The sequence below is a fragment of the Psittacula echo genome (genome assembly GCF_963264785.1).
Source record: "Psittacula echo genome assembly, chromosome: 24".
Lineage (NCBI taxonomy): Eukaryota > Metazoa > Chordata > Aves > Psittaciformes > Psittacidae > Psittacula > Psittacula echo.
The window spans coordinates 2,846,342-2,914,935 of record NC_137759.1 but is presented as its reverse complement, the minus strand read 5'-3'; the positions used below and the strand labels follow the sequence as shown (position 1 = coordinate 2,914,935).

Sequence of the window (68,594 nt, the reverse complement as noted above, 5' to 3'; positions counted from 1 at the left end):
ATGTCACCCATGAGATAATCATCATGTTGCTCACGTCCCTTAATTGCTCTCAAAAGTACAAGTCAAGGCTGCAGAGCCTCTTTGAAAGGCAGGTTCTGGCCTTTGGCACGTTATTGACAGGCTTTTGATAGGCCCCTTTGTTGAGGAGCAATTTTGTCCCTTTTGCCGTGCAGTTTTTTTGTTGGGTTTTTTGGGTTTCTTTTAAAGACAGCCCTTTTAGAGAGAGGGGGTTGTAAAAATAGAGCTGAGCTGTGAATGAGCAGGCAGCAGACTCACCCCTGAGCAGCAGCAGCAGCACACGTCTGAGGTGGGAGCTACCAGCATGGTCCATGCAAGACTCCATACAAGAAATCAAAGCTATGCTGATGGATGCCTTCATCCCAGTTGGTTTTTATTCCTTCCCCTCTTAGACCTGGTAATTAGGTGTTTCCTTGCAGTGCATTGCTAAGCCATTAGATGTCTTGTGTGTTCCAGTGCGTCCTCCCTGGGAAACAAGGAAGAGGAAGTTGACACTCAAGCTGTGCCGCAGCCCGTTGGCATCTGTTAGTGGTAATTCTTCTGTTTGCTTCATACCTGCTGATCAAAATGGGCCAAGATTCCCTCATCACCATCACAGGTCCTTGCTGGTGGGCCTGCTTGCAAGGGAAGATTGAGAGCAGAACAAAGCACCTTTGCTCTCCCATTGTCATGGGCAGAGATCCTCCAGCAGCAGTGTGAAGCCTATGACACCTCCCTGAGCAATTCCCTGCCATACACACGCGCTTTAAAGCCACCTCTTTAATACCACTTCATTTTAACATACCCTCCATGTAAGCTGGGGTCCCACTGCAGTAGATGCTGCCCGTATATCTCAAGTTAACCCCTTGCTAAAGCCTTCAGCATGGCACAGGGCAGCACAAGCAGGCTCCAGCCCTCGCCTGAGTAGACTTCCAACACAATCCTTAGCAAAATCTCCAGCCTCTATGCAACCAAACCCCAATTCTTTCCTCTCTGAAACAATGTCCCTTGGAATGATTTGGCTGTTAATGAACCCTGACTGAGCTGCTGTATTTTGGAGCCACTGGTGTGCATTTTAACAAGGAGCTCTCTATGTGTGGATGTGCATCAACAGAGCCAGCCCCCCTAATGGAAGTCTGTTCAGCATTGTAAGTCCCGCATTAGGCTGTGCCTGTAGGAACCCTGGGATGTTCCACTGAGACTGCCTGTAGGTAATCATCTCTGTCCCTAACCAAGTGCTCTGCTTGCATCTATTCCAGGAAGCAGCTCCAGAGATCCTGAAGTTTAGACCCTAATGCATTCACTAACAACAAGGGGGGGAAACGTGCTGTTTGATTATAGATGAGAAGGAAAAATGCACGGGTATTGAGAACGCATTGGTATTGAGAAAAGCCTCCAGCATGCTGTGATTTGGCTGTTGAACCCTGTCAGGGACTGGAAGCCCTTGAACTTCATTGTTTTCTCTGAGCCAGTTCAGCCGAATCACAAGCAGTATTAACAAACATCGTCCACCTCAAATTCATCTTAGAATCCAGCATGAATCAAATGATGCATCCCAGTGCTTCCCACCACAGAAACCTATTTCTTACATTACATCCAATTCAGTACCGATTGTGTGTGTGTGTGTATTGAACACACACGGCACAGGGTGCAGAACACCCACGTGTTATTGAGGTATGTTACACAGGATGGAGTCTGTTCTGTCAAAATCCAGGAAAAGGAGCTCCTTCCAACCCATTCCTCATGGATAAGGCAGCAGAAAAACAGAATCCCTGTCTTTTAGAGAAAAAGAAAACAGCTCATTTATTGGGAACTCAGTAGCTGGCACCTATTGTTCTCCCTACCTGTGTGGCACCGTGTCAGCTTGGGTGAAATCTGCCTGTGCCTCTGTTGCCAAACACACCCTCAGCAGCGTGTAGTGAGACCTGCGCTAAACTAAAACACTGCCTGAGTGAGATGGATTAGAAAGATCATCGAAGATAAAGGAGGAGAGAATCAGACAATAAAGAGGTCTGGCAAGACAGATGGATAATCTTCCTCCTGGGCCAAACGTGACAAGATAATAACCTTTTCCTTTTCTCTTCGTCCCACGTGCTCTTAGAACTCCAGGGCTTGATGAATATCACTTCATTTGGTCTTCTGGTCCCCCTGGGAAATGGCTATCACAATGCCCATCTTTACAGAAAAGGGATCTGAGGTTATTACTTAGGAATAGGCTTCATCTTAACCTTAGGATTGCAAAAATCAACCCAAGTGTCCTCTTGTCAGGCTGCTCGTAGCTACCTCTGTGCCTTGAGCACACTGAACACAAGCTGGAGAAACCAGAGAGCTACAGGCACCTTTCACAGCCTTGTCCTCTCCTTCCCAGTGTGTCCCTGTTCCCATCCCCAGCTCCTGGCACAGCAGCAGGTACTGACTATTGCTGCTGGTCCTGGGGGCTTCAACCTATGCTGGGATCTTGTAGGTGGACTGTTCATCCTGGCTCCAGAGCTTCAAAACAAGTAAGCAATTTTGGATACCTTCCTTTTAGAAGGTTCCTGAAAATCAGGACTAATGGGAATACATCATGCTGGGCACCCGAAAACGTGAAATGCTTTGGAAAATGATGGAGGGGGCCTGTTTCTGAATATGACTTGAGAAGACTGCACAGCCTTAAGTAACATAGGATAAAAAGAAGACCTTTGCATAAAATTATGGAGACATCCTTTAATCCTCAGTTTAGGCAAGGGTTTAACTTCAGGTGTGTGTCTGATGGCTGGGGGAGGGAAGGGCATTCGTGTTTTCCACAAGTGAAACAAGTGAACACGGGGGTTGCTGTAGGTTTGTTTGATGAACATTTGGGAGTCAGACTCCAAAGTCTCCCCTCTGTCATAGAATCACGGAACGGTTTGGGTTGGAAAGGGCCTTAGAGATCATCTAAGTTCCAACCCTGTCCTGAAGTGTGATGCTGAGTAGGACACACAAGGCTTTGCCACCTTTCTGCACATCCATGCATTCACACGCAGAGCCGCACGCTGGACCATGAAAAGCCTATTCTATGCACTTCATAAACCCCCAAGCCTGAGCCACAGCCTGTGCTAAGTGCTGGACAAACAGCACTCGTACAGCCGGGCCGCTCCCCATAGGGATCTAACTGAGGGGCATGAATGAATGCAAGACGCTGCATGGCTGCAGAGGTGCATGTGGCAAGCAAACAAGTCCCAATGCAAACAAAACCCTCCGAGCTGGAAATCCCTGCGTGGCTCAGAGCCTCCCCTTCCAGCTCAGAGGCTGCTGAAGGCAAAGCCGTGGTGCTGACCCCTCGCCGCACTACTACACACGGAGCGGCACCGTCTGTTTGTAAACAGGGCAAACCTAAGAACTCCACACTCATTATCCACCAGGAAGGGGCCGGATCTCCCAATCAAACCTCGCAGGAGCCATCTGCTCTCTGTAAATAAGGGCTCCTGGAGGCAGGGTGTGAGCGTGTTCTGATTGGAACGTGTGAATAGCCCTATTCACGCAAGTAGTGGAGCAGGAGCTGAGCCAGTAGCGCGCTGCAGGCTCTGCCGAGTCAAACAAAACGTGGCAGGAAGGGCTTTTTGCCCCTTGCAGGGTCAAACCTGGAACTGCAGGGCTGAGCTGCTTTTCAGGCATGGGTCGGGTGCTTTCTGGGCACACGGAGCCAGGACAGCGCACAGCGAGTGCTCCTTTGGCAGCAGTGAACTCGGATTTTCAAAGCTGAGGACTCCAGATATCCTGGGCAGCCTTAGGGTACTAAATAGCAATACTGGGTATTGTATTAACTGTTCCTTGGCCATTTACTTTTCCCTTTGTCTATTTTGGCTCTAGGCTTAAATTTAGGAGATTTTATTCAATTTCTATCCCAGCATCTCTTTGTCTAAGGATATGATTTACAAACAAATATTTGGCATCTAAAGACAGATCATTTTACTAGGACTTACCAAGAAATCTGGACCCCACTCCTGCTTGTTTTCCAGTGAGGTGCACGTGCCTTGTTTCCCTACAAACTCCCACAGTTTTAAAGAGCCGTTAAACAACGACGCACTTTGAGGCCAAACAACTCTCAGCAGAGCCTTGGAGGGATGGCCCTGCCTATACAGAATGTCTACATCAACTCCATCACCTGCTTTTCATCTCCTCTGGGCTTTGGGTCCTCATCAGGAATTTAAGACACAACCCCCACTGATTTCAATCAGCAGAAAGGCAAATTCTTCGCTCAGAGTTTTGCCTTAAGATCTCATTCTGGCTCCAGTTCCATTGTGTACCCAAGCCCTGTGGGGTGTTTGCTGAGCTGAGATGGCTGCAGGTGATGCATGGTGCAGCCCAGCTGAGGCAGCCCCTGCTCCCCCGTTGTCCAGCAGACAGGATGGGGTTATCAGGACCGCACTGGTGTCGCAGTGCAGTGCTGGGCCACGGCGCGCACAGACACGCACACATTCCATGTGCATGAATGCAGGTGTTGGGAAGAGGCTGAATGTAAACCGCATGTGAGTGCAGGTGCCTGGAGCAGGCAGAGAGAGCCCAGGGCTGCTGCCAAGCTCAGGTGTCTGGGGTGGAACAAGTCTCAGCTGAAGAAAGAAGCACCTCAAGGTGTTTATCCAAGCTCAGAAGCAGATCTCACAGCTGAAATCCACTCTCCTTTTTCCTGCTGAGATTCCCAAGCACCTCCCAGCTACTCCCAGCCCAAAACCCTACCAGATGCCACAATTGCAGTGGAAAAGCAGCTCATTACTGGAGTGGCAGGTGCCACACAGACAAATATTTGTGCAAGGCATAGAGAGCCCAGGGACTGGAACACATTGTCTCTGATGGGAGGAGGAAAGGGAAGGAGGATCTTGCCTTTAGCAGAATTAAACAGCAAAAATCTATTATGGAGTGTTTCTTTCTAGCCAAACTGAGGCCGTTCCCTTCTAGCAGGCAGCGTGGTTACCTCCTGCCACATTGATCTCCAGTTTATGCACTTCACTAAATACTTCAAGGGTCAGGAATCAAACTGGGTTTGGTTCAAATCCCCTGCTCTTCAGAGCCCTCTCTGTTAGGATTTCTCAGAAGAGAGACAGGGCTGTGGCCTTCTGCAAGACGCGTTTGGGTTGAGAGCTACAGAAAACTGCCAGTAAAAACCAAGGTGACCAAATACGCCCCTAACAAATTGAAGTGACTTTGATTAAACAATACACGCTGCACAATGCGAAACGCGGTTATTGGAGGATCTGATATCCTCTCCCAGCCTATTTTTGATATTAAATCTGAATAGACAGTGTCACAGAATGTGGACACAACCCCATAGAAGCAGTAATGGGGATTTGGTGCAGTATCATTTCCTGGCTTCTCCTCAAGTTCTTTTGTGTGTCTCTTTGGGGACGGGAGCTAAAGACCAGCATTTCTTGCTCTTACGTTCCAGCTGAACTTCAAAGGGAAAAGCCCTTCTACTGATGGGAGAGAGGAGGCATTGCACAAACTAAGCCTCCGTGTTCTGTTGCACTGAAGAATGATCACAGTCACTGTGCAGCCACCCAACTGACGGAAGATGTTAAAGGATTTACAGATAGATAACACAAAGGTATCTTTTATCTCTCCCCTCCAATTCCACAGGCAAGCACTTCCATCGTTAGCATGTTCAGCGAATAGAACATATAACTCTGAAGGCTGTGGTATATTCAAGGCCTTAAATGAAATATCTACTTCCTTTTCAGGTGTTTTTCTGTTTTCCCCCAAAATATTTAAGTCTGAAACAGCAAATAGGAATTCCTTAAAATGGAAACCATTGGGTTTCCTTTTCCTCTTGGAGATTCGCGTTACTGAAGAGAAATATGGGTGAGAAGGCAAGAGATGGGGCCAGTCTGAGCCCTGGATTACCTCTGCTTGCTGAGCCTCTGCTTAGCAAAGTGTTTAAACATATGTGTAACAGAGCGGGGGGAGGATCTCCAGTGAACAGGGAATGGTCTCATCTTCCAAAGCCGGAGATAAAGCCAGTGCAGCAAATCGCTTCAGCTGACAACAGAGCTGGGAAATGCCTTATTTCTGAAGTGCTTAAAGACTTCTAATATTTAACATTAACTAAACTTTAAGGCCTTTCACATTTTATCTTTTCTAAACTACATTGTATTGTTCAAATGGCTCTGCTGAGGCAGAGTTCAGGACTTTGTTCTTTTAATTCGGTCAAAATTAGAAAAGAAAAACTTGGTTTCATTTAATTCCCCTTGATTATCTTTTTTTGGGGGGCCGTCAGCATTTTGGGAAAATTATATAGCCATTGAGTACTGAAAGATGTCTGTTGAGGGACCCTAAATGTCCCACTAAAGCAAGACCAATTCTGAGTGCTCAGATAAAAGAAAATACTGAGGAAAAATAGATGTCAAAGATGAATTTACCCCCAACAGCATCATGGTGAAAGATCCCATTTCTCCTAGAAACTAGAGAATTTTAAGAGCAACTTTACAGATGAGCTACCAGTCAGGCACATTTTCAAAGCAGTGATTTTGAGTTTTCCAGCATAAAGCTTTGACACTGGAGGACATGGGCAGATCTAGAGTCATTCTTAGCTTCCCAAAGTGTTTTGGCCCTTGCCCTACTCCAGACCTGCATCAGGGCTTGCATCTCACCAGGGGCGCTCAGGGCTGCTCGGGGAGGCGCAGGTAAATCTGTTCCGATCTCCCTTTCCATCACCCTCAGCCCTTGGCTCTCACCAGACCCCAGCTTTGCTGGGTGCAGCAGTGATCCTGGAGCGCTGTTTGTACCTGCCCGAGAGCAGCCGGATCGCGAACCCACACCGGTGTTTCTGCCCCGCCACCAGACACCGCGCGGGCTGACCGGGGCCGTGCCTGCTCCGCGTTCCCCGTTCCAGCTCCTTCCCTCTCCCACCAGAAACCACTTGCCACTGTCCTCTGCGGGACTGGACTCACCCTGGCCCCCTGCGGCCCCAGTGAACCGCCCAGCGTCGCTTCCCAGGCTCGGGGTGGGGATCTGGAGGCGCTTCCCCCGGGGGGCAGACCTGCCCCGACCCGCCGGGGCGAGTGCCTGTGCCCGGTACCCGCTGCCGGTGCCCGTGCTTGGTGCTCGGTGCCCATGCCTGGTATCCCTGCTCCGTACCCGGTGCCCCTGCTCGGTACCCGGTGCCCTCCCCGTCCCCGACGGGACGCGCGGGTCGGGCCCTGTCCGTGGTGCTGATCCGCGGCTCCGGCAGACAGGGCAGCCCAGCCCGGCTGCCGCCGCCGCCCTTCCCCGCTGCACCGGGGCTCTTCCCCCGGGACGCTGCAGCCCCCGGGGTCCCTCTGCCGCTGGAGGGGCTCCCCGGCAGAGGCGGGACCGGCTCTACAGGTGCCTGGGGTGCCCCTCGCCTTCCCTCGGGCACCTGCAGCGTCCCCGACTCAGCTCAGCCCGCTCCGCCCTCGGCCGAGCCGCTTCCGCACCCCCGGAGCTCACCTGTCCCGGGTCACCTCTGGAAGCAGAGGGGCTGGGAGAGCTGCCCGGCCTCTGCCTCGGGGCTTTTATCAGCCCCGGGGGGGCGGCGGGAGGAGCACCCGGGCGGGGACTCGCCGCTTCGGCCAACGGGAAGCTGCTTTTCCTTGCAAATGCCGAGATTGCACAGATTACATCATGGAGAGCTGCCTGCGTTTCAGTGTAAGAGTCTCCTCCTGGCGTAAAGGCGGGTCGGAGGAGTGGTAGCAGACAGCAACAGGTCTGTCCCTTGGGCTGGCGGCGCCTGGACCCCTTGGAAATAGGGCAGTGGGCTGTGGGGGTATCCCCAGGGGGGACACGTATATCCGTGGGGGGACACAGGCTTTGTGGCTGTGCCCAGAGAGCTACTGAGATTCTTCTGGTCCTTCCATGGGAGCAAGGAGCTGCATGTTTTCACCGGTTTGGGTTGGAAGGGACCTTAAAGATCATCCAGTTCCAATCCTCCTTCAGGACAGGGACATTTGCTTCGTGGATGTAAGTTGCTCAGTACCTCCCAAGACCAAACCCAGAACATACATCAAAAGGACAGTGAGTCTTGGTACCCAACTCCCTTCAAGGAGCCTACTCAAAAGCAAATCCAGAGTCAGGGACTGAGCTCAGTGCTAGTGGCTGTTACTACCTCAGCTGGATCCCTTTACCTCATTTGCTCACCAGGATTCTCCCAATCTGCTCTCAGCTTAGTCTTAACTGCTGCTATCTCCTGGCACAGAGCTGCAGGTACATCATCTCTGATTTCCCTCCAGCTTTTGTGTCTCTGCTCCTAAGTCAATCCTAAGTCAAGTGGAGGAAGGTCCCACTGAGGTTAAGAAACAGCTCACAATGGGTGATGAAGAAGAAACTCTCCAGCTGTGTATCAGTGAAGAACAGCCATTCTGCAGTTGTTCAGAAGGGGTGAGAAATGCACAGGCACTGCCTGTTCTCCTGAGAGCTGTAGGCTCTTGTATGGGGCAGGACTTTGGATTCAAGTTCTCTCCGTGCCATGTAACCAGTCATTTTGGCCAGCAATTTCAGTTGAGACTTCAGAAACCTGACTTTCAAAGGGCTCTCAGTTGTGAACATGAGGGGTACCTGTCAAGCCCAAACTGTCTGAAGCCTGAGCTGCTCATTCAGAAGACACATTTGAAATATAGGGTTTATTGCAAGACGAGACCTGGAAACTCACTGTGTCTGTGGCAGCCTCATTCCCTCTGGCTTTTCCACCTTGGGAGACTCCTGTGCCTCCCTCATTTGCACTCGCGAGTGGAAGAAGGGATTGGACAGATTTTTCCCATGGAGAAAGTCTGGGATGAACTTAGAAGCCACAACAGGAAAAAGGTCACTCTTCGATTTAATGATTTCAAGTTGTTTTCCACCCCCTACTCGGAGCAGCCCTCGCGGATGGGTAATTAACCACGGAGTGAAGGGGGAGCGAGCTGGACTTTGGCCCCGGCTGACCTGATTCGTGCACCATGTCTGATTAATTCACCTGGTCACATGGCAGCTGCCAGCGACTTGTTGCTGGGCATCCAGAGGTTTCCAAGGGAACCGCTCCTTCTCCTGCCGATGCTCCTCAACAAGTGCCGGCTCCGGAGGGCCCGATGCCCTGCCGGGAGCAAAGGTGTGCGGAGAAACACCCCGGACAGACAGCACCCAGCTGAATTTAGTGATGCTCTGCCTCTGGGCAGAGCCCTGCGGTGATGCTCGGAGCCCGCGCCACAGCCCTGCCTCTGCTCACCCCGCTGTGCTCAATCCCAGCCCACACACGCACCGCTTGTGCCCAATCCCCCCCCATCAACCCAAAGGCACCTCGCAAACAACACAACAGCTACATGCTCACGGAGACACGCTCCCGGCCCCCGGGCGGCTCCTCTTTGCAGAGCAGCTCAGCTGAGAGCACGCATCCGAGCCCCCTTTCCTGAGGGGTGCTTAAAAACACTCTTTCATGTTACAGGCACCTTTATGGATGGAAAGCCAGGCCCCTATGAAAGAAAGCTTCCCACCACTGCACACACAGACCCAGCCTTACCTATGCAGGGCTCCCACATAGACCAACCTTCTCTCCCCCCTCAAATCCCAGTCACAGTGCTGCCTGCACACAGGCATGGTGGCTTCCACATACACAGCCGCTCCTCACACCTCCCTCACACACACGTCCTTACACACGCTCTGCGCCACGTGCACTCCATCCCCTGTGCACACACTCTGCAGACTGACACTCGCACCCTTGTTTGTAGCTGCTACTGCACGTTTGCACACAGGGCACAGAATCAGAGAATCATTAGGTTGGAAAAGACCTAAAAGAGCATCCAGCTTGTTAACCTAACACTGCAAAGACCACCACTAAACCAGGATTCAGCGCAAAGGGAAACTGAGGCACAGACAAGCCCTGCAAAACTCTCTGCATTGCAAAGCACCGAATCACAGCTTTGAACATGGCAGGAGGAGGCCACAAGGTGTAGAGTCACAGAATAAAAGGATTTGGGTTGGAAGGGACATTCAAATCTCATCTGGTTCCAACCCCCTGCTATAAGCAGGGACACCTTCAACTAGACCAGTTGCTCAGACCCCTGTCCAACTTTGGTGCAGAAAGTCAGCTTCATTCACCTGAGTTTTGTAGAGCTGATTTATCCCTGCTGCCACAATAGTTTGCATTGCTGCAGGGCATGAACACTCAGGAGAACAGGTCTCAAACATAGTTCCATAGAATAACTTAGGTTGAAAAAGACCTTTAAGATCGTCAAGTCCAACTATTGACCCAGCACTGACAAGACTACCACTAACCCGTGTCCCTAAGCACTACATCCACACATCTTCTAAACCCCCTAGGGATGGTGTCTCAGACTGAGAAGAAATGGTACTTGGACTCAGCTCAAAGGCTTAAGCAAGAAGTGGCACATTCAAAACTGCATCTAAGTGTGAATTAACACCGTGACCAGGATGACACAACTCCATGGAGGGCAGAAAGGCTACAAATGAACAACCGCTTCTCAGAGCCAATGTCTCCATATGAGTGAGGAATGAGACGTGTTTGTGCCAGGCTCAGCTGTCCCTCAGGGTGTGCACACGGGGGGTGTGAGCACGTCTGCCTGAGGAAGCACAAGGCTGTGGTGATGGGTAATGAACACACTTTTAATGAGCTGTCTGCAAAAGGCACAGTCAAGGAGCAGCAGAGTACGTTCACGCCTCAAGGGAGAGCGGGGAAGTCTATCTCCCTGCCTTTATCTCTGTGTTGTATTAAACCCCATGTGCATGTACTTGAACTTGTGACATTGAGACCATCACAAATATAATGAGGAGAGGGAGGTCATTCAGACAAACGTGCCTGGCCTTGGTTGAGTTTGTGTTTGTATCTCCAGCAATAGACTCTCAGCTGCTGAAGCAGTTAAAAGTGGAATATTGTAAAGAGAAAGCCCCTGCTAACTGAGTAAACAAGAACTTGAGAAGTGGCTCTGTCAGGGACCAGCACGGTGTGGAAGCAGAGGTGAAAGGAAAAAAGGAAACAAATAAACACAAGCTGAAGAGCCAACAGGAGCTCTGGAGCAGGATTGTCATCAGCACTACAAGCAGAACCTCTCCTTCACTCTCAGAAGTGGTTTTAACTCTCGGAAGACAAAATCTCACACGACCTCTCACTAAAATCTGGGGTTCTCTGTCCCTTCGACATCTCAGATGCTGTTTCACACAACACAAAGTTGGTGCCCTGGGGAAATCACCACGGAAGGTGAAAACAGACAAAAAGAAGTGCTTTTTCACACAGCACATCATCACACTTTGGAGCTTGTTTGCCACAGGATATTGTGGAGACTGAAAGCATAAGGAGGTTCAAAGGGGTTTAGACAAGTTTATGGAGATTTGGCCTACCAGCAGTGATTAAACTTAATAACATGGATGCAGCATCCAGGCAGTCCTTGTGGATTGCTGGAAGCTACAGGACTACAGGTAGGAGAAGCCTGACTCTTTACGTTCCCTTGTACACTGTCCTAAGTATCTGCCTCTACTGACTACAGCACAGTAGGTACAATATCCCAGTGCACATGGTCTGCTCTGGGTCAGTCAGACCCTGTTTATACTCCTGAACATACCATGAATCACCAATTTGGGCTGCTGCTTTTGGTCAGTGAGCAAACCCCCAACCACTACCTGCCTCCCAGGTGTGCACAGCTCTGTCCCACTGCCAAAGCCCTCCCAAAGCCCTTGGGGTGCAAGTGTTGCTTTATCTGAGGTGGCTCAGTGAAAATCTAAGCAGGGAAATAGGGCTCAGAGGTTTGAAGTGGTTTCTGCTCTTGGATGAAGACATGGATGAAAGCGGAAATGAGGGGTAAACGGCTGCAGAATCCCTGCCCGGCTGTGCTGTTGGCTCTGCTAGGGAGAGCCCTACAGGCACACACTGCCCAGGAGAGCAAGGCAGATAACATCCCTACTGCCAAAAGGGAATGTGATGCCAAGCCTGCTGGTGTGCTCAATGCCTCCATGTGTGCAGACTGGCTCACAGGGAGTGCAAAGCTGAGAGGCACTTACAGAGGCATTTAGCCTAACACAAAACATTCTCTTGGGACACAAGGAGGATGGAGCAAGGCTGGGCAGGCTCCTCTCCATTGAGCTCCGCTTCACTGAAATCAATATGTGATTAGGAGGCAACTCCAGCCCTTAATAGCCTACCTCTAAAGAGTATCATGTTTGTGCTGAATGAGGACGCCTTAGGCTAGACATGAGGGAAAATTCTTTGCAGTGATAAGGACAATTTAGCCCTGGGAAAGGGGATACAATTTCTAGGGCACAAGGCTTTAGAAAGCAATTCAGACCAAATCCTTGCAGAGGGGATGTGAGGCACGAGGGAGCCTCAGGGCAGCAGGATGGGAATTCTGCTCGTTCTGGTCTCTGAGTTAGAGCAGGATTTCCAGAGCTGGCTGATCTCCTGACAGCAATGCCAACAATAGAGGTGATGGACCCCAGCTGCCAGCTGCCTCTCTGCCCCTCTTTCCCTCCTCCAGTCCTTAGCTGAAGCTTACTTGCTAGCAGACATGTAAAGCAAAGCTGCAAACCCCTCTCCCCCTCCTCTTGCACATCTCTCGCTGCCCGACCTGAGGCCTGTTTTCTCTTTCAATGCTTCTAATGAAACTAAGTGGCTGCAACCAGAAAGTTTCCACTTTCTGCCTCTGGGCTGATTACTGCAGAGCTGAGAGAGGCAGCATCCTGCGCCGGAGCCTCTGCGGATGGGAACCCTCAGGGGAGGGGAGAAAGTAATGCTCCGTGCCCTCTGCTCACCAAGCACCATTAGAGTTCTGCCTGCCTAACCTGGCAACCTGGGAGAGCAGGACCTCAGCAGCCCGACTGCTGGGGCCAAGGTCTCTGGAAAACGTGCTAGTGCATGATCTCTGCAGTGCTTGATGCTGGGCTTCAGCACCACAACCTACAAAAGAAGTGAAGTTCTTTTAACAGCCATGCTGCTGCAATCTTAGGTGCTGCTAAAGGGGAGCTGCTCTCACTTGCTATTTTTGTGTGTGCTTAATAGTGTCTAGAGACACTTCACGTCCCCAGTGGATGGAGACTGTTTGTGCCCAAGCAAAAGGAGCAGCTCTAAGGTACTGGGTCCATCTCTCCAACTCCTTCTGCCTCATCTCTGAGAGCTGGTGAGGGAAGAGTGCAGCACAAGGGCCACTTCAGGCCCTGGCTTGCTTTCCTGCTCACAAGGATTTCTACCAGAGATTTCCCAGCATTAAGGCTGAACTTCTGCAGAGCAGCCACGAGCTGTCTGCCTGTGGGTCAGTAAGTGAGCTCACCAGGATTCCAAGGCACCCTGCAAATCACACTGATGTGGTCTCAGATGGCAGACTGCCGCCTTGTCATTCCCCCTCTCTCAGCTCAGGAACTGAATGCTCAGGACTTGGCTCTGGGTAAGCTCAGTGTGTTTCTCAGTATTCCAGGCACTAACCAGTCCATCACGGATGAGGCTCACGTGCCTCTTGCTCCTGGCACCTCTCTTGTGCAACTTTACTCCGCATTTCTCCTTTAGGCCACGTGCTTTCTTCCTGCACATGAATGAAGGGTTTCCCATCAACATCCTGAGGTCTTGCAACTCTTCTCAGGCTAAACTCTGACTCACATCAGGGCTGGTTGATGCCACGGCGCCTGTCCCTCTCTTGGGTTACACCTTCGAGTTCCTGGCTGCATCCTGGAAAGCTGGGATGTAACAGCAGGCCTGAGTTCCACCTTGCTGACACGAGGGGAAAGCAAACAAGATCCCGCTCAGCACTGCAGAGCCCAACTTCTCCAGTGTTGCCTGGCAGATGGGGCCCAAGAGGAGACCATCTGTTCCTCGGCAAGGCCCTAAATTTCTCCCTGTGAGATCCTGGGATGGAGATATCCAACTGAGTGCAGTGGGCACAGGGAGCAGCCCTGACCTTCAGCCCTTGGGGACTGGGCACCTTCCAGAGCTGAGACCTCAGTTCCATGGGCTGCTGGATTCCTGCAGCACTCCTATTCCCTGCATTATTTATTTGTTCCTCTCCACACATGTGCAGTGATTTGGTAAGGTGTGTAATCCCCATAGCAGAGGCTGTTTAGCTCCCACTAACCCTGCCCTTTCCCCACCCTGCTCTCCGTGTCACACCACCCTGTGCAGGTTGCTCAATACCATCTGGAGATGAATCAGATCTTCAGCACATTCCAGAGACACCGGAGGGGGTTCAGAAGAGGTTCTTCCACTGGGGAGGTTGCAGAAATGTTGTCAGAGCTGAGGGAAAGGGGCTGGCATCTCAAGGGGAGAAAGGGATAACATCCAGGGAAGGCTGGAGAAGGAGGAAAGAGCAATCTTGCTGATAGTCATAGTCAGCATGTCTGAGAAGCTGGGAACATATTGCATTAAACCGATAATAATACCTTGAACAGCAGGGTGGTAGTTTCCATCTGGCCTTGTGCTGAGCTTGGTCTCTCTCATTTCCTCCCCCCTGCAGCCAGGGAATCTGAGGCGGAGGGTTGCCCACAGGTCACCCAGCAAGGCTGAAAGAGAAGAGCCTTCTAGAGAAAGCAGGGTGCTGAGGAGCAGCAGCACAGCCTCTTGACTCTCCTTTGGGCCAAGTAGATCCTCCTCAGGCCCGGGAGGTGGGAAGGCACGAGAGCTCTTTGCTTAATTAGTACAACAGCTGAAGTACTTGAGCAACAAAAGCTCCTCTCGTTGCTGCCCCACTTTCCCCCGGAGCCGGGGCTGGGGAGCAAACCGCCTGGAAGCCAGCAAGCGCCCTGGATCTTGTCACCATGGCTGCACACACACAGCCTCCTGTTATCTCCAGAGGAACAAAACCCTCCTCCCACCCTCTCCCGTCTCAGCTGGAGCTGATAAAAGAAGAAGAAATAAACAAAAGCAAGAATAAGAATAATAAATGAATGTTAAAAACTGATCAGAATACCCCAAAGCCAAACAGCAAATCAATCTCCAGGGAATAAACCAGCCTTCTGTTTGTTTCTGCAGTGCTTTGGGGGTTGCTGGAGAGCTGAAGCACTCAAATGAGTGTTTGGGGTTATAGAGTCCATCTCAGTAATACTGGCATGTACAAAATCACTACTCGGGAACATCCCAAATTGTGCTATTTGCTTGAGAATGCTCATCTCTAGCTGCATCTACCTAATTGTATAGTCGTGATTTATTTATAGACATGGACGTGTGTACTAGTAACATGATTATATGTAATTTTTATGTCTTCTTGTTTGGAACCCACAGTGCTCACATCTGTAAGGTCCTTGTAAGAGCTGGTGTCCTGCCTCTTCATTGTGCCATGTACAGGGAGAGGCACCAGAGGCAGCAGCAAGGGAGCAAAGGAAAAGAACAAATCAGGTAACAGATTTGTGTGCTACCCCAAAGTGCTTTTGGAATCGGGTACCTCCAGTCTTCCCTGCAGTGTGGACAAGGGCTTTAGAGAGCAAACCAAACTGAAAGCCCAAGTGGGACTTTGTTGGTGTGTTGGTTTAGTCGCGTTCTCACAATTAAAAGGCTAAAAATAAGCAAAGCAGTAAAGGAGTGAAAACTAGCAACCATCTATTTGTATTTGGAGAGGAATCAGGGCTCTTATGGTTGCTCCAGACGGACGCCTGACATAAACTGGGGAGATAATTTCACTAGGAGCTTCCTGCATCAAAGCTCTGACCATCTGGCTGAACACGAACATACCTTTTAGCAAGATGTCTCCCGTTGGCTGCGTGCCTTCAGGGCCACCTCCCTGCAACAGGCACTATGTCAGTGCTTAATTACACTTGCTGTTAAAAAGGGACAATTTAGTTTTAGTGTGGATCTCTCCAATAGCAGCTTCTGACCACTCTCCTGGCTGCAGACACGGAGGAAGTGGTGCCTTTAAATCAACCTGGGAACTGCACATGCCATTGAGGATGGCCCCAGAGTGACTCTTAAGTTGTCTTGGACTTGAAAAAAGCCATTTGTGTGGGAAGAACCAAATGAAGGAGAATAACTGATAATTGAGGGTTTAACCTCGTTTTCTCCTTTTGGCACTGGCTGGCACACACAGTTCTTTGGCTCACCCACTTTTGTACTATCAGTAGTTGAAAACTGTAATAATTGTTATTCCAGCAAGAAACTGAACACTTTGGAATAGGATAAACCTTTGGCTTAAATTAAAAGTATCTTTACAATTCTTTCTTGCAGCTGCCAAAGAGTATCAGGCTGTCCTTTGATTCAACACAGCTGAAGAATGCCATATTAAATGGCTGATTATGGCTTTCAACTTTTCCACAGCCACAGCTTCTCTCATCAGTAGTTCTTAGCTGTAGAAGTCCAATCTTGGTCACAAAAGACAATTCAGTGTGAGAGATTTCTGCCTGGGAGACTTGCAGGGATGAACTCTTGCTTTTAAACTTACCTGCCCTTCCTTTGCATATGGACTTAACTGCATAAACCCATTTAGACCACAACAGCAGCTTGCTCAGCCTGGTCTGAAAAGGTCTGGCTCTTATTGATAGCTCTGAGCACAGTGTTATTGCTAAAGAAAGCTCTTATGTTCTCCCAGTGCCGGATACACATGGATCTGCATAACTGCTGTAGTAACAGCTATAGGAATATTAATGCGAACTGGTACTAGCCTCCAGTGCTCATACTTTCCTGGGCAACTCTCACTGAAGGACCTCTCACTGAAGAGGCCTTTGAGAATCTGGGTTAAGAAATCATTTAGAGGGAAAAATGCTGGGTTTTTTCCCCCAAACCCACCAATACACAAAGACCTGAGCATAGGATTTCATGGTACATCAGGGGCTCAGGTTAGGTGTGTGCTTTTGATGAACTTCTGAGGAGTAAGAAACTGCAAACCATGGTGCTAGTCAGTGCTGAGGATTGCAACCAGCCCAGTCCCCAGTGCTGAGGAGAGCATGGCAGTGCTCTTGCACCCCTTAGTGTGGCAGAACTAGCTGATAGGTTTGGCTTAGCAGAAACAATATTTGACGTCTGTGTCCCACGCTGACCATGTGTGCCCTTTTATGTATTAGCATCACGTGCTGGATGGAGTGCCTGCCCCTCTGCTATCACTCCTGTGCATACACCCCTCATCTCCCAGCACCCACTGACTCCCAGCATCTGTGCCACTTGCTTGGCCTCTTTTCCTTTATGCTGCTCCCCTCCACAGTCGTGTGACTGCTATTGTGTGGTCCCTGCCACACAAAAGCTACCCTGACCTAATTTAAATCAGTGCTATTGAAGCCGCTCTTGTTTTATCTCCCAGCACAAGGGCTGTGCTCCTCATTTTAGAGGGAGCAGAAATGAATGGCTAATTGGGGGGGTATTGTGCAAGGCAGAGTTGTCTCCCAGCCCTGATTGTCAGCTCTCCTGCTCGGCAGTGCTCCGAGCTCCTCTCTCCTGTAACAGCCACGCAGGCTGCTTCGGGAGCAGAGGGAGGGAAAGGGGAGATGGGACTCCACAACCATCGCAGCGTGTCAGGCAAACAAAGCCCAGCATGGCTGCCTCCAGCGCACTGCTGAAAGGACTGGCAGGGGGAGGGTTCCCTGCTTCAGAAAGGGCAGATGCGGGTGATAATAGCAGAGAAGAGCCACCTTCCACCTCCAAATGAGCCCCCTGCTTTCCTTCCCTTGGGGGTTTATGTGACAGTCCTTCCTAGCTCTCTAAAGGCTGCCATTGATGAGGGGGGTGAGGTAGAGAGAGCTCTCACACCGAGCAGCACGGCAGGGGTTGTAAGTCCTGGGAGCAGAAGAAGTGGCATAGGTCAGGCGCTGGAAGGGAGACTAAAATGCTGCCAGTCTCTTTGTCCTGTAGGGTAAAGCTTGAACAGTCACTGCCAATGGAGCTTTGTAAGAAGAGCAAGAACACCCCCAGGAGCAGGATGCAGCCCGCACCAAGAGGGAGCTTTGTGATCTCAGTGTTGCCCATAGGAGGAGGATCTAGAGCCCGCACCCCATCCACACGCTGTGTTTCAAGGCTACCAGAGCCCAGCGCTGGCTTACTGACCACCAGAATATCTGAACTCTGCAGGTCTGGGAGTTAGCACTGGCAGCACAACAGCTTTCATCTCATTCCTGCCTCCCACAGGTATCTTCCAAGAGCTTCCTGCCTGGGGCTGTGCGCTCTGCGGCTCTCCTTTCTCCACTGCTCACCAGCCTGAAAGGGGTCTGTGGAGGAAAACAAACCCAGAAGCCTTTGAATCTTTCCATTGATGGTCTTGGCTCATTTTACAGATCCACTTCCTCCTGCTCTAGGGAGAGGACTTTGCCCTCAGCTATCGATGAGGTTTGCCCTCAGCGCACTCCACTGATGCACAGCGCAAAGGTTGCTGCCAGAGTCCTTCCCTGCAGGCAAGGGGGGCCCAAAACAGGGTGCTCAACAGCAGAGTGAAGCAAACAAGTCCCAAGTCTTCAGGTTTGCCATGGACCTTAATGTCATGTTCTAATCCTCATCACAAGGCAGACCAGGATAAGCTACTGGAGGTAAAGGACATGGTACAACCTCCTCTCCATCCATTTTAGCCCCAAATCAAGAGATCAGCTACAAAACTGTAAAATTAAAAGTAGATTTTGTTAAAAGTAAATTTTATTAAAAGCAAGGTTCTTTTCCCTTCCATCTGGGTTTATGAGACATTTCCCCCTTCAAAGCTTTCCTCTGCAGCCAGCAGAGCATTAAACACTTCAACAAACAAAATAGAGCAGGAAAAACGGTTCCCATACTACTGCCTGGTTCCAAGGGCCGAGGTTTTACCCAAAAAGAGCGCCTGCCATGGGTGCGTTAACATAAAGCGGGACTGACCCAAAACCTCAGCGATGGGACACTCACCGCAGGGTGATGCTGGCACCATGGCCCCCTGCTCGGCCCTTCTTGCACAGCTCCTTGGAGGGACGAGAACAGAGACCTGCGTGCATTGGAGAAGCGCCATTTGCAGGGAGGGCAAACTTGGGCCCAGCTCGGTCCGCGCCAAGGCCGCTCCTGGCCCGCGCAGCAGCTCCGCGGGACGCTCCGCTCCCTGTCGGCTCTGTTCTACCGACATCTGCTGGCAGCAGCCTCAGGAGGAGCGGCTCCTTCGAACAAGGAACGCCCCGAACTCCTTCACCCTCCTCCCGGCCTCCTGAACCGGGCCGGGGCACTGAGGCCAGGCCCGGATCTGCCGATGGCTGCCACAGCTCGAGGCAGGCTGCGAGGCCGGCTCGGGCTGAGCCCCTTCAGCTCCCCCTCAGCGGGAAGCGGCGAAACCCCTTCTGGAGCTGGCCCCTTCCTGAGGGGAGCGCCGCCGCCATGCAGCCCAGCACGGCGCGGAGACGCGCCTCAGCCACCCCTTGGGGCGGGTGGGCCTCCGGAAGCACTAATTAATCATTAGCACTAATTAATGCTATTATCCCGCCCCGCTTTTCTCGGCGTTTGGGGCAGGTTTTATCTGAGGCTCCCGTGAGGTGAGGGGTGAGTTCAGCCCCACTGGAAGGCACCAACATCACCGCCGCCCAGAAGAGGCTTTAACAGCGGGTTTCCGTAGTGTAGCGGTTATCACGTTCGCCTCACACGCGAAAGGTCCCCGGTTCGATCCCGGGCGGAAACATAAAAATTTTTCATTGTCGTTTGTTTTTTCTCTCTTTTCCTTTTCCCCCCCCCCCCCTTTTATTTTCTTTCTCTCCCCGCTGTCTCTCGACGATTCATAGGCCTCGCTGCGGAGACAAGTAATGGCATCATGTCCCACCCCATCGGCCAGCACGCCCGTCCCGCTGCGCCCCGGTGGCGACAGCCGGGGCTGAGGTGGGTAACACTCATCCAGGCGGGGCGAGATGCGGCCCTTCGGGTGTAGGCGCATTCTGAGCCCGCTTTGGAATCGGTAGAAAGAGGGGTAAAAAAAGTAAAGTGCGAAAAAGAGCGCTTTGCGTTGGCCGGGAATCGAACCCGGGTCAACTGCTTGGAAGGCAGCTATGCTAACCACTATACCACCAACGCCCGGCGGAAAACACTTCCTCGGCCTCTCTCTGCAAGCTCACCCACTTGGACCCAACCATCCTCCCGGTGAGGGTGGATTGGCGAGCTGAAGGATGAGAATATCGCCACAATTTCCCCACGGCGGCAACAAATGCTGAATCAGAGACCCACTTCTGAGGCTGAGCGGCTAAATAAGAGTTTCTTTGTCCTTTGTTTTACCCTCTGTCACCCTCAATTCTCTCTGTACCCCCCTCACTAAGGAGAATAGTTCCGTCTTCCCCAATCATTCCCCCCCTTTCAGGCAGTGGTTCCTCCCACCCCCTCTCTCTACTGCGAGTTGGTTCTCTCCTCTCTCCGCGCGCTCCCGCCACTTCCGCCGCCGGGTGAAAGGTCCCGCTGTGGCAGGGCCGCCGCGCCCCCCCCTCCCTTAAACCCCCGTCCCCTCCGCTCCCCGTCCCCGGGACATGGAGCGGGACTGACGGAGCCGCCGCCGGCCCCCTCCTCCCGCCGGCCCTCAGCGGGAGGTCGCCGCGCCCCGCGGTGAGTGAGGAGGGCGCGGGGAGCTCGCTGGGACCGGCGGGGTGAGAGGGAGGGGGGGGTGGCTTGTGGGGCAGGAGCGTGTGCCCCCTCCATAGGCCGCGCTCTCGCTTTCTGGGGCTGCGGGTGCCTCGGGGAGGGGGTTCGGTGTTGGCCCCTTCCCATGGCTTGTATTCTCCTCCTCCATGACTTGTATTCGTCCCTCGGGGTGTGGGGGGCGGCCACACCTCGGCATTAGAGGGGGGTGTTTGCGCTTCCCCGTGTCCCCAGGGATGGGGGTACCCGGGGGTTGGGGGTGCCCCCGCCTCAGCCCGTGCTCTGCCCAGGTAGGTGAGGAGCTGCTGCTCCCCTTTCTCCACAGGCAGAGAGCCTTCCCCGGCAGTGAGGGGGGGACAGGGTGCTCTGTTCCTCGCCTCCTGCTAAGCCATGGCCCGGCCTTGCCCCTGCAGCAAGGGCAGGAGATGGACATGGGCTGTTGGCGCCTTTGCCAAAGCTCATCCCTCTGTAGAGGGATCCCCGCTGGTTTATTGCACCCTCCGTGGCTTTTCTTTTTGGAGAAAGATCTGAAAAGCTCCCAGCCTTGAGAGGGCCGCGTTTGTAAGGGCTCCTCTAGGTGACTGTGTTGCTTTGGCTCTTCCTGAATGCAGCAGCAGGCCCCTCGGGGTCTGCTGACAAATGGCTATCATGATTCATGCGGGGTTCTGATCCTTTGTATCTGTTTTGTTCAGTTTCTTTTGCTCTGGGTTCAGCGTCAGAGGACGTTATTGTTCCTTTTCTGGGTGAAACGTGTGAGCTGTGGCGGGCGGGATGAGGGTAAGATGTTCCTCTGAATCATTAAAAGCACACAATAACTGAGGCTGCAAGGGACCTCAGGAAGTCTCTAGTCCCAACCCCTTGCTCAAAGCAGGGTCAGCTCCGAGATCAGACCAGGTTACTCAGCATTCCTGAGCATCGCTTCTCTTGCCCTTTGTGCTCGCAGAGAAAATTGCCCTTAAATTACTGGATGCTGCTACTTCATTCCCTCTCTGTTCTCCTCTGCAGCTTCAGAGCTTCACTGCTGGGGCTTCTTTGTGATGTTTTGTCTCTCCTGATCCTCTGTGAGTGCAGTTGTGGTGGAGAAATGGCTGTTTGGTCAGAGCAGGGGCCTCGTCAAAAGACAGTGGCAGGTCTCGGGTGTGTCTGTGATTCAGAGCTCTCTTGAAGAGGAGACAAAGATCTTTGTACTTTTGTGTACTTGCCTAGAGAGGATGATAAAAAATGGGCTTGTGTGTGGAGCTGGGGCTCCTCTGTGGCCTCAGGCTGAGGCAGAGGGAAGCAGCAGCCTGGCTTGGAAGACAAATGTGGTTTTTATGTCCCAGGTGGGTCTGTGACGCTGTTGGTACTGGGGCTGCTGACCCTCTGGCTGGCTCCTTATGGTGTCCTTTGTTTGACTCCTGCCTGTGCGTGTATGGACCAGACCTCTGCTTTCTCAACTCTTTGTACTTGGAAATCCTGAGAATTCCAGGATTTGGGGAGGGGAATGAAAGGAAAGTTCAGCACTGAGGATGCTCAGATTTTAAGGAGTATTTTTTGAGGCAAGAAAGAGGCAGGCTGCAGAGTTCCCCACATCCCCATTGTTCAGGTGAAGAAGTCTCTCAGCTCTCCATGAGACATTGATACCCAGCATGTGCTGGCAGAGCAGATCTGGACTGCAAAGTGCAAACCAAGGGGTTTGTTTGCGCTTCCCTGCTCAGTTGGAAATGTGACCTGGGGAGAATGCTTTTTACAGCTGTGTTCCTATGACAAGAGAAACTGCAGCTAAATGAAATCTGCTTTTTTTCCCTCTTCCTTCCCAGTTTCCTGTCCTGCCCAGCTCGCTGAGTAGTTAATGCAGAAGATAAAGAGGGTTCGTCTGGAAAACGAGACTGCAGGAAGTTGGAGGAGGTATGTGTCCTGGTTACTCCCAGGGCCTTTATTGACCCTTAGGTTGTGTGGGACAGAGCAGTAATCACCTCTTGGAGTGAAGGAGTGTTCTGAAAAATCCCAAGTATCTCATTCTTCCCCTGGAGCTCGGGGTCAGGAAGTGACTCAGGCAGGTAACTTGTTTCACTGGCTTCCAGTTCCTGTGCCAATGGATGTCCCACCTGTACTTGCTTGTTGTCTTCAGACTTCCCCTGAAGGAGGGCTTAGTGGATGTACTCCTGCTCCATCTAACCTGGCCAGGCAGGGCAGAAAAGGCATTAAAAAGACCTCCAAGGGATAGCTGGATGCTTTTGGGAGTGGGGTTAGCAGCGCTTCTGCAACAGCTCTGAATCATCTCAGTCAGTGCCTTGGCGTGAGGACTGTAAAGGATCATATTTTCTCCAGTAAGCTGTGGATCTCAGATATGCTATATTGATGTCAAAGTGTCAAGACCATCTAAGAGAGAGATGATTAAAATTGGTGTCTTGATCCCACTCACCTTTGAACTATTTAATCCCCAAACTTACTCTGCAATTTCAGTTAGATAAGTTACTCCCTATACTTGTTTACTTCCATAGATAGTGTTGCCAAATACATCCTGTGTTTTGTCCAAGAGATGGCTGTAGTGATGGATGGAGCAATTGGATTTTACTCTCTATTGTGTCAGGACTGAAGTTTGTGAGACCCCACCACACAGGGTGTGATGGTGGCATTTCCCAGTCCTTTCATTGTTGGCTACTTTGCTTATCCTACTTATTCCACTCTGTTGTAGTGTCAGAATCACCAGGATGAGAACAGTACCGAGCTGAAAGTTGTGCTGTTCCCTTCCCTAGTGAATCGTAAACCCATGGCAATAGGGTTTGGAAGGGGATGCAGCCTCCAGTTCACTGTGGAACAGTAACCACTATTACATTTGTGGACTTCTTAAGCACTTAAAGGTGCAACTTTCCCCTGTGAAGAGTCAAGCTGGTTGAGTAAGATGGTTTCACCACCTGGGTGAGAGTAACCCAAGGTCAGGCGCCTCGAGCCAGAGGCAGATCATTTGAATTGACTGACTTGACTTGCAGTGGGGTTGAGTTGAGAGAATTGCACCCGGTTCCTGGGGGTTTGTGGGCTTCCTGTTGTGTGTTTCTGATAGGCAACACTTCTGCCTTCAGATGTGATTGGAGTCGCTGTCATGGAGACCCTGGCTATAGACGGCAGAGGCCCCAACCACACTCACAGTTTTAGAACATCCCGTCATGTTCGCCTTTGTGGTTTTATTTGGGCTTCCTGCCTGGCTTTGATTGGGAAGTGCTCTTCTCTGTTCGTTTTCAGGATGTGGATTTGCTGCTGGGCAGTAGGTACACGGAGTACCTAGAGCTTCAATTCAGGAGCTTGTTCTTGCGGTGGTAATCGCACATTTTGTACAATTTAGGGACTTAGCAGTTTGAAGACATGATTTTAGTTCCAGCCCTTGTACCATGTGCCGGAAGTCCAGATGTGCTTTAGTTTAGGTTTGCTCATCTCCTGCCATAGTTTCATAAGATGTCAAACTAGGTGAGCGCTTCTTTTTAGAGAGTTTGGTGGAATGTGCAAGCAAGGGGAATCCTCAAGGAAGTCAGGGTAGAAAATGGGCAGAGGTGAGTGTTTTGTGGTGATGCAAACAATCATCTTCCTCCTCTCCCTGGTTCTCTTCATTGGGAAAGAATTCGCTGTGCATCGTCCTGAGGCCCAAGTCTTAATGTTTTTGCTTAACCCTGCAGTATGACAGCTACATCTGAGAAGCCTTTCTCCTCTCAGAAATGCAGGTCACTGTCCCAAATGACAGGCAGGATTCAAGAAACAGCTCATTTGAAAATGTAAATCTTGGGTCTGCTGAGGACAGGTCCTTTTTGGTGTAATCTTAGTCACTGCTTTGCCACCTTGATGTTGTGTCAAAGGTAACAGTTCTGTCCCCATGCAGCAAACTTCTCCAGCCTCATCTCTGCAGGGAACTGAACTGCTCCTGAAATGCGTTGCAACAAGATATCCCCAAAAGAACTAAAATGTCCTCATGGAAGGAAATCCAGCTTCCCAAATGGGCTGACACAAACTGGTTTCCCTAGTCCTAGGCTCACTCCTGCTTTGCAATAGATGACATCATTGACCTTGGGCAAGTCTGTTGGCCCACCTCTCCTCAAATTAACAAGTTGTTGTGGAGGCGGTTTCTGGGAGACTCTCATTCAATAAGTGCCAGCTTGGAAATGTGTGAGGAATGCATGCCACATTTTCCAGGATACGGCCAGGGTCTGTTGCTGCTGCCTTCTTTCTGTTGGTTTCTTCCTGTTTTACCATCTCCCCTGATTCATTTCTGGCTGCCAGGGCTCTTCAGGTAAGTGAGGTGCTGTGCTTGGGCTTAAACCTCTCTGTAAGTGTTGAACAGGCTTTCCTTTAGGACAGGAAAGGGACTTCACTTCTGTGCTCTTCCAGAACAGAAGTTTATGTGCCTTTACGATAGGTCATAGCTTTCATGACTTATCCATTCAAATTCCTGGGCTGGTTTTGCTTTGAGTCAAGCTGGTTGTTTTCTGCACCGGAATCTGCTGCTTGTACTTCCTTTAACAGCTTATTTCTAGAATCAGTCCTGGGAGAGTGAGCTTGGTGAGGTTAATACCTTCATTTACAGCATTTGACATGGGATGGGAAATGGACTTTTCCCTTCGATACATCAGTGTATATTTAAAATACAATCTTTGAGTGCAGAGAAGCCTGGGAGCTGTAGTTTAAGGTGTGCCTGTTCTCCCAAGCTTGTTGCATGCTTAGAGCTTTCTTTGCTTGATTTTTAAAGCTTAATTCTCTCCCTCAACTCCTCCCTCAGTTTTTTATCCAGTTCTGAAGGGGAAGAGAAGATGACTGCAGTGGACACGCTGTCAGACAGCTCTGAAGTGGTCGAGATGGAGGATGTGCCTTCCCAATTCCAGGTGCAAAAGCATTCTTGGGATGGGCTGCGTGACATTATTCACAGCAGCAGGAAGTATTCGGGCATGATAGTGAACAAAGCTCCCCATGATTTCCAGTTTGTCCGGAAAACAGAAGAGTCCAGCCCGCACTCTCATCGCCTCTATTACCTGGGTAAGTGACAGGAGAGCTTCCAGTCAAAACAGGCAAGGAAAAGGCTGGGAAGTCTCCCCATTTATGAGATGGGAGAACTGAGTTAAGTAGCATTGCTTTGGGTTTGCACACTCAGTCTATAGCAAAGCCTGGCACTGGGCAGAGAGCTCTGCAGCCCCAGACAAGTGCTTTAACCACTCTACTTAGCAACAGCGGGAAGTGTTGGCTATCTCATGACAGAGGTGTCAGTGCAGTATCCTTTGGCAACCCAGGTGATGAAGCTGTTCCTCAAACTCAGAACTGTCTTGTGCCTCTGTAGCTTAGGAGAAATGGGATTTACTTGGTTGATAAACCAGACTGACTTTCCAAGGAATTTGCTGTCAGTGAAGACTCTTACGTTGCAAGTTTTAGGTATTAATGCAGGGTGGTGGTGTCTCCTTGCTTTATTAAGTGCTGTGTAGGTAGAATGCTTTTAAGAGCAGGGGATTTAAAAAGAAGAGATTAGGTGGGAATGAACTGTTAATGGTATTCACAGGGAAATATCCTCTTCCTTACAGCAGGATTGAAAGGCAGCAGAATGCTGTGCTGCACAGGTCCCTCAGTAGTTGGAGCCACATTGTAATTAGTGACAGAGCGGTTGGATTTTAGTAACTGGATAATTCTGTGGTTGGTAGCATGGGAAGCTTTATAGACTATAAAGAGTTTGTTATGCTTTGGGGCATGAGCTGATACTTACTGGGCCAGTAAAGAAATTGCCTGATGTGCAACTCCACACAGTGACTGTTTCCTGAAGTGACCCTGCTTTGCTTTCTTCTGGTTTGAATTGAGTGGAGGTTGCTGTAGGACACAGGGTGCTGGGGTTGAGGGGCTGATTTGTTTTGTCATGAAGCAACTCCTGTGTGCCACTGACTTGATTTGTTCCTCATATATTCATATGACACAAGTGCTACTATAAAGGGCAGTATCCAGAGTTAGCGTACTTTTCTTGTCAAGTCTGAACAGTGAGATTTGATTTAAAGCTGAATGTATTTCAAGGCTGAGTTGACTTTGATACAGTTTTTGATCTAGAGGACTAAAGAACTAAGGATCCAAGTCGCCTATTTAAAGGTATTTTCATGTTTTGTTGCATGAAATGGCAGGCAGAGCAGCTCTTGCTTGTTGGTGTTCAGCATGGGGATGACTGTTACAGGAGGCAGAACCAGGAGTGAAGATGCGCAAATGTCTTTTCAGTGTTTTCTTCCTTAGGGAAATATACAGGGCATAGAGCAAATTGATCCATCATTTAAGATCAGTATCTGCCAGGGTGCTTCTTCTCAGGCATTCCTGACACAGGATAAACCCTGATTCCTTCACCATAAGGAACATCTTTTGAACTGAATACTCTTTGCTATTAAATCCTTAGACCCATTTCAGCAGTTTATGAGGGTCTAACATCAGAGTGCTATTCCTGTCCCAACGTTAAATAATATGCCAAGGAGGAGGATGAAGACTCCCTAAGAACCTGTAGAGGTTGAATATGTTTCCTCACTTGGGAGCAAAATGTAATGTCTTCTGGGGAGGCAGGCACTATTTTTCTTGTGAATGGTGATGGATTGTAGTCAGCCTGAGGTCATTGTAGAAAGTACTAACACAAGGAGAGAGGAGGTACAGAGCACACTCACATGAGTGTCAGTTGTGTGGATATATAGTCATTTGTTCCTGTCTGCATTTTTTCTTCCTGCTTGGACATCTTAAATCATTCCTGGGCTGTCCCCATAGAATTTTATGTTGTATCATGGCAGATGCTGCTTATGTTAAACACCACATGCTCAGCACTTTGGTGGTTCTGTGTCTCTGAGGATTGCATGCTCACATATTGCTTTGCTTCTTGAGGGCTTATTAATATTTCAGGTTTAATTTTCAGTAACTGGAGTGCTGGCTTAACTGGCTCCAGAATCTTTCTGTTCTGCCCAGAGCATGTGCAGCATAGACAATATCAGGGCCCATTTCCCTGTGCAGCATTCTGATCTAGGCACTAGTCTCTACAGCATATGTAGAGGGCAAGTTCATGGTTCGATTTTGTTGGAGCTGCCAGAATCATGTGTGAGGGTGGTTTATTTTTCATGTTGGTTTTGGAAGTTGGAGGATGGCCAGTAGCTTGTTTGATAACCACAGTCAAAGGCTTATGTAAAATGACAAAGTCTCTTGACCGGATAAAAGAGTAGTGTACTGTTTCACATGTGAATGGGCTCTCTGGAGCTTCCCAGCTTTTCCTTCCCCTCTTGCAGGCTGCTGCCTTGGCCTCAGTGAGGTTCCTGTAGCCAGTTTCTGGCTGGGAAATGTGGAGAGTAATGTTGAGTCACCCACCCAGGGAGTGGCTTTCTTAGAGTGGATCTAGGGCATGGCTTGAACAGTCCACAGTGCGGAAGGTTGGATGTAACCACTTGTGAAGAGGTTGGCTGCTGTTAAATCTTTCTTAGGCAGATTTCCAAGTAAATGAATATCTAAAGAATTTAGAGGTTATTCTGTGATTGAACTGAGAGCTGCTGGGAAAGCCTCTGGACAGCCCCAAGCCCTCTGTTAACAGACTTTGCTTTTCCATTTGCTCTTGGTCCTCTTTGTCCTGGCTAACTAATCTTAAGTAGGATGACGCTTTTGTCCTCCTAATAGGAATGCCGTATGGTAGCCGAGAGAATTCCCTTCTTTATTCAGAGATTCCCAAAAAGGTACGGAAAGAGGCCTTGCTTCTCTTGTCATGGAAACAGATGCTGGATCACTTTCAGGTAAGCTGAAGTGTGAAGAGCTTGGGCTGAGAGTGCTTGGGGAAACTGGGTGATGTTGTGGGCTGGGTGGTGGGTACAGTAAACAGTAAAGATCATAATGTGGCAGGGTATAACACACGGGGAATAGCAGTGGTGGAAGTGTTGTCTCAAGAGTCGCTTTGCTTCCTAATATGAGATAGTCACTTGTGTGTGCAGTGAAGCAGCAGTGAAACAGCAGCTGATGTGGCAAGCAAAGGGCTGACCCAGCAGAGAGGACTCTGTAAAGTAGCTTGTAGCCTGCCTCAGATTACAAGCTATCAGCACAATGCACCTTTCTTCTGGGTATCTTGTTTGGGCTCTTGCTGTGCTCATTGCTGTGCTCAGTGGAATTCCCGCCTGTCATCTCTCCTGCTTTTAAGGAAGTTAAGAAAGTGGAATTTCAGCTGCTGCTTCTGCCTTACGCACTATTGTGAGCAAACCAGAAAGGGGGTGAATTTTCCCCTCCCTAATACCAGTACCCTAATGCCCTTTGTCACTAACAGCATTGATGAAGAAGAAAGGGGAGGATGTTGGTCTTCCTTCCCTACTAAAAGGGTTCCTGGTGGAAAAGAATGTAGCTGTCATGACCCCGTGTGGATCACTAGTCCTCCTCAGGGTAATTCAAGATCCCTGGAACAGCTTGTGTTTGCAGTGTCTGACATGGAAACTGTTTGTGAAGGCTGGAGATAATGTCATTAAGTTAATTGTTACATCTGATTTGCATAAGCAGAGCAAGTGCAGCTCTCCTCAGTTCATGCTCAAGTGCCAACTTCAGAAGGGACACATTCACAAGTCACCTCTCCTGTAGAGGGAACTTTGGGGCATGCTGGCTGGTTTGGGCTGGGATGTTGTATTTTGGGCACTCACAGACTCACTGGTGCCAGGCTTGGAGCATCCCTGGTCTGTGAAAGTTTCTCTCCTTGCAAATGCTTTGAGATTTTCCTTTCCTTCAATACCAGGCAACCCCTCATCATGGGATGTATTCTAGAGAAGAGGAACTCTTGAGGGAGCGCAAGCGACTCGGTGTCTTCGGGATAACGTCTTATGATTTCCACAGTGAGAGTGGCCTATTCCTCTTCCAGGCCAGCAACAGCCTCTTTCATTGTCGAGATGGGGGCAAGAATGGTTTCATGGTGAGTCTGATAGTGATTTGTGTGAGTATCACCTGAAATAGACTTAATGGTTTTGGTTGGAGATGGCTGCACATCTGCATCTGTTTGGTGATGGTCATTTCTCTTGTCAGGGCTGTGTTTGCCATCATTTCATGTGCTGTATTGTTTCTGTGGTTTAGGCCTTTTAAACATGACAAGGGAAGCTGGTTTGGTACAGAGCTGTTTGTGTGTCTCTTGCTGTAGGTGTCTCCAATGAAGCCTCTGGAAATCAAGACTCAGTGCACAGGGCCACGAATGGATCCCAAGATCTGCCCTGCTGACCCTGCCTTCTTCTCATTCATTAATAACAACGACCTGTGGATAGCAAATATTGAGACAGGAGAGGAGAAGCGAATGACATATTGCCATAAAGGTAACTGGTGCTCCTTGCCAGATTGGAAAGGAAATTCCTTCTGACAGATTTGGGCTGGAAGGGCTCATTTCTTCATGGCTTAGTTCTTACAAGTGCCGCCTTCTTTTGGACCAGCTTTTCCCAAGGAGATGTAAATGCAGTCTTATCTTTGTTCCTCTCCAGGCTTATCCAATGTTCTTGATGACCCCAAGTCTGCTGGTGTAGCCACTTTTGTCATTCAGGAGGAGTTTGATCGGTTCACAGGCTATTGGTGGTGTCCCACAGCTTCCACAGAAGGTCAGTCCTTGTTCTGCTTGTCAGTGTCTGACACTAACTGCTGCCAGCCCTGCTATGAATGATACCTTGAGCAAGATTTCTCCCTTGGCCTATGTTTGCTCTGTTTCTGAAGGAACAGAACGATGGGAGAATAGAACCGTGCTCTGAAGAGTATTTGCAGGTGGTCACTAGGAGCTGTGGCTATACAGGAGATGCACACTCTGCACCAGAGTATTGCTGCAGTGCTCCAGGCAAGCCAGAGGCAGCTGGAAGACTGTAGCAAACATGATGCTGTCTGTCCTAGGTTCAGAGGATTTAAAAACACTGAGGATCTTGTATGAGGAAGTGGATGAGTCAGAGGTGGAGATAATTCATGTTCCTTCACCTGCCTTGGAGGAGAGAAAAACAGACTCCTATCGGTACCCCAGGACAGGTAAGTGAAGTACCATGGGGCTGCTAATGCAGCTCTTGACTCCTGTTGGCAGCAGCTGTGGAATCTGTGCTATAAACTTTGCGTGATTAATCTAGGTACTTACTAGAATGTAGAAGCTGTGAATATTGAGGCCTAATTGGGTCTCTGAGCCCAGAATCTACTGCAAGAAAGGAGTGGGATTTCAAGTTGAGCTTACATGAAAGGATTGCTGAGAAAATAGAATCTATCTGGTGGCATATCGTGGAATACATTTTGAATCCCATCTTTCCATTCCCTTCTGAGAACATACAGCAACTAGGCAAGGCAAAAGCAAACTTTTCCTATACCCAGAATGACCCTGGTGATTACAGTGGGGTTTGCTGACATCCATAATTTGATATTTGTACATTCACACACAGCCATTTCAGTAGAAGCGGGGTTGGTTCTTCTCTAGAAGCTGTATGGAGTGTTCAAGTTGGTCATTTTGGTATTCCTTCACTTCTTTGCAGGCAGCAAAAACCCCAAGATTACATTAAAACTGGCAGAATTTAAGACAGACAGCAAGGGGAAGGTAAGTGCTAACAACTCAGACTCAGAATGGGATGTTACACAGGACAGTTGACAGCTTCTGAAGCTCCCAAGAGTTAAGGTCACTAAGAAGCCCTAGATAGTGTTAGTGTTTGGTTTCACCCTCTTGTAACCCCTGGTTCTCTCATGTGTTTACCCAAGAAACAGAAAAACTTGGAAAAGCTGGGGAGGATTGTGCTGGTGGAGCAGCTGGGAGAGGGGAGGGAAGTGAGAAGTAGAGTTAGCCTAGGGTATAGCATGCCGTCAATAGCAGAGCAGGAGGGTTGAGTCCCAGTCTAATCCTGGGCTTCAGTCCCTGGCTATAGCCATTTCTGTGGCTGAATGCCAAAATCATTTTGCTTTGAAGCTTGTTTTTCCCTTCTCTTCCTGCTGTTTGCAGAAGGGCTTTTGCTTCTTCTGGCCTGACCCTTTGCTGATGCCAATAGTTAAACTTCCTTATTCTCCCATTTCACTGAGCTTCCATAGGAGGAGGTGAGGAGGCCTGATAGCACTCTGATTTGATATTGGACCTTCCTTTTGCTGCAGATCCTGTGTGCTCAGGACAAGGAACTGGTGCAACCATTTGCTGTGTTGTTTCCCACTGTGGAGTACATTGCCCGTGCCGGATGGACCCGAGATGGCAAATAGTACATAAGTTTTTCTTCCAAATCAATGCTCCCAAGGGCTGAACTATTGCAGGCCCTCGATATATTCTGTATTATGGTCAAAACCTGATTTTAAAGCCAGGAGTGCCAGAAATGGCACATGAGTATTTGGCTTCTTCACTGTTAAAACATCCTAAAAGTAGCAATTAATCCAGTGTAGACCAGAGTGACAAGCTGTGGGGTTAAAGTCACAACCACAGATTTAAATGACATTGATGTATTAAGCAGGCAGTCCTAGGGAATTCCTTTGAGTTGGAGCTATTTAACACAAGTACAGTCTGCTTCCTGCTGCAAATGAGAATGTACTGAAGTCGTCGTAGCATTTTTCACTGGTCCAGTTTGTGATCAATGCCAAATGTGCTAGAGGAAGGTGGGCAGTTTGCATGGTGCTAAGTCCTTCATGTAGTGGGGAAAGGCTGCTCTGGAACTGGTGTGCTCCCATAGCTTGCTAGTGCTCCAGACTGGGCAGCCTTGCCTGAAGAGTTAAACGATTCACACCAATCTGATTGGTTTGAGGTTTTAAAGCTCTTAATTTTTCCCCTGAAAAGCTTGCTTGAGTGTTGCCTGGTTTGTGTGCAGATCAAGTTAAGGTGATTTCACTGTCTTTGAAGCCCGTGTTCTGTAAGTCATTAATTTTCTGCTCTGGAAGAGAAATTCATCGAGCTTTACAGAAGGTAATCCCATTGGTGATTCTTCTGTTCTGCACCAGAGCTTACCTAAATGTGCTGAATCTATCAGTTCATGAAACCCACAGTCACTGAGATGCTAGGGGAGAACTGGCTCTTTTCAAAGTCTGTCTTAATGATGAAACTTCCCTTGATGCACTTCCAGGCCTTGGGGTAGGCGCACTATGCAGCGGTGGCTTGCCGTCTGTCATGTTGAGAGGCCTGCAGTGCAGCACCACTTCAAATGACTCTCCTTGGAGAGGAACAAGGCTGAGACTGAAGCGACTCCTTCACTTGGCAGTTGTCTTAGGTCTGTGCCTTTCCCTGCTAGTGCAGTGTGCGATGAGGAAGCAAATGGATCGCTTTAAGAGTGATCACTGCAGCTCGTCAGGAGCTTGCTAGAAAACAAACAGTGCTTCCTGATGGAGGGGCTGTCCAAGGAAGAGTTATGTTCTGGAGCGAGGGTTCTGTTAACAGTGCTCCCTTGGAAGAGATACTCTGTCAGATCTGTCAGACACCTCGTCTGAGCAATCCCCCTGTGAAATACCAGAGCTATCTGGCAATACGTGTGTGTTGGCAAAGCTTCCAGGGCATTAGAAGGCAGCAGTGATGAGAAAAGCTTGCATTGAGATGCCTGAATCCTTTCTGCCAGCGGGGGGAAAAAGGGTTGCATGTTCTGAGTGTTAGAAAGGGACAGCTACATTGTGGTACTGACATTCACCTCTAACTTCTTTCCCCAGTGCTTGGGCTATGTTCCTAGACAGACCTCAGCAGCGGCTGCAGCTAATCCTTTTGCCTCCAGCACTCTTTATTCCAGTCCCAGAAAACGAGGAACAGCGTGCTGAATTTGCCAAAACTGTGCCAGAAAATGTCCAGCCATTTGTGATCTATGAAGAAACCACTGATGTGTGGATAAATGTAAGAGGCTCGGGGCTGGGAGGAGAACACAGGCTGCCTCTTCTTCCCACACAGTTAAGCATCACAGTACTGAAGTGATAAAGGGGTCTGAAGTTCACACGAGGGTGTTGGAATCGCAACCACTTAGTGGGGCTGTCATAGCTGAAATGTCCAGCTTGGAGGCAAGACTGGTGCTAGTTTTGATGGTAGCAATGGAAAGCCCAGGGCTTGTGGTTTTCTGCATGGGTCCAGAGTTTCTTTGTGGGAACAGGAAAGTAGGGAATGGCTTTTTTGCACTCATCTGGGATATTTCTCCCCCCTCTCCTTTCCTTTGAAAGCCTGGTAGTTGAGCACCGCCTCCTTGGCTTTGGCTCTGCTGTCTCCGTACCAATCACTCATCAGTGTCTTGCCTTGTGGGACAGGTTCATGATATCTTCTACCCTTTCATCCAACCGGAGGGAGAGGAGGAAGAACTCTGCTTTATCCGAGCCAATGAATGCAAAACAGGTTTCTGCCACCTGTACAGAGTCACAGCAGTTCTGAAGCAGGGCAGCTATGACTGGGTGCAGCCGTACGTCCATAGCGAGGGTAAGAGCTGCACCTTGTTGGCATTTCAGCTTTGGGTGCTCCCTCTCTGGTTTGCTCGTGTTGCCTTTTGGGTAAGGCAGGGATTGATTCTCCTCTCCTTTCTTCCAGATGATTTCAAATGTCCCATCAAAGAGGAGGTCGCGCTGACTGGTGGGGAATGGGAGGTGTTGGCGAGGCATGGATCGAAGGTAGTGGTCACTTTCGTTCTCTCTTGCAGTATTACAGCTCTGCATTGTCTGCCCACAGGCCTGGCCTATGCCCTCTGTTACGCCTGGGACCAGCTAAAACTAAGCTTCATTTTGTTTCTCTTTTTATGGCTGCCTTTGCTTTCCCCACAAGGGCTGTAGTCCAGCGCACATTGAACTCATTGCCTTTTTAATCAGCCTTCAGATTGCTCCTTAGGTAAATCCCATGAGTGAGCAAGGCCATAAAAAAGGACATAAGTCTAAGGTTCAAGAGCAACAAAGAACTATTTGATGGAGAAGCTTGGGCTTGCTCCCTTTGCTGAAGCATTTTAACCCCCATGAGTACTTGTGAATTGGAAGGATGTCCTAGTGCCTGGACTCCAGCTGATCCCTCAGTGAAGCCTGTAGGAAAAAGGCAGCTGGGGAGTAGAAAGCAATTTAGAATATGGAGAAACTGGATCTCTTCTTGCTTGCAGAATAGCCAGCAATGAATTGGTGTTAATCTTGTAGAAACAGAGCTCTACTTTTGCTTCAAGAATTGAGTCTGATCTTTAATGCTCCCAGGTGATTCCTGTCCAGATAAAGACCTTGTCTGGTCATTGCCAATTAATCTGGATTTTCACTTTCTGCTTTTAAAAGGCCTCCAGCTCCATGTGTTTGGTGTCTGCTGCTTTTCCTCAATCTGCAATTAACCTGCTGTCCCTCCCCGTGTGGATTCTCACTGTACATGCTGTTGATTTTGGCCACAGCTCTTCCCTGCATGTCTTACGGCTAAAATTGTGTTAGCAGCAATTATTTGGATGCATTCGTTGCTCCGCAGGGCTCTGCCTGCTTTTCCTGGCCAACTGAGTTCCCTTTGCTGTTCACAGTGGTCTTCAAACTGTGGGTTAGCCAGAAATAGCATTTGGGCTTCAGCATTTGGAAGCTGGAGGGTGGAAAACAGCTCAGTTGGTGTTGCTGGATCAATGCAGTGTTTAAAAGCTGTAGTCTCTGTTCCTGGGTGGCCAGGGGGTGTTTAGCAGCACCTTTGTCTGGACATTAAAACCGTGCTTGAATTTGGCTTGAAGTTTGATGCTGTTAGAGCTGTTAGACTGATCCTTCCACAGATGGGAATTTGCTATGATGATTGCTGGAAAAAATACACCTCTACGCTTATAATCCAGAGATATTCAAGCACGGAATCTACCTGGTTTCACCTAGAACAGAGCCCAGCTCTTGGTGCTTATTAGTAAGCAAATGCTTGGAGTGTGTTAAAAAAGCTGAGTGGCTGCTTTTTGTTCCTTTGCTGGACTGTGCATAGTTCTCCATGGGTGCTGGGAACGTGTTCTCTAGCTTATCATTCCAACAGGCATTGTGCATGGTCCCTAATGCCAGGAGCAGTCTGTCATGGTCTATTTGTGTTTTAAGCTGCCAGGGGACAGACTTTGAACTGGCAGAGGAGCAGTTCGTTGTCATCCTTCTCTTCTCCATAGATCTGGGTCAATGAGACCACGAAGCTGGTGTATTTCCAAGGCACAAAGGACACCCCGTTGGAGCACCACCTCTACGTCGTCAGCTATGAGTCTCCTGGAGAGATCGTGCGACTCACGACTCCAGGCTTCTCCCACAGCTGCTCAATGAGCCAGGTCTGTTGTTTCTTAGACACAAGATGCCCTCATCTCCTGACTGACAGGGTTCCTAACTAGGAATGGTGATGAATCGTGACCAGTAATGAGTCCTGAGGGCTTCTTTGTCTTGGTTGCTTGCGATGTGGGAAATAAAGACCTTCTTCCCCTAACTCTCCCCTCTCCCATCTGCAGAACTTTGACATGTTCATCAGCCACTACAGCAGCGTGAGCACTCCACCTTGTGTGCACGTCTACAAGCTCAGCGGCCCCGATGACGACCCGCTCCACAAGCAGCCCAAGTTTTGGGCTAGCATGATGGAGGCAGCCAGTAAGTTCTGGAGATCATGGTTATGTCTGTGTGATTCATCCTTAACCTTCCACATTTGCTGTTGTGGTATAGAGAATACCCAGCTGATGATGTTTTCTTGTGCGATACCTTCACTCTCTATGGCCTGGTGCCCTATGCAGGCAGTTAGAGGCTGTGTGCTTCCCAGTGAGAGGCTTCTCTGGTGTGGTTTGGTGTTGAAAGGGCCCTGACTAAGTCAAGTTTGAACAAAAGGAGCTTGTTTGGGAGCCACAGCTTGCTGCCAGTGTCTGACCTTCCTTCTGCAGGTTGTCCCCCAGATTACATCCCACCTGAGATCTTCCACTTCCGCACTCACTCAGATGTTGAGCTCTATGGAATGGTCTACAAACCTCATGATGTCCAGCCTGGGAAGAAGCATCCCACAGTGCTCTTTGTGTACGGAGGCCCTCAGGTAAGAATCCACTGCTGGTGTCAGGCATGGGATTGCTGCCCAGGGCAGAGCTCTGTGTAGCTTGGCCATGCGCTAAGACTTCCACTTTGCCTAGCAATGAGCACTGGAGCTCTGCTCTGACCTCTGCCTCAAACCTCAGACGGTTTTAACAGCACGTAGTGTGAATTGCATGGCTCTGATAGTTCCATCAGTGGCTGCTGTCCGGCTCGGGATCCTACCCAGTGGGACAGGCAGAGGAAGGGGCTGGAAGGCAGCTGCTCAGCTCTGATTCTTTGCTTCCCTCCTCCTGCAGGTGCAGCTTGTGAATAATTCCTTCAAAGGAATCAAGTACCTGCGGCTGAACACGCTGGCGTCCCTGGGCTATGCTGTGGTCGTGATTGATGGAAGGGGATCGTGCCAGCGAGGACTCAAGTTTGAAGGGGCCCTGAAAAACCAAATGGTAATGAACTACTTGTGTTGATGCCTCTGTTCATTGCTCTTTCTAAGCTTGCACTTTGCCTGTGTGAGCATTGCTCTTGTCCTTTCTGTCTGGAGCTTCTAGATGTAGAAAGCCACTAACTCGAGCTCCTTCTGTTGCCTTTTAGGGTCAGGTGGAGATAGAGGACCAGGTGGAAGGTTTACATTATGTAGCAGAGAAATATGGGTTCATTGACCTGAGTCGAGTGGCCATCCATGGCTGGTCCTACGGGGGCTTCCTCTCCCTCATGGGGCTTATCTGTAAACCCAATGTCTTCAAGGTGAGTCTGGGCATGGGGCTGTCATCCTGGGACACTTGGTTCCCTCAGCTTCTGTCACTCTTGACATCTGGAACTGGGTTTTTTGCTTGATGTTTCTGCCAGAGGTGAGCATCTCCCTCAGTCCTGCCTGCCCCTAGCTCCTGGCAGCAGCCTTGCATTCTGCTTACAGGTTATACCTGTCTAACACTGCGGTGCTGTTATACCCCAGTGACTGCTAAGGGTGGATTTAGCCTAGCATCCAATGAGATAATTGATGTGCTATTCCTAATCCCCTTCCCAAGCCCCCAGCAGTGTTTCTGGATCATTCCACAAGTCCTCCTAGAAAAGGGGAAGCCTTTAGTGTGCAGGAATTTACTGCATTGTGACCATAAGAGGAATAGCAGGAGGAGGAATCTGGGTTTTATGTGGGTTTGCTGAACAACCCTGGTCTGAGTGACAGAACAGAGCAGAACCTGGTTTTCCTTCCTCTTCAGGAAAACAGGGAACGCTTGAACTCTTTAGCACTTGATAATTGAGGCTGTCTCCTGCCCCCCATTTGTTTGACAGATTGCTATAGCAGGTGCTCCTGTCACAGTTTGGATGGCCTATGACACGGGCTACACTGAGCGGTACATGGATATCCCAGAAAACAACCAGCAAGGTTATGAGGCTGGCTCTGTGGCATTACACGTAGAAAAGCTTCCCAACGAGTGAGTACCATGGGCTTGAGTGATCTGCTCCAAACCTGCTCCCAGCTCCATTTGTAGCTCTGCTGAATCCTAAAAGGATGGATGGATTCTCAGCCCAATCAATTCCAACTCCTGGCTGGTCGCTGCCTCCTGCAGCAAGCTGGGGCATTGCACCTCCTTTGCCAGGGATGGGTTGAGGGCCATATCTGGGGCCTTATTCTACTGCCTGCCTGGCCATTGCTGGTTTGGCTTGCCAGCTGGCAGCTCTTTGCTTAGACCCTCTGCAGAGCTTGTTATGTGGCTTCACATGCTTTCTCTGATTCCATCCCCAGGCCAAATCGTTTGCTGATCCTCCATGGCTTTTTGGATGAGAATGTGCACTTTTTTCATACCAACTTCCTGGTATCACAGCTAATCCGGGCTGGAAAACCTTACCAGCTGCAGGTAGGAGGAACAAGAGAGAAGTGGGAAGGTCCCTTAAGGCTGGAAAGAGGAAAACATTTCTGCTGTGTGTTCTGGGGGCGGGTGAAGGTGGAGGCAGACGCTTCCACGTCTTGTTGCAGTGTAGTGCCAAGTTTGACTCCAAGAGGTGGCCGGGAGGTGGCACTGTGGCTGTTCCATCACTGGCACATATGCCCTGTATCTAAGAGCATGTACAGACAGGGCTGCTGCCCTCAGGCCTGGAACTTTCCTTCTCTTTTGAACTCTTGCTGTCTGGGTTGGCTGGTGCCAACAGAGGTGCCAGCCTGCCCCAGCAGAGCAGGGCAATGAGGGAGGGAGGCTAGCCCTCTAACCCTTCCCTTTGTGCCCACCAGCGACTGGCTGGAGGGAAAAGGGCAGATGTGAGGGGAGGCTGTCCCTGCTGAAGGAGCTGCTGCTGGCTAACCACCCACTCTCTCTGCTCCTGCACAGATCTACCCCAACGAGAGACACAGTATTCGGTGCCCCGAGTCAGGGGAGCACTATGAAATCACGCTGCTGCACTTTCTACAGGAATACCTCTGAGAGCACAAGCCTCTGCAAGCTGGACACTGACAGCTCACCCTCCCCTGCCGTGCCCTGCGCCGCCGCCTCCCTCCACAGCCATCACCCAGAGCACACATGGCTGAGTGCCCACCCGGGCTGGGTGTCCCCCCGAGCGAGGGGGGAGGCTGGAGGGCACCTTCCCTTTGGACAGTGCCACCTTCTCTCACTTCCCAAGCTGGAGGCCTGCCCCTGCTCGGCTGCTCATCCTCTTCCTCTCCTCCAGCCTGGCTGTTAATGCTTTTTTTGCTGCTACTCCCTCTCTCCTGGGAATCAATGGACAGTGGTCTGTCTCCCGAAGCTGAGGTTTGTGCCCATCTTTCTCTTCCCCCATCCTTTTCCCCTCCCACTGCACCTCTGCAGTCCCCATACTCCTACCTGCAAGAACTCAGTGCCTGTGTTGGAAACGGAAGAGCTGAAGCAGCAAGCTGCCTTAAGCCAGGAGCGGGAGGGAAGAGAGAACTACCTGTTGTTAAGCCCCAGGGGAGCTGATCCCTGCTGCTGCGTCCTGGCCCAGTGTGGAGCCCTGGGCTGTGGTGGGAGCTCTACAGAAGTATGGCAACACTAAGTCTTTTCTATTTTTCAGTGGGATTTTGCAGAGCAGATGGAGGAAGTGGCTGGGGTCGGTAACAGCGTCCTCCGATACCTTTCTCTAATGGCCGCTCACAAGCAGAGTTGTGCCAACAGGCAGCTGAAGCAGCTGGCTCCCAGCACAGATCATCCCTGTGGAGCTCGCAGCAGCAGTTGGGTGTTTTGCAACACAAGATGGATGATGTTTATGCAAACCCCTCCTCCCCTCTGTTCTCTGTGCTGCCTCTTGGGCCCACCTTCCCCGACACCCCGAGCTTTCAGATGTGCACTGAAATTGGCTGTGCTTCAGTTCTCTGCGGGTCAGTGACTGGTCCCCTTTGCCCATCTCCTCAGCAAACGCTCTCTTCTGGTTTCTGTTGTACCTGCTCCACAGGAACTGCCGTTCTGGGGAGGGGGGATTGAGCAATCGCACCTCAGGGGAGCATGTCCCCCCCTCAAGCCAAGGGTTCTGCCAGGGGTGCAAAAGGATAACCACACAAAACCCACCCAAATGAACCACGTTGACTTGCCCTGGAGTATTTTAAGTGCGTATTATGAAAAGAAAATATTTTTATGGATTCTTATTCTTTTATAATTATGAGTGTAAGATGTAGCGACTCATTAAACTATTGCAAAGATTCCTGCTGGCACTTCGGGCCTGCCTCTGGGGCACAGGAGAGGGCTCGTGAGAAGACAGAGCTGCCTCCCCGTAGCCAGAGCTGGGTCTGTGGGGAAAGCAAAGAGCTCTGTTTGGTTCCTGCACCGATCCGGGCAGGGAATGTTAAATCCCTGATGTGCCTGGGAGGAAGCAGGATCCAGGCACTGGAAGCTGCAGGGTAGAGGGCTGGGAATCCTGGGCTGTGCTCCGGTGCTGCGTGACACCAGCCCCCGGTACCTGCGATGACCGGGGGGGATGCCCCTGATCCCACACACGGAGCTGCCCCATGCTCATCCTCTTTGCAGCCCCAAGCTCACAGGGCCTGGCCTTGCTGCCCCTTTCTGCTATGGGAGCCAGGCAGTGATGATTCCAGGCTGAGATGCCCTGAGGGTGCGAGCTGGAGGTTTCTGTTCTGAATGCCAAGTGCCTTACAGCTGGAGCGGTGTCTTACAGCTCTGAGTGTATCTCCTGCCTCCTCCTTGTCCCCACGTAACTGTCCTATCACCGCTGTGGTTGAGGTTCTGCCCCGTTGGGGAGCCCCATGTGCAGCTCCTGAGGTCGGAAGGGGATGCAATGAAGGAAGTTGCACATCTCTGAGCCAGAGAAGCTGCTCCCTTTCTCCCCCCTCTCTTTAGAGCTGGCTGGGGGCCGGTGCCTGGGGTAAGCAGCTTTATTTTGCAGGCTTTGTTTCTTTCCAGTCTTAATTTAAACTGCTTTTTCCTGCCCCAAAAGAGCAAGTGTTGCATAAACCGTCTGCTCCGCGCCATCAGAACGCTCCTGTCTACAGGAGTTTACAAACGTGGCAGCTCCTTTGATCCTCCAAGCTCACTTCTGAAGCCGGGGATTGTTTGATGCTGTAGGAAGAGGTTGGTTTTCTTCTTTGGGGGATTGAGGATCCTGAGAGGCGTTAACTGGAAAATCACCTCCTGCACGCTGGAGCTTTTCCATATGGAGCAAGCTCTGTCGGGGATTGAAACACAAATGATGTGGGACGTGTCCTATGGGAAAGGTAATGGGAGCGTGGAGCTGGGCTCAGGGTATCACCCTCACAGGGGATTTGCAGCTGGAGCATGAGGCTGAGTTCATTTCCTTAGCAAGTGGGAATGGCCAGAGCAGGAAGACCAGCTCTTCCTTAGGAATGGGGAGCAGAGGGGCTTGGGAGGCTTTTCTCCCACCACAACCCAGCATCTGGGGCTGCATTCAGAGGTGGAGGATGCGGAGGGGGAACAGATGTTCCTGATGCCTTACTTTAACAGCAACGCTGCTCCTCAAGCTATGGAATTCACTCAGGGAAGCCACCGCTTGCCCTGGAGGATGCTCAGAGGGAATACTTCCCGGCATCTCCATTCCCAAAGCGTGTGGAATAAAGGTGTGACGATGGCTCTCGCTCTTGGGCAGCCACGTCAGTGGAAACTCTTGTGCTTGGTGATGTCTCAGGCATTTGATCTCCCTCCCCTCCGCAGGGAATAACTGAAGTTGCTCGGGAATACCAGGGTCCAGCACGCAGCAGCCGCACGCACAAGGCAAAGGGCTGCGGTGGAGGGAGCTGCTGGTGACAGGGGCCGGGGCAGGGCTCTGTGCGTTCGCTGGCACAAAGGAAAGGTGGAAATCGATCCTGGAAAGGCCTCCGGGAGGGAGCCGGGGGCCGCACGTCCCGCTGGGACACGGGCGAGGCTTCACTCAGCGCCGTGGGGCGGCTCCACCTCTGCCCCAAGCCCCGTATCGCTGCTTCCAGCCCCGTGCTGGGGCCTGGGGCAGGTTGCTGCTGGCTTGAAGGGAAGGCAGCCCCGTCCCGGCCCAGCGGCTGCGGCTCTCGCTCCATTGGGCTCTTCCTTGGTGGGGCAGGGAGTGCGGGTGGGGATGGGGAAGGGAGGGATGGGCCGGCTCCATCCCTGCTGCTCCCGCTGCCCTGGGTCAGCTGCCCCCTGCCAGCCGGGCTCTGCTCTCCTGCGAAGCTGCTTGTTCCTCTCCTAAAGAGCGCGGTTCAGTGCCACCCAAAGGATGGTGAGCACGTGTTCGTGGCTGGAAGTGGATGAGCTTTAGACGTCCCTTCCCACCCAAACCATTCCATGGTTCCTGGAGCTCCCATCATAACAGCAGCATGGCTGCACAGGCCAGTGTGTGCCTTTCCTCTGCCTCTATCCTCAGCTCTAATCTGGGCTTGGAGGGACTCATCCTGCTCCCAGCCCTGGGCTCCCTCTGACCCTGCTGTCACCATTCCCCCCAGTTCAGTGCCATGGCTGTGCCGCTGGGGCTGCTGCTGGCTCTGCTGGGCTGCACCACAGCGCTGGATCCTGCCCTGGACGAGGCCTGGGAAGGGTGGAAGAGCCTCCATGCCAAGGAGTACCCAGGGGTAGGTCCTGCTTCCCTATGGGGGGGGCTCACCCAGAGGTACCCAAGTGGCCCCATCCCGTGTCCCCGTGCTCCGGGGGCTGGCTCTGATCCTGCTGCCCCACGGCAGGAGGCTGAGCCCATCCGCAGGGAGGTTTGGGAGAAGAACCTGCGCCGCATCCAGCAGCACAACTGGGAGCAGTCACAGGGGCAGCACGGCTTCCGCCTGGCCATGAACCACCACGGGGACCTGGTACCGCAGCCCCCCCCCCCGGGACACCTCCTGCACCAGGGCCTGCACCTCCCGGGGCAACGGGGATGGAGATGGGGACCGGGGACTTCTTGATGCACCCAGGGCTGGAGATGGGGACTGGGAGCTGCAGGCGCTCCCCCAGGGGCCGGTGGGAGCTGTGGTGCTGCTCCTGGCATCACACGGGTTTTCCCTGCAGACAGAGGAGGAGTTTAACCAGCTCCTGAACGGCTTCACCCCAGCATGGCAGGAGGAGCCAGCACTGCTCTTCCAACCATCAAGGACCCTGAAGGCCCCGGTGGAGGTGGACTGGAGGGCAAAGGGCTACGTGACACCCATAAAGAACCAGGTGGGCTCGGGATGCGGGTCAGGGCTGTCTGATGGGTGACAGGGGTCAGGGCAGCAGAAACAACCAGCAGCACCCTCCCAAACACCAAGAAACCTCCGATCACCTTAAGGCAGCACCTTTAAGCCAGCTGAGGAGCTGCAGAGCAGCACGGGGGGGTCACAGCATCTGTCTGCAGCGGGTTTCGGGCGATGCTGTGACCATCCCTGCTGTCCCCATCTCACCCAGGGGCACTGCGGGTCCTGCTGGGCCTTCAGCGCCACGGGGGCCTTGGAGGGGCTCGTCTTCAACCGCACGGGGAAGCTGGTGGTGCTGAGCGAGCAGAACCTCATCGACTGCTCCCGGCAGCTGGGCAACGCCGGCTGCCATGGCGGGTACATGACCCGCGCCTTCCAGTACGTGCACAACAACGGCGGCTTGAACTCGGAGCACGTCTACCCCTACACGGGCACGGTGAGCGGCAGGGCCGGCCCCGGGGCACGGTGATGCCAGCACCGCGCTCACTCCATCCCTCCCGTCAGGACACCTCCGGCTGCCGGTACAACCCCCGGGACAGGGCAGCCGCCTGCGCCGGGCTGCGCGTGGTGGCCCAGGGCAATGAGGCGGCGCTGGAGCAGGCGGTGGCCGCCGTGGGCCCCGTGTCCGTGGCAGTGGACGCCAGCGGCTTCCAGTTCCACTTCTACAAGTCCGGTATCGTCTCGCGCATCCTAGGGATGGGTGAAGCGAGGGGGGAGCTGCTGAGTCCTTCTGGAGCCCCTGAGGGATGGGATCCATCACCCGGAGAAGGACGGATCAGGGCTGGCCCCGGCTCACCCCAGCTCTGCTCTTCGCAGGCATCTTCAGCAGCGTGTCCTGCACGCAGCGGGTGAACCATGGGATGTTGGCTGTGGGCTACGGCACGAGCCAGGACCGCGGGCGCAATGTGAGCTACTGGATCTTAAAGAACAGGTAAGGGCTGAGGATGTCCCACAACCAGGTTGGAGATAAGGCAGAAGCTCTTCCCTGTGAGGGTGCTGAGGCGCTGGCCCAGGGTGCCCAGAGAAGCTGTGGCTGCCCCATCCCTGGCAGTGTTCAAGGCCAGGTTGGACACAGGGGCTTGGAGCAAGCTGCTCTAGTGGAAGGGGTCCCTGCCTGTGGCAGGGGTTGGAGCTGGATGGGCTTTAAGGTCCCTTCTAGCCCAAACCAGGCTGGGGTTCTATGAACCTGCTGCCCCCTTCACCCCCCCACACGCTTGTCCCCACTGGGGCTGTGTGGCAGGAGCATCCCTGTCCGTCTCCCCATCCTCCCAAGCAGGGCCGGTTCTCCATGCGCAGGCACACGGCTGTGCCCATGGATGTGCCCATGGATGTGTTTATGGATGCGTTTATGGATGTGTTCATGGCTGTGCTCATGGCTGAGCTCATGGATGCGTCCATGGATGCGCTCATTCTCCCTCTCCTCCTGCAGCTGGTCGGAGCTGTGGGGTGAGCAGGGCTACATCCGCCTGCTGAAGGGCGCCGACAACCAGTGCGGGGTGGCCAACCAGGCCAGCTTCCCTGTGCCGTGAGCCACGACACCGCTCCCCACGGATCCACGGCTCTTTCCTTCTGGAAGCGAGCTCCGTGTCTGATGCGAAGCAAATAAAAGAGACGCAGCTCCCAGCTCTGTGTCCTTTGCCTGCTGGAACCGCAACGCTCCCTGCACACGATGCTCGGGGAGCGCTGCTCTCTCCATGCCTCCCCTCCCGTGGCCATTTCCTTCCCCCCTGCGGCCCCTTCTCCTCCCAGCTCCATCCCAAAGCCCAGGGCTGGGGTTTCTCTGCGGGACCCAACATCTCTTGTCAGAAACAACCCTTTATTTCAACCCTGAGTGATGAGACAGAAATGAGCCTTCCCCCCCATCCTGCTCTTTCTGTCCTCACTCATGGGGGGGGTTTAGTGCCACGCACACAGCGCCCAGCAGCCTGGGGGCCTGGCTGGGCTGAAAGGGGCCCCAGGGGCACTGTCTGGGGGCCGAGTTCCGCCTCCATCTCTCCTTGTCCCCCATGCCCACGGCTCCTCATCCCCGCTGTCCCCACCGCGGCCCCCATAGGGTTAACCCTCCTGCCCGCACTCAAGATGGCCGCCGGAGCGCGCGCTGCCCGCCCTGACCCCTCCCGCCCGCCGTAGCGCAGGCTTCCTTTCCAAGATGGCGGCGCCCAGCGGGAGGAGCGGGCGGGGGCTGTGGGCCGCGCTGGTGCCCGCCGCGCTGCTGTGCCTGGCGGCGCGGGCCGCGGAGGAGTCGAGCGCGGCCGAGTTCGATGTGCGGCCCGGCGGGGAGGTGCACTCCTTCTCCCGGAGCCTGGTGAGCGGCGGAGGGACCGGGCGAAGGCCGCGGGCGCGCCGGACGCTGATTAGCGGCGGGGGACGTCACTCCCGCGTCCCGCCACGGGGATTGGCTGGCAGCCGGGGGGGGGCGGGACCAGGTCCCGGGGGGGGGTCCGTGCTGGTTGCTAAGGGGCCTGTTGCTAGGGGAGGGGGAGCCGGGCGCTGATGGGGGCCGGGGAGCGGGGACCCCATCGGGAGAGGGGTCCCTGAGGGGGGTCTGCAAAGGCGGGGAGTGCCCAGGGAGAACGGGGTCATGAAGGAAAACGGGTCCCCAGGGTGGGACGGTCCCCGTGGTGAGGAGATCTCCATGGAAAGGAGCCTGCCATGGACAGTGCCCCCCCGAGAAAAAAGGGGTTTCTAAAGGAAGAAGGAATCTCCCCATGGAGAAGGGGCTGTGGGTCCCTGGGCCCCCCAGCACCACGGGACCGGGGTGACCCCCTCATTGCCACACAGGGGCTGATGGTGACCCAAGGGGAGGTCTTGAACCCATCACCCCTTGTCCCATCGCTCCAGTCCCCGATGAAGGCTCATCTCCTCCTCTCCTTCCAGGAGGATCGCACCTGCACCTTCACGTACTCAGCTCAGGGAGGAACGAACGAGGTGAGATGGGGAAACCTCCTCGTGTTGCCCTTGCGCCCGGGCTCTGCGGCTGCCCAGAGCGAGGAGCTGCTGCTGGTGGTGGTCGTGGGCAGCTGCAGGCAGCGGTGCTTGCACCAGTTCCAGCGCTCTCTGCTTGCAAAAGCAGCTCCCTGAACGTGTCCTGCCCGTGGTGCCCTGTGCCCGCAGCTCCTGAGGCGCTGGCGCTTGGGATGCTGAGCAAGTCCTGGGCTGGATGTGTCTGGAGAGCAGGGAGTGCCCTTTTCATACCCCACTGGGCAGGAAGGACCTCGTAGGGGTCGCTTCTGTGTTCTCTGGGAGGCGTTGTGCCGCTCGTGTCACTGCTGCAGTAGGTGCTGTGCAGATGCACTTTGTGCTGTCTCCTCTGCGAGTCCTGTTGTAATCAGGTCCCTTTGTGTGAGCAGAAAGAAATGAGGCTTTAACTCCCTTCTGTAGCTGTACCAACAGAACTGGGGATGGGGATGGCAGCCGGGCTCGGACCCTTGTGCCACACGCAGCAGCAGGGGCTGTCAGCGAGCGCTGTGTATTCCCTTGTGTTATTTTGAAATGGCTCAAGCCTGCCATGCCCGCAGCTGGAGGGGAGGTGCCTGGTCTCTGGGGCAAGGGAGATATGCAAGGGTTAGGGTTACCCACACTGACTGTATGGACCTTTCCCCTGTGCAGCAGTGGCAGATGAACGTTGGAATCAGTGAAGACAACCAGCTCTTCTCCTGCTCCATCTGGAGGTGCGTTCTTTAACCCCAACCAACAGGGAGGCCGGTGGGATCTGGGCCAGGGAGGCTGGGTTTGCCTCTGCAGGGTGGTTCATGGGTGCTGAGGCCCCCGCTCCACCCTCCTCGTTAGATGGAGCTACAAGAGAGCCAGAGGTGCTTGTGGAGGGAGGGAGCAGTGAACCCTGAGCTCAGCTGCACCTCCAGCCTCTCTGCCCGTGTCAAAGCCTCTGCTTTCTCATTTCAGGCCCCAGGGGAAGTCTTATCTCTTCTTTACCCAGTTTAAAGCCGAAGTGAAAGGAGCCAAGATAGAGTATGCCATGGCTTACGTAAGTCCCAGCTGATCACTTGGAAGCAGGCGTGTGGGAGGCTGCTGTAAAACATGAATTTGACATGGAAAACATTTATTAGACATCTGTGCAATAAAACGTCCCCCATCCCATCCCTAATTAGAGAGCGGTGGCAGGCGGAGAGCAGCTGCAGGTACAGCCTCCTGCCCCACTGGGTTTGTGCTCCCTCAACACCCTGGGTTTGCTGGTGGCTCCACAGCCACCCTCCTGCCAGGCTGCATTGCATGGGAGGCTTGGTTTGCCTCAGCAATGTAAATAACCCCTCTGCTGGTGCTGTGGCTGGTTCCATCTTCCATTTCCCGGCCTTCCGAGGTGAAGCTTTCAGGCACAAGTTCGTGGTTTAATAAGGAATGGAAAACTAGCCAGAGATTTTCCATCAGGTTCCCTTTGTGGATGTCATCGCTCCGCATGATGAAAACACAAATTCAGTCCCTTTCAAAACGTGCTGTTGCTTGTTTCCTTTAAACCGAACAGCTTCTTACATTGCTTCAACTGCTTAAACCCCCTTCCTTCCCATTTCAGTCTCAAGCTGCAGTGGGTGGACAAAGCGACATCCCCTTAAAACAGGAAGAGTTTGAGGTCACCGAAACAACAGGTCTGTGACTGAGAGAGCTGCGTGAGAAAGGGACTGGGAGACAAGCTGGGGATGAGTACAACTCGATGCAGATAGGTGACAGTGTGTGCTGTGGAGGCAGGGTGATCCATAGCTGGGTTGTGCAGTGTAAGTGTTAAATTACCATGGGGGAAGAAGGGGTTTATCCCAACGCGCCTGTCGTGTGCAGAAGAAGGAAGTGCAGTGCCCGACTCGCTGGTTTTATGGTCCTGGAAAGGCCCCAGCAGGGCTGTTTTGTTCCTGCCTTCCCATCTGCTTTATCCTGCCCTTGTTTTCTCTCTTTCCAGTGGCTCACAGGGAAGGCAAGTTCCGTTTTGAACTGTCCAAGCTCGTGATTGCAGCAAGAACACCCCGTGAGGAGCTGTGACCCTGGGGCCGGCGCTGGGCAGAGCGTTCTGGTCGGAAGAGCAGGGCAGATAAAGAGGATCACTGCTTAACTGCAGCGGCTTGGTTCTGGGGGTTGGCCAAACCTTTTGATGTTTTCCATATTGAAATGTGCTAGGGTCCAACACAAGTGGGGCTTGGGGGTGTTAAGACAGATGCATTCCTTCTTGTGTCAGAGTAACAATGTGCTTTGCAGCTGAAACCTCCTCTGAGACTCCTGATCTGCAGCCAGCCATTCTGTCACCCGCTTTTGGCTTGGTTGATCTCCTGAATATGGTAAAGCTCCCCTCGGATGGGGGCTCCTTATCTCCCTTGCTAGGAAGAGAAGCACAGAAAGATAAGTGGCTGGATTGAACCAAGGTTTGCTGAAGGGAAGTTGTTAACTCTGTAGTGTCCGGAGGGAAAGACGGGATTTCTCTCTCTGCAAGCATGTCAGGAGGAATCAGAATCACAGAATCAACTGCCTTGGAAAAGCCCTTTAGGATCATCAAGTCCAACCATTCCCCCAGGACTGCCAGTAATCCAATTGGGTGGAAGGGGGAAGGAAGGGATAGAGTTGGCCAAAGCTGTCGGGCTCCTTGTTGAGTATGGCTGTGCTGGGGAGGATGTTCCTGCCCTGCCCTAGTGCAGAGCAGGGGCTGGGAGATAACTGGATATGGGGAAGGCAGAGCTGCTTATTCTGACACAACCCAGGAATCAATCCAAGCACCACTTCCATGCCTCAGTACAACTGCAGGACTATTTTCTACATATGGAAGGGATCTTTTTCTTATCTCGAGTAGTAACAGCGAGGGAAAGTGGAATTCCTTTCCTGTCTAAATACAACACCAATAAAGGAATAAAGCATCAAGCTCTGGCCCGAGTTTGCTCCGTTCTGAGTTCTGGGTACAAGGTGGGTGCTTGCCATGGGGTGGTGCAAGGGAGAAGTTTCAGATGAGACACCTGCATGCGAAGGCAGAAGGTGGGTTAACTGTGGTCTGGGGTGTACAAAACCCTGGGGATGGAGTCGGGGCTCATCTGCGCAGGGATGTTCCATGCAATTAAGGAGCCTCTTGCAGCTGATGCTGACGTGCACCCTGAGAGCAGAACAGGGAAGTGCCTGTGTCAGTGCAGCCACTGCATCCATCAGCCCCGTTCCGCCCCGCATCTGCCGGCAACTCCGGGAGCTGCTTCCAGCTCCAGCTCCTCTCCCGCACGTCCCTGGCAGCTGCCACGAGCTGGAAAGAACCAGGAACGCCTGTTCCCAAACACCGTGGGCCAAAGGGCGCCTTCACCCTGCCCTCCCCAAGGGCCCAGCGCCTCGGTGGAGCTCGGCTGCATTCTCCTCCATGCACACCCCTAAAGGTGCTTTACCCCCCACCCTGCACTGTGTCACACAACTGCATTGGCTGTGACATCCGGAGCCAGGTCTGTGGAATGACACAGATGGGGGGGATTCCTTTTATTTAATCTTAAAAGCTGGAAGTTATCAGTGCCTCGAGCCAGCAGTGGAAAGGTAGCAGCGAATGGGAGGCACAATGCTCTGCCCATCAGCACTGGCATCCTCCTGTGCCTGGAGACATCCCATGGAACAGGAGGCACAAGGAGGTTGTGGAGATAAGGCCAGCGGAGATTGTGCCGTGTTTTGATTGCTAAAAGGGCAATTTCCCGTGCTCAAAGCCAAGCCCAGCGTGCTGGGAGCAGGCTCCGGTTGGTGCATTCATGCTCCGAGAGCACAGCTCACCTGCACCGAATCCCTGAATCCTGCAAAGCTGCTTTCCCGCTGCAGGGAGCCGGGGCAGCCTGGCCAGGAGCGATGCTGGGGCTGGGGAGTGCAAGGGCCAGCTCACAGAGAGCAATCTCCATTTAAAGATGAGTTTATTTCAGTCACTCATCAGGGCTACAGGCGGCTCAAAATTCACAGCCAGCACTCAGTCGAGGACACGTGAAATGCATGGAATCCGTGGGAGAGCTTTGGACACCCACCAAAGGCACCGGAGTCATCACAGTGGTACCATCGCAGGAGGCTGGGGGGGGAATTGTGTCTCGGACGTACCTGGGATGCTCCCAGGGACAGGTGGGGTGGGATCCTTCTGATCCCCAGGCCTCGTCTTTGAAGAGGCCTGCAAGGTGCAGAAACACCTTCCCCCCATGCAGCACAAGTGCGGGCCATGATTTGCTCCCACATCATGGAGCTGCGGAAAGGAAACCATGGGGCTCTGCAGCCCTCACAAGTGTTCATCCGAACAACTGCCCACCCGCTCAAGAGCCCCCTGCGAGGTGTCACACACCAAGAGCCTTTGGTTTGGGTTTCCCCCAGAACAGTTACAACAGGGATCAAGGTGAGGAGTCCGGTTCCTTGGACTCGGAACTAAGAGCACTTAGTGGATAAAGGAAATCAAACTGGACAGCAGGAGCCCAGAGGCCCAGGATCACCTGGGAAGGGCTCAGCCCAGCACAGGGAGGGGTTTGCAGACCCTGGGCAAGGGCTGGACGCAGTCAAGAGGTTCAGTTTGGTGGAGAAACAAGGAGCAAATGGGGTTGTGCTGCAGAGAAGAGGACACTGAGCCCGGTGATGCTCAAAACAGGCGCACATCCTGCCTCAGCCAGCTTCATATGTTGTCCTCCTCCAGCATCTTGTTAACCCCTTCGCAGATCCTCTTCAGGTGGGTGCGATAGGGCTCGGATGGCCCATAGAGAGCCGAGAGGAACTCGTAGTCCGCAAAGTGATTGAAGACGTGGTTGATGCGGGAGTGGGACTTGGCGGTGAGGTGGCCATTGACAGCCTGGTGCAGCAGGTCCCGGCACTCGGTGAGCACACCCGACATGACCCTGCGGTCGAAGGTGAAGTCTATCTGGTGGAAGCTGACGGCCGTCATGGCCAAGGTATGGACCTTCTTGCGGAAGCGCTCCATCACCAGCAGCTCCTCGGCGCTGAACTGCCCGTTGCGGTAGAGAACACCCAACTTCATCACGATCTTGATGAGGTTTTTGATGATCTTCTGCGCCTCTTTGCGGTTGTGGGTGTACTCCTTGGTGGCCCGGTAGAGCTCATCCAAGATCTCGCTGCTGGTGTCATCAATGAAGACGTTGGCTATGGTCTTGGTAGCCATCTTGCTCAAGAGCTTCTTCTGGGCCTGCAGGGCCAGGTTCTTGGTGCTGAAGGTGTCCATCTCTGCAAGGCAAAGAGGCACACACACAGTTCAGCCCATGCCCTGCAGCAGCCCCCATCTCTTCTCTCACCCCCTCAGCCTTTTGGGAGGAGAAAGAGCATTCCCAACCCACAGCAGGACAAAGAAGAGCTCCCAGGTGCAAGGCAGGAGCTGAGCTCACAGCCTGGGTTTTGCTGGATGAGTTACAGGGTGCTCCCACCTTCCTGCCCCAAGCCCTGGGGGGAAGCTGCAGTGCAATGGGCAGTGCCAGAGGCGAGTGAGGTCTCCCTACCTGAGCATCGCCTGTGACCCTCCATCCCCGTCCCGGTCCTGCCCCACACCGCCTGCTCCCGGCGCAAGAAGGGCTCTTGCCCCATCACTTCAACCTTTTTGTCTTCCTGAAACCCTGACTCATTTCCTGCAGGGTGAGCTGGGGACGACCCAGGTGCTGGTTGAGTCACCCGCAGCCCCGTGGCACGGCCGGTTTGCAGCACCCGCCACTGTGGATCGAGGCCCTTGCCCTGGTACACCCATGGCGCTGGAGCCCGGACTCGTTCTGCTTCCTCCTGAGCGTTGCACGGAGGTGAATAATTCGACCAGCCACAAACCTCACCCCTTGCTCAGCCACAGCCCGGCTTCCCGCACCCGGCGGGACCAGATCCTGCAGTTTAGGGCTTTAAAAAGTGCTGTGAATGAATCGAAAGCCACCGGCCCTGGAGCTGCATCCCTGCCCCAGGAAATCATGTAGCTCCAAATCACGGAGAGGCAAGAACAGCGTGAGAACAAGCAGCTCCCACGCCAGGATGGATGGGCAGGGATGGGGGCTGCTTATGCAAGAGCCTGCACGTGGCACGGTCAGCCTGGCAAAGAGACAGCGGGAGGGGATGGGATCAGGCTATAAATACATCACCAGGGAGGGGAGAGGAGCTGTTGAAGCTAAAGGATGCTGCTGGTGTGACAATGGATGGGATTAATTGGCCGTGGGTATGGAGAGCCTCTTGTCTGCAGCCCCAAGGGGTTATTCTGAGTCTGTCCCCAGCATGGGCAGCGCTGGGGCCCCCCTTGGCTGAACCCCCTCCAAGGATCCTCAATCCTGCTCCTACCACCACGGAGCATGGGAGCAAACCCCAGCGGGGCTCGGATACCCAGCTGTGGCCACAGGTCCAGCTCACTGCAGCCGGTTGTGCAAGGGGAGCAGTGCACGGGTGGTGGTGCACAGGTGATGAAGCACGGGTGATGGAGCACAGACAATGGAGCACAGGTGATGGTGCACGGGTGATGGTGCACGGGTGATGGTGCAAACTGAGCCCTGGCTTCCTGAGCATCTCCCAGCCACCAGCTCCCTGAGGCCAAGGCTCCGTGAGGGCATGAGCTGAGCGCGCAGCAACGGAGCTGCCGCCTGCAGCGTTATTTACAGCCCTGAGGAACAACACGGACGTTTGTGAGCGCTTCCTTCCATGTGGAAACATCGATTGCTGCCAGCATGAGCCTCGAGCTCCGGCTCCTGAGGCACAAATGACGAAGCAGAGGCAGCTCCTGGGATCACTTAATGCCGATGGCTCCATGCTGGAGATGCTGCTGGAGCCAAGCCCAGAGGGATGGGCAGGATGGGCTCCATCTCTGCTCCCTTTGGCTCTATGGGGGACCGGCTCTGCCCGCAGCAGGCAGAAGGACCATGGCTTTGCCAAGGTGTTGGCACCACGGAAGTCCCTTCCCTTGCAGTTGTGGGTGCCCTGTGCCTTGGTAAATAGGAATTCCCACCCCTGAGCTCTCTGCCGAGCGCCTGCAGCCACAAAGGGAGCGCAGATCCCACCTACGGAGCCCTTACAAAATAGGAAGCACCAGCTCTTTCTGCCCTGCACGCTCACAGCTCCAATCAGCACCTGCAATAACAGAGCAACCTCCTCTCCCAGCGCTGAACAAGAGCTGGCTGCCCACAGCGCCCTCCTGCAGGGACCCAATCCTCACTTGTGGAGGGAAACTGAGGCACGAAGCGGTGCCGAGGGGTCTCTTTGGGCCCCCAAAGCACAGCCTGCCCCGTCCCAGCTCCCCGGTGCGCTGCTGTGAGGTCGCTCCTGCAAAGCCCAAGGAAAGCCCAGCTCACCTCCCGGCACGTCCGCTCCCGCTCGGCACCGGGGCTGGGAACCCGGCACCGTCTGTCCTCCCGGGACCTGCTGACTCAGCACCAAGCAGGAGCTGTCACCGGAACGAGCGGTTTTCCTGGCGGGAAGGGCCCGGCAGCCCCATTGTTTGCCAAGGGGCTGCTGTCGGCGCACGGAAGAGGCAAAGCTTTGCCCCACGGAGCAGACTCGAGATCGAAATAAACCGCTCGGTTTCCTTCCTGCTGCTGAACTTCCCAGCCCTGCTCAGGGCTTGTTCGTTTCCTCCCCTCCTTCTTCTTCTTTTTAACGAAAACACCCTCAAAACCCAGCTTCTTCTCCCAAACCAGGCAGCCGGGCACTGCTCGTGCCGAGGCCCTCCCTGCTCCGGAAGAGCTGCGGTCCCAGCGGTGGCTTTGGGGAGTCACAGCCCTTTTTGGGGGGGTTTCCACCCATTCGGCAGGTTTCAGTGGGGAGGTTGCAGCCCCAGGGGTGGACGTCCCCGGTGAGGTGGGGATGCAGTGACACAGCCATGGGGTCCCCTGGGGACAGCCACAAGCATCACATCCAACACCCAGCTGCAACCTCGGCCCTCATCTAAATGGGGACACCCCAGGAATCACCTCCTGCACCAGTGAGGGCACAGCCATGAGCAGAGTGTGGCCCTCTCCTTATAAAGCATCACTGAAAGCTCCTGGCTGCAGGGGGGAGTGTGAGACCCCATCACCCTGCCAGGCCCAGGGTGGTTCCTACCTGCCCCAAAGAGCCCTCACCCCTGACCAGCCCCATCCCTCTTTCCTCTCCAAACCCCCCCATCTCACTCAGCACCGGGCTCAATATTTCATGCAGGGAAGCAAAAGCACTTCAATAATTTATGGGCACGGAGCAGGCGCACAGAGAGAGGGGAGGGATCCACAAAGCTCCATCTGAGAGCAGCAGCACCTCTGCCTCCTCCTCCTCCTTCCTCCTCTTCCTCCTCACCAGGGCCATATTAACCTGCTACAAGTTTCCTCCCAGCCAAAGTAAACATTTAATGGTTTCCCTTCCATCCCATGCACACTGCTCTGGAAATCACCCCCTCTCCGCACCCCAGCATCCCCGGTGCCTCCAAATCCTTGGCCACAGGCCCGTGTGATGGATGTGATCTCGCTGCTCCGCTCTCCATCCCCTGGCATCGCTTTCCACCAGCTCCCTGCACCTCCAACCGCTCTTCATTAATTAAACCCCACACCGGGCTGGATTACAGGAGCTGGGTCAGAGCGCAGGGGTGTAACCGGAGAGCCCAGCCACCCATCCCTCCCCATCCCTGAGCCTTCCCAGCTTCCAGACCCCCCTTTACCAGCGTTGGGGCAGCAGAGGAGGAAGAGGAAGGACAAACACCGCCTCTCGCAACCACCGGCACTCGCAAGTTGCCATGGGTGCAAACAGCACCAAAAGGCGCCAGATCCGGCGCGTGTGTGCCCAGCGGGGTGAGGCCACGGAGGAAGCCACTGAGCAAACACCTCGCCCGAGGAAAAACTCCTGTCCACAGCCACCACGGCTCCCTGGAGCAAGGGATGGGGATGCTGTGGGAAGCTCTGGCATCGCCTCAGCCGGGCACCACACGCTGCGTCGCGCTCCGCTCGCTCCTGGTGCTCACGCCAAGCATTTGGCCACGTCCCCATCTTTGTCCTCACCATCCCTGGCACTGGGATCTGAACGCCCCAATCCCATCATCTGCTTCCTGTAGGTGCCCGGGAATGCAGCCCCAGCGCGGGCACCTACAGGAAGGAACAGAAAGGTTTTGGTTTCTCCTTTGCACCAATGCCTGGGAATGTCGATCTGCCCCAACGTGTCTGTGCAAGGAGCTGGGCGCTGCATCCAAGGGGGCTCCAACCCTGGGCGTAGGTGGTAAATCCCGCCAGCGCTTCCCGTTTACCAGCACCGCGTGGGAATGGGATCGTGGCACATGGAGGTGACCACGGGTGCTCCATCATTGGGTGGGAGTGATACCCCCAGTGCTGATTCGGGATGGGGGAGCTGATCTGGTGCCATATCAAGGAATCCCTCTGGGATTACTGTGCCCTGGGGGGGAGGCAGCTGCAGGGTAGAGAGGAGGAGGGTGAGGAGGAAGGGGGGGATATTTTGGAGCATCTGTGTCGCCTTCCATTTCCTCCTTTTCTTTATTGAGCTGCCATCAAGCCGCCCTCTCCAGCAGCGACTTCCTTTCTCCTTCGTTCGGAGCAGACGGAGACTGATGGGGAAGTGGAAAACGGAGGATGGGGACGGGGGGAAGTGGCCAAACCGACCGTCTGCCCATCCATCCGTCCCGTGGTGAGGGCCTCGGTGCATCACATGCTTCCTGCCCTGGGATCAGCAAGAACAAAGCAGCTCCAGGAGGGAAGAAAAGCTCCACAGGACAATTTGGATTCCGTGGTGGGCTTGGGGTTGGCAAAGAATATTTATGGCCCAAATCCTTCCCTGCTCTGGAGCTGATAAAGCTTTGGTTGGTGGGAGTTGGGAAGTTTTACATCCAACTCTGTTGCTCCAGGCAGGATCCGGCCTCACCAAAGGGAATGGACAAGTTTCATCCCTTAGAGCCCAGGGCATAGGCAGTGGCTGGGTGCAGAGGAAGGCCAGGGTGATGCCATGGGGCACCCATCCTTGCCTTTGCACAGGGGCTCCAGAGATGACTCCAAGGAGGACTAAGCCGCCTTCTCCGAGCTCTCGTCAGCGGTAACCCACCGGACCCAGCGGCGTCTCAAGTCCCCCTCGGTTTTCCCACCGGTTTTGTGGGGCGATCTCCCCTTACTGGGAAAACTGAGGCACGGCCAAAGGCTCCTGGGGACACCCCCGGGCTCTGCCCACCCGGCAGCTCCCGCCCCTCGGGGCTCCCCAAACCTTCGGTCCCCCGCAGGGGCTCCCCGGGGGGACCCCAGTGCCCGGTAACACGGGGAGGGAGGGAGGCACGGCAGGGACCCGGGGAAGGATGCTCTCGCCTTCCAGACACAAGCCGGTACCAGAGCGAGAAGCACGAACCGGGCAGGTACCGCGCACCGCCACCCCCACGGACCGCGGGAACCGGGAAGAACCCGGGGGAGGGCCCGATCCCGGCAGCGCTGCACCGGCGGGCAGCAGAGCCCAGCCGGCCCTTACCTGCTGCCTGCCTCGGGGGAGCGCGGCGCCGGCACCGGGGCTGCTCCGGTGCCCCCGGTGTGGATGGGGCGGGGCGGAACGGGACGGGGCGGGGCGGGGCCGGGCGGGGGAGTTCGCTTCCCCCCGTGCCTCTCGCTGCCCCCGGTGCCGGTGCCCGGTGCCCGGTGCCCGGTGCCCGGTGCCCGGTCCGGGCCTCCCGCCCGCGGCTGCTGCGAGGTCCCGAGCGGGGCCCGGAGGGGCGGTGGCGGCGGGGTGGGGGGGGCGGAGCCTACTAGCGGCGCCAGCCAATGGCAGCGCGGGGCTTGCTACAAAGCAGCCAATAGGAACGCGCGGCCGGGGGTACCTCGGAGCGGGACAAGCACCGGGGTCCCGAGGGTCCTGGCGTGCGGGGACCGGTCCCGTTATCGCGGCGTGGATCGGGCACGGGTCTGTACGGAGCCAAGGGGTGCCGGGGTCCCGCGTGGGAGCGGAGCGGGATGCGGGCCGGGTGCTGAGGAGGGGGCCGGTAAACGGGGCTGAGCCAGGGCAGCGCCAGTGGGAGGTCTCACAAAGTCCCTCTTCCTCCTCATACCGGGGGTGCGGGCGGCTTCTGCGTTGAGGGGGGCTGTCCCAGACCCTAGAAACTCACCCGGCCCCAGACCACCCTCCACGGCCGGTGCAAACGGGGAGCGGGCATCCCCTCCGCTCGGCCGGACCAGTGTCACGGGTCGGGGGTAGCCGGAGCCCCCGCGGTGGGCGCAGGGCCGGTGTCTCACCGGGATTCCCCCGCTGCCTGCCCTCGGAGGCGGGTGCAGGAGTTTCCAGGTCGGGAAGCAGCAACTGAGGAGTCGCAGCCTGTGTTGGGGACCCCCAAGCCCCGCGGCCCCGCCGAGCCGTGCACCCCCATCCCAGCGCCCCAGCATTGGGAGCATCCTCCTCTTCCTCCACTTCCTCCTCTTCCTCCGCCTCCTCCTCCTGCCTGCTCGGTGGGAAGGAGCCACCGCTCAGGATCCCAGTTCCCGAAGGTGGCATTAAACTGATTAAAGGTGGGATTTAGAGTGGATTAAAGTCTGGGTGAGCTGGAGCCTTGACTTGAATCTTGGTCTCACGCAGTGGCTTTGAAGCCGACCTCAGCCCCCCCATCCTCCGCATTCCCTTTCAGCCCTATCACCCCCCTCCACGACCCCCCCAGGACATGTCCGAGCCCCCCCCTCCTGCTGCCCCCTTTGTGCTGCAGCAGATGGAGCAGCTGCTGCCTCCCTCCCAGACAGTTGCAGCATCAACCTGCCCTGCATAAATCACCCTCCACAGCTCATCTGTGCCTGGTGGCCACTTGCAGCGATGGGACGAAAGCCAGGAGGCAGGAACAGCGCAGCACGGGCCTGTGGGCTGAGGAGATGGGGACGAGCATGGGGAGGTGGTGAAGGGAGCTGGGGGAGCCCCAGCAGAACGTGGCAGTGTCCCCATCACTGCCTGGTTCTGCATCCCCATTGCTGTCCTGTGTCCCCATTTCTGTCCTGTTCTGCAGCCGCATCGCTGTCCCATCCTATGTCCCCATTGCTGGGGCATCCCTGCAGTGCTCATCCCACTCAGCTCATTGCTGAAGGTGCTGGAGGGGGGGAGGGCAGGCTGGGCTGGGCATGTGGGGTGCACGCTGCTCCCCAGTACACCCCGGTGTGCCCAGCACACAAACCCCTGCTTCCTGCCTCTGAGAAGCATCTCGGGGATGGTCCCTGCATCGCACAGTTCTCTGCCTCACTCTCAACCCCAGAGCTGGATCCCAAACCTCATGGGATCCCAGCAGCAACTGGGGGCCACGTCAGGGCTCATCTCAGCAAAGCCTCATCTCTGCCAGTGTGGATGGAGCAGCCATCACGGATCAGTGGGAATAGGAGCTGACACTGCACGGAAACAGAATGAAAAAGAGCAGAAACAGGATCTGGGCCAGCTCATGTGCTGCCTCTCCCCCTTCCCTCCTCCTCTCCTTTCAATGAGATGAAATGGTGCTTTGCAGAGGCTCCTCTCCCGCACGCTGAGCATCACCCCACGCTCAGGGAGGTTTCACATCTCCTCCCACTCCCTCTCCCACAGCTCATCCCACCTCAGCGGCCGGCACATCCATATCCCCATCCATGGCTGGTGCAGGGGGCTCCGCTCCAGGCAAGGGGGAGCATCATCAGAGAGGCAGATCCTGAATAATTCAAGAGGGCTCAGCAACAGAAACAGGAGCCGCTGCCGCCAGGTCACAGAGGAGCGCTGGGAAGGGCATGGAGCGCTTCAGTCCTCCCCTCATCCCCAGTGTCACTTTGTCACTGCTTCCAGCACCCATCTCCATCAGCCTCGAGAGCAGCCCGAGTTCCCTGGGGACCAGGTCCTCGGAGCACCCAGCACCGCCCCCCCTGCTTTGCTGAGTGGGGCTGTGCAGGGGGACACGGGACAGGGCAGGAATGGGGGTCATGGGATGGGAGAGCGATGGAGACACAGGACAGGACTCACATGGCCCCATCAGGGCACCTGCTGGACCTCAGCAGCTCCTGGGACGTGGCAGCAGTGCTCCCCATAAAGCCTGTATTGTCACCGGGGGGGTGGTGAATCCCCCAAGCCATTCCCATCCACTGTCATTTGGCATTCCCGCTGCTCCCGGCACCCGTGCAGCTGTGCCTCACCACAATGGCCCCTTCTTGCCGCGTTACCGGCACCGGCTGTGCTGCCTCGGCCCCTTCCCCAGCACCAACCTGCCCTGCTGCGACTGAGCTGGAAAACCTCATCCCAGCTCCAGAGCAGAACCATGGGCAGGGAATGCTCCCCAGGCATTCAGTTATCCCAGAGGTGCACCGGGATATTTAGCTGGTGTTGAATGGAAGGAAAGGGAGTGAGGAGGTGTTGCTTACGGGTGCAACATCCAAAGGACGGCTGGAGCTCTCCTAAAGCCATGGGGAAAGGCTGTAGCTGGGGCAGGACCATCCAGTGCCTGCATCCTGGGGTAGATGATGCTGAGACAGGCGTGAGGCTCATCCCCTCCTCATCCCAGGGGAGAGAAACCACCATGGGAATACACATCCCCTGTCCCCACGGGTGCGTTTCCTCCCCACCACAATCCTGCACCCAGCCCAAGCAGCCTCCAGAGGGGACTTTGCAGCAGGCGCTGCCTCGCTTGCTCCGTCCTCGCTGCACAAAGCCGGGGTGGCACCGGCAGATCCCATCTGGGGTTGTTAAAGCTGCTGGGGATGGAAGCAACCCAAGCAACTTCATCAAGGAGGAGATAAAAATAGGCAGAGCTCAGCACTGCCGCAAGCACCCTGGTGGCATCAGGGTGATGTTAGCCCTTGGGAGCGATAATTAGCACTCAGCACCGGTCGTTGCAGCTGTATCCCAATCTTAGGGGTCCTTTCCCGGGGTCTGCAGCCAGGGGAGCCCCTTCCTAGGCTGGGAGGGTCCCTGTGACTCCCCCCAAAGGGCTTGTGCTGTGCAAGGCGAAGGTGCAGCCTCCCAGAGATGGGGCTTAAAGAGGGCCCCAGGCCCCAGTGGTGACACTGAGGGGACTCGTTGGCATCTTTTAGGGTAGTGGGAGGGAAAGGGTGATGAGTGCCTCTGGGGGTGCAGCAGGGCACATGTGAGCTGCACCCCAACATCACCCATCACCATGCACAGGGGGAACGCTGGGATTGAATCCCTTTGCTTCTGATGCTCAAAGGGACCGCAGTGCTGGGTGGGATGCTGAGCCCTGCTGTGCTGAGCTGAACACGGAGCCCTGGGCATGCTCCAGCCAGGACAAAAGCAGATGTAGGTTAAGCACGAAGTGATGTGGCTGCAGCACACGGAGCTCAGCGAGGAAGGGGATGGCCCCGTGGAGCGGTGTCCCCAGCTGCTGTCCTTGTCCTGGTGACATATTGACTGGTAATTCCTAATCAAGTGGATTATTAATTAGCAGGAGAAGCTGATGGTTTAATCCTGGCCAGGACGGGAGCCGGTGGTCAATGCTAATGGAGCTGGGACAGCACCGCGGCAGCGGGAGCTGTGATCCCACATCCAACCGGATGGAGCTGATTAATCCCAGGTTTAATCAGACGAGGTGACCGCATCCCACACCTCCACCACCCCAGCGTGCCCCCCCTTTTGCTCTCCAAACCGCTTCTCTCAGTGCCGGCCTCGTGGCATCACCAGGACGGGAGCGTTTTCTCCCCTTTTGGGAGCAGATGATTCCATGGTGGTGCTAATCCCTCCCAGCGCCGGGCGCGCTTTCCCGCACGGCTGTCAGCGGAGATTTTCCATCCCTAATTAAAGCTTGGCGCGTGTGGTGGCGATTCCCAAGGGATGCTTCCCTTGCCTCCCGCTTCCTGTCAAGATCAAGGGGATAAACCAACGTTACCAGGAAAGTTAATGCCGGCAGCAGCTGAGGGAAGTGGTGACAAGCCTCAAGCCGGCAGCAGCCATAGCTCCGGAGGTGAATCCCCCTTGGAACGCTGCGATGCAGCAGGGGCTTGGGGCTCGTGACATGAGCTGGGAAGGTCTCAGCCCAGCGCCAAGCCCTGTCTGTGGCAGCTTCTCGTGGTGGTGTCACCCAGGGCAGTGACCCCAATGTCCCCAGGCCCTAATGCTGGCAGGGGGAGAGGTTTTGAAGTCTCATGAGCCCCTCATGTCCTGGGGCACTGGTGAGTGTTTCTGGAACTGGCACCCAGCTTGGTGAGCTGGGGGAGCTGAGCTCCATCCATCCATCCATCCATCCACTCATCCATCCACCCATCCTTCCATCCATCCATCCTTCCATCCATCCATCCATCCATCCATCCATCCATCCATCCATCCATCCATCCATCTATCCATCCATCCATCCATCCATCCATCTATCCATCCATCCATCCATCCACCCACCCATCCATCCATCCATCCACCCACCCATCCATCCATCCATCCACCCATCCATCCATCCACCCATCCATCCATCCACCCATCCATCCATCCATGTATCCATCCATCCATCCATCCATCCATCCACCCATCCATCCATCCATGTATCCATCCATCCATCCATCCATCCACCCATCCATCCATCTATCCATCCATCCGAGCTCCAACCAACCAAACCCCAGCACCGCGCTGGCTCCTTCAGGCAGCTTCCTGAGCACCATGTCCTCAGCCAGGGTCTGACAGGGGGGATCCCAGCACCCAACACTCCCCCCTCCATCCCCGCAGGGTTATTCCCGAGGCCTGGCACGGGGGTGATGTTGCAGGCAGGGTGCTCCCTGCTTGGCACGGCTGCTGCCTGCTTAATTGCGCTGTAAGCACAACAGATGGCAGAATGGCTTCAAGATGTTCTTTTGCAACGTTTTGGTGCTGCTGGGCTCCTTCCCTCACCTTCCTCCATAGCAGCTCCAAGGAGGGAAGAGGCTGAGAAGAGCCCTGTGTGCATGGAGGGTGATGCTGACCCCAGCTGCAGCCGGGGAGTTAAAGGGAATTAAACCATTTGCCGGGCTCACACTGCAGCGCTTTCTCCCCGCTGTAATCCCTGCGCTTCCCGCTGCACCTCCATCACCTGCCTGCCGGGTCCGACGGACAAAAGCCCCTTTGCCAGCGCTGCCATATGCCCGGGCAGCTGGTGGCAGCAGCCGGGTGCTGGGGTCACCTCGGTCCCATCAGGGATGGCCCCACACGGGGGTTGTGCCATAGGGGCAGCTGTTAAGAGACCTCGTGGCTTCTTCCAGCACATCAGGTCCTGCCATGCGGGAAGGATCCCACTCTCCTTACCATGATCCCCCATGGTATTGCCACGGCTCCGGCTCTGCCGTGGCATCGGGAGCAGCACCAGGACACAGCACCCCCCTGCACCCCAGGACTGGGTGTTACCCGCACCCCGAGCCTTGCTGGTGCTGTGCCCCGTCCTGCGTGGCTGTGTTGTATCAGCACCAGTTACCAGCACCCAGCCCCGGCTCCCAACCCCAGCCCCGCCGCAGCTCCTCCACCTTCCGCCGCCGAGCGGAGCATTAGCACCGGTTGGGATGAATTATTTATGAGGCAGGTGACCTCATTCATTCAGATTGATTTTCCTCCCTGTCACTCCAATCCCACCGTGCCCTGGAACCGGCGGCACGGCAGGTACCGAGCCCTGGGCTCAGCTCTGCACCCGGCACCAGCCAAAGTCCCTTTGCCAGATCAGGGATCAGCATCACCATCACCATCATCATCATCATCATTATTATTATTATTATTGCCACCAGCATCAGCGTTATTACAATAAAGGCTAGAAAATAAATATAAGCGCACTATGATAATCCTGTAACTACAGAATGTACGTCTATTAATAGGCACAATAATGTTAATATCAATAATTTTAGTATCAGTTATTCTCTACATTTCTACTGAAGCCGTTACCCCCCAAGGAGCCTGCACCACCCCGTGCTGTGCCCACCCCACCTTGCCCAGTGCAGACAGACCCAGGTGGGTGCTGGCACATGGATGGCCCCAGGGCCACGTTGTCACCCCAGCAGGGTGACCCCAGGCGGGAGGGATCCGTGCCTCAGTTTCCCTCCCGGGTAGGCAGGAAGGAGGCTGTGCCTTGCAGGGGGAAGGCTCCTGCAGCCAGATCTGTCAGTGGGGAAAGGCTGAGCTCAGGGATGTGACAGAGCCACCCACCGCAGGAGGGGACTCATCCAGGCTGGGGGTACCGCTGGTGGTGTGGCCTGTGCTGTGGTGTGGTGGCGGGAGAGCATCAGCCCTGGGGCCACCTTGTTCACCCTGCCACAGCCAGCATCCCTCTGGATGAGCATCCCACCAGCTGAGCATCCCTCTGGCCAAGTATCCCTCCGGCTGAACATCCATCTGCCAGAGCATCCCTCCAGCTGAGCATCTCTCTGCCAAGCACCCAGCACTGGCTGATGGCCAATTTCCATAATGAACCTGCCGATATCCCAAATTCTACCCAGTACCAGCCATGTCTAATGAACCCGGGCCACCGCGGTGGCTGCCCATCGCTATTGTCACCTGACAATGGGAAGCGCCTGGTCCCGCTCCCCGGGAGCGCTATTAGCCCAAATATTTGCTTCCCGTCTCCAGGGTGACGCTCACCCACATCCCGCCTTTGATCATTTTCCTCTTGATCTTCAGCGCTCCAGTTCCCTGCTCTCCAATTCAGCTCCATCCCTCACGGGGATGCGGGAGCTGGGGGCAGCCGCAGCAACGGGTGCGGGGATGCTGCGGTGGGGATGGAGGCAGGGCTGGGGGTGATGGAGATGAAGGATAGAGAATGAAAGCAGGGCTGGAGGTGATGAAGATGCTCCCTGGGTAGGGCTGATAGGGAACACATCCTCTGGCAAAGGGACCACGGGCAAGCAGCTTCCCTTTGCTCACCTCAAACTTTCCCCCTTTGTGTCCCAGTTTCACTCTGCCTCACCTATGGATGCTGCAAAACAGGAGGTGGGGCAATGATCCTTCCCCAGGGATAGGTCGGCTGGTTGCAAATTCAAGCACCTGATGCAAACCCCATCACTACCACCACCGTCTCCCCATGGCCATCACCACCATGTCCCCATATACAGACACTGCAGTTCAGTGATCACGGATGGGGAACAGACACTTATCTATGGGACCACACTCACTCTACTATGCCAGGACAGTGATACCCAGCTCAGCATCACGGCAGAAGCTCTTTGGAGTATGGATCCTGCTTCTCCCACTCCTTCCCTCTCTCCTACACACCCTTCCTGGAATAGGGAGCCAAGCAGAGTCGTCAGCAGCCCTTGATCCCATCCCTCCCAAAACTCACCCGGGGCCAACACCGGCCCTTGAGGTAGGAGCTGGAGCTGGGAAATTTCCCCCAGAAAAAGGGGAAACTTGGAGCCAAACAGGATCAGCTCCAAGATCTGCAGGGACGTGGTGGTGGCAGGGGAGGGACTGACAGCGCTGAGCCAGCTCTCAGCTGTGTTCAAAAAAACACAAAGCGGAATCTCCGCCAGAAAATGTTATTTCGATCACTTCGGCAACCGCAACCACTGCTTTGTGCTGGGAAGTGGACCCAGGATAAAGGAGATGGGGAAAGAAAAAGGCCTGGTCCCAGCTCCCCGCTGCTTCCCAGCCCAGGAATTTGGCTGGGTGGGAATGGGCAGGGGCCTGAGGGTGCTGAGGTGCTGGCACAGGGTGCCCAGAGAAGCTGTGGCTGCCCCATCCCTGGCAGTGTTCAAGGCCAGGTTGGACACAGGGGCTTGGAGCAAGCTGCTCTAGTGGAAGGTGTCCCTGTCCGTGGCAGGGGTTGGGACTGGATGAGCTTTAAGGTCCCTTCCACCCCAAACTCTGTGTTGCTGCATGGAGCAGGAGAGACCATCAATGGGGACCCGGAAAGACCAGGGGTGCATCATTGCTCAGGGCCAGGAGGGATGTCACTGCAGGGTCAGAATGAACCAAGAGAACCTGGAGAGACCATTAGGGACAAAGCTTCAGGTCCAGGAGGGACACTGTCACCAGGTGGGAGCACCCGAGGACACCACGGCCCCAGGGAAGCAGCACCACTGGTGATGGAATCATCCGTGACCGGGCCCAGCAGAGATGTGCTCGCCCGCACTTTGCTGCATGATGGTGATTAAGTTGCTTCCCTTCATTATGGTCCCTCGGGGAGGTGTTAAACAGCTGCTAATAGAGACAGATACTTCTGAAGTGGAGTCTCCAGAGCCTCCACATCCATGGATTTTGAAAAAGCCACCGAGGTGCCCGGAGCAGCACCACAGCGAACACCCCGCACTGGTGGTTGTGCCTTCGGGGTGAGATCCCCATTGCAGAGGCAGCAAAGGGGAACCTGGGGAAGGTTTTTGGGGAGCTCTGAGGATGCCAGGTGCTGGCTGTGAGCCTGGACATGCCCCGAGAGGAGGAGGAGGGTGACCTGAAGGGCTGAGGAGGGGGTGGGAGCCATGGGTAAAGAAGGAGAAACCCGGCAGCAACTGTCCATTAAAATTCATGAAAGCTGTTAAAAAGCAGCAGGCAGCGCGAGCTCCTGGCTGCTGCTGACAAAGCTGGTGGAGGTGTTGGTACCATCTCCACATCTGCAAACTTGGGCTTTAAATCCCCATTCCCAAGCCGGGAACGGTCTGGGTGACGCAGTAACGAAGGGCGCTCCGGTAGCACCCACCCGCTGCCGGGCAGAGGTGATGGATGGAGGTACCAAACCTCCACCTCCAGGCACATCCCACACCTCAGCCACCCCTCAGAGGGGACCCCCAAGCCCCCATCATTCCCTGGGCTGCCATTGGCAGCTTGGAGCTCGTTTATTTTCCTTTTCCCTATATATTTTTAGTGTCCTCCCCCCCCGCAGAAGCCTCCTCCCCGCTGCTGGCGAATGGGTTTAAACAAGCCACAGCGCATTTCCCTCGCTGTAATTAGCACCGTTTCTGCAGGCAAATGGCAGTCGGGAGTGGAGGTGGCATTTCCTTAATTAAAACAATTAATTAGGGTGGGGTGAGAGGGAAGAGAAAACATCTTCCCTATAGAACTGGCTCTGAGCGCAACCGGTCCCCTACGGCGGTGCTGTGGCTTCCTCAGGGTGCCAAAGCCGCGTGTATCCCTGCGGGTGCACACCTTAGGGTGCTCCCCTGAGCATGGGGCACCCCAGGGTGCCCCTCGGACGCTGAGCTCAGCTCCTCGACCTTCAAGAGCTGGCTGCTTGTCCCAAAGTGCCACGATCCCTGCTCTGGCCGGGCTCCAGCCGGAGGATCCCGGTGCCGCCGGTCCCGGTGCCTCGCCAGGGTATAAATATCTGCGTGTTACTTAGCGACTAATTGCACAGAGCGCAACAGCGCGGGGTGCCGGCCCCTAATGAGGATCTGGAATCGCAAGCTGCTAATTGCCCCTGTGCCGAGCTGCTGCTTCGCTCCTGCTGGGGTCCTGCCTGGCCGCACTGCTCTCACCTTCATCGCTTATGGTATCTCATAGGCCAAGACTCCCTGCTCAGGGTTTTGAGGCAGGTAGGAGGCCAAATCCAGTGGTCTTTCCATACAGATGTCCTCTCTGAAGGCAGGTGCATTCAGGCATCCACATCCTGGGATGCTCCTGTGTGGATGATTTTCTGGCAAAGAACGGCCATGTGCCCAGATCAGCAAGTGCCTACGTGGAGTTCGACATGAACCAAGGAACAACAAAAGGTGAAGGAGGATGGGAGCGAGGCACTGGGAATGAGAATCCCAGCAAGATAAGAAGGAGCTGGAATTTACTGAGTTGATAAATTGAGGACTGTTGGAAAACTTTGAAGGTCAGGTTCTCACACCTGTGCTTAACCAATTATATGTTAGTTGTTAAGGGCCTCACAGATATGTACCCAATCACAATGTGCCAAGTTAGTGCAAACAACTTTAAGAAATAGTATATAAAGAGTTAGTTTTCTAGAATAAATGGCTTTGTCTGATCACATTGATCTCCGACTGAGTCCATTCCGTGACACTCCTGGTTCTGCTGTGGATCTGGTCGCATCCCTTTTGGGTGAATAGCCACAGCCAGGCTGGAGCTTACAGACTGAAGGATGTCCAGCCGGCATTCCCTTGGGATGAGCTCCATCCCCATGTGGCCATGGCCTTGGTGAGCATGGTGGAGATGGCTCCATGGCCAGGGAGATGCAGCACATTGGCACCCCAGGATCTCATCCACATGTCTGGCTGTGGTACCCACATCCTGCAGGGACTGTTTTAAATCAAGGACCTTCCACATGCTGGAGGAGTAGCTCCAGCCAGGCCAGTGAAGCTCACTGGAGACACCGACCCTTTCCCAACGTGTGTCCCTTTGGCTGAACTTATGCATCCCCTGGTTTGAACCTTTTACTGCTCTGCTCTGGTGGGAACCCCCCTCAGCACTGTGTGCAGTGCTGGTGTCCCCAGCATCAGGACATGGAGCTGCTGGAGCAAGTGCAGAGGAGTCCACGAGGATGCTCAGGGGCTGGAGCAGCTCCTGTATGGAGCCAGGCTGAGAACATTGGAGCTGTTCAACCTGGAGAAGAGAAACTGAGCAGAGACCTCAGAGCAGCTTCCAGTGTCTGAAGGGGGCTACAAGGATGCTGGAGAGGGATTCTTCATCGGGACTGTAGCAGTAGGACAATGGGTGATGGGTTCAAACTGAAACAGGGGAAGTTCAGGTTGGAGATAAGGCAGAAGCTCTTCCTGTGGGGGTGCTGAGGCGCTGGCACAGGGTGCCCAGAGAAGCTGTGGCTGCCCCATCCCTGGCAGTGTTCAAGGCCAGGTTGGACAGGGTTTGCAGCAGCCTGCTCTAGTGGAAGGTGTCCCTGCCCATGGCAGGGGTTGGAGCTGGATGATCTCAAGGTTCTTTCCAGCCCAAACCAGTCTGGGATTCTAGATTCATCCCAGAAGCTCCAGCATTTGTTGATTCCCGCTGGCTCCCTGCAGGACGGGTCATTGGCATTCCCTGGCACAGGCAGCCCCGTTTGTGGCACTGGATTCACCTCCGGCTGTACCACCACAACGTCGCAATACCTGGTGCAGGGGCTACCATTCCCCAGAGCACTACACACAGAATTCAGGGTACCACGAAGCATCCCTCCAGGCTCAGCATCTCCCCTCGGCTCTGGGCATGATGTGGATGGGGGGAAGCAGCTCCTGGGTAAATATCTCCAGGCGGGTGCGTGCGGGGATGCTGCTTTCACAGGATTTCCAGCTTCAAAGCCTCGGCCTCAAAGCCTGCAGATCTCTTTTCATCATTTCAGCCGCGGTCTAATTACCCTGCTGGCCGCCGGCGCCGGCCGCCTCTCCCAGGTACAGCCTCCCCTTAATAGCTGGGATTTATTATTTAAATGTCATTTTTCAGCTGCTGTTTCCCATCTGCGCTCGGAGGGTGCCTGTGGGATGCAGGGTACCCTACCCCCCAAAACCTGCGCACCCTCAACCGCTTGCGATGCGGTGTTCACGCTCCCAGCCTGCTCTGAGCGGTGCTGAGTTATTAATTAAAGGCAAGGAGCGTTCCCTGCTTCATCTTGGGTGTAATTAGATCGCGGGGATGCCGGGAAGTGGCGCTGGGTAACATTTGCCAGGGGGAATCATCCAAACCCAACCGGAGCATCCCTGTCACCATGGATGCTCCCCAGTTACATTTGGGGGGGGGGGTGCTCCACCAAAGGAGCATCTCACGCTGAGGGCTGGCGAGCGGCGGTGCCGACTTTGGCACAGAGCCTCCGTGCTGGTGACTGAGAGCGAGCAGCAGCCCTGCGGTGATGGATGCGGGGAGCAGCCCCGGCTGCCCGCGCCTGTTAATTATTCCCTTTGGATTGATGAGAAATCGCAGCTCCCGCGGGCGCCGGGAGCCGCTCACCTCGATTTAGCCCCCGCCGGGGTCAGCGCCGGCCGTGCCGCGTTCCCAGCTCCCCACAGGGGCTGCCTTTCC

General features: G+C 54.1%; 4 protein-coding genes across 8 annotated transcripts; 3 read left to right on the top strand and 1 right to left on the bottom strand.

The window, feature by feature from the left end:
* The first annotated feature begins 20,228 nt into the window (after nt 1–20,228).
* On the top strand, nt 20,229–39,916 carry DPP9 (dipeptidyl peptidase 9). Of its 5 annotated transcripts, none has more exons than XR_013958455.1 (22): nt 20,229–20,374; nt 22,207–22,294; nt 25,152–25,405; nt 28,034–28,146; nt 29,124–29,297; nt 29,520–29,688; nt 29,851–29,964; nt 30,248–30,376; nt 30,865–30,926; nt 31,469–31,569; nt 32,993–33,170; nt 33,572–33,737; nt 33,846–33,925; nt 35,395–35,547; nt 35,722–35,857; nt 36,142–36,287; nt 36,580–36,726; nt 36,872–37,024; nt 37,571–37,713; nt 38,025–38,136; nt 38,605–39,021; nt 39,302–39,378. XR_013958455.1 is itself a non-coding variant. In XM_080633921.1 (22 exons), exons 2-22 carry the CDS (start codon nt 22,239–22,241, stop codon nt 39,611–39,613), a joined length of 2,802 nt encoding a protein of 933 aa, XP_080490047.1. In that variant the 5' UTR covers nt 20,229–20,374; nt 22,207–22,238; the 3' UTR covers nt 39,614–39,916. The 5 variants fall into 5 exon arrangements, 4 of the variants coding, with proteins under 4 accessions (XP_080490047.1, XP_080490046.1, XP_080490048.1 ...); XM_080633921.1 differs by lacking the exon at nt 38,605–39,021 and having other exon boundaries at nt 25,152–25,254; nt 25,351–25,405; nt 39,302–39,916; XM_080633920.1 differs by lacking the exon at nt 38,605–39,021 and having other exon boundaries at nt 39,302–39,916.
* A 2,259-nt stretch (nt 39,917–42,175) lies between these two features.
* Nucleotides 42,176–44,416, top strand: LOC308229852 (procathepsin L-like; the record flags this gene model as incomplete). Its single annotated transcript, XM_080634165.1, has 7 exons — nt 42,176–42,296; nt 42,405–42,527; nt 42,724–42,873; nt 43,099–43,323; nt 43,392–43,560; nt 43,704–43,818; nt 44,317–44,416. The coding sequence occupies exons 1-7, from the start codon at nt 42,180–42,182 to the stop codon at nt 44,414–44,416; spliced, it is 999 nt and encodes a 332-aa protein (XP_080490291.1). The 5' UTR covers nt 42,176–42,179.
* Nucleotides 44,417–45,036: 620 nt separating this feature from the next.
* MYDGF (myeloid derived growth factor) lies at nt 45,037–48,732 on the top strand (the record flags this gene model as incomplete). Its single annotated transcript, XM_080634179.1, has 6 exons — nt 45,037–45,192; nt 45,765–45,815; nt 46,497–46,558; nt 46,791–46,872; nt 47,416–47,488; nt 47,794–48,732. The coding sequence occupies 6 exons, from the start codon at nt 45,037–45,039 to the stop codon at nt 47,871–47,873; spliced, it is 504 nt and encodes a 167-aa protein (XP_080490305.1). The 3' UTR covers nt 47,874–48,732.
* An 896-nt stretch (nt 48,733–49,628) lies between these two features.
* TNFAIP8L1 (TNF alpha induced protein 8 like 1) lies at nt 49,629–53,253 on the bottom strand. Its single transcript, XM_080634231.1, has 2 exons — nt 53,126–53,253; nt 49,629–51,044 (listed from the first exon to the last, which is right to left on the bottom strand). Exon 2 carries the CDS (start codon nt 51,040–51,042, stop codon nt 50,482–50,484), a length of 561 nt encoding a protein of 186 aa, XP_080490357.1. The 5' UTR covers nt 51,043–51,044; nt 53,126–53,253; the 3' UTR covers nt 49,629–50,481.
* Nucleotides 53,254–68,594: the final 15,341 nt, after the last annotated feature.

What these genes read in the sequence shown, in the direction of transcription:
- DPP9 (XM_080633920.1), top strand. Translation starts at nt 22,239, where the DNA reads ATGCAGAAGATAAAGAGGGTTCGTCTGGAAAACGAGACTGCAGGAAGT. An exon ending in TGGACCCGAGATGGCAAATA is followed by an intron (nt 31,570 to 32,992) that starts GTACATAAGTTT and finishes TTCTTTCCCCAG; the next exon opens with TGCTTGGGCTATGTTCCTAG. An exon ending in TGGCGAGGCATGGATCGAAG is followed by an intron (nt 33,926 to 35,394) that starts GTAGTGGTCACT and finishes TCTTCTCCATAG; the next exon opens with ATCTGGGTCAATGAGACCAC.
- TNFAIP8L1 (XM_080634231.1), bottom strand. Translation starts at nt 51,042, where the DNA reads ATGGACACCTTCAGCACCAAGAACCTGGCCCTGCAGGCCCAGAAGAAG.